The 50,812-nt window shown below is 56.7% G+C and overlaps 1 protein-coding gene across 2 annotated transcripts; it reads left to right on the top strand.

Moving 5' to 3' along the window:
- The first annotated feature begins 1,042 nt into the window (after positions 1 to 1,042).
- Positions 1,043 to 43,353, top strand: COL16A1 (collagen type XVI alpha 1 chain). 2 transcript variants are annotated; one of them, XM_040974385.1, is made up of 69 exons: positions 1,043 to 1,115; positions 3,210 to 3,284; positions 3,387 to 3,504; positions 3,746 to 3,869; positions 4,073 to 4,339; positions 4,885 to 4,965; positions 5,123 to 5,248; positions 6,030 to 6,083; positions 6,363 to 6,387; positions 6,979 to 7,016; positions 7,997 to 8,086; positions 8,269 to 8,310; positions 8,412 to 8,456; positions 8,617 to 8,652; positions 9,006 to 9,068; positions 9,406 to 9,450; positions 9,536 to 9,631; positions 9,777 to 9,815; positions 10,312 to 10,356; positions 10,521 to 10,556; positions 10,971 to 11,081; positions 11,936 to 11,971; positions 12,056 to 12,130; positions 12,465 to 12,509; positions 14,112 to 14,147; positions 14,232 to 14,276; positions 14,535 to 14,666; positions 15,053 to 15,088; positions 15,271 to 15,378; positions 15,554 to 15,676; positions 15,783 to 15,836; positions 15,980 to 16,021; positions 16,339 to 16,374; positions 16,461 to 16,514; positions 16,655 to 16,723; positions 19,257 to 19,310; positions 19,399 to 19,425; positions 20,188 to 20,247; positions 20,460 to 20,507; positions 20,656 to 20,709; positions 23,319 to 23,372; positions 23,557 to 23,589; positions 25,518 to 25,634; positions 25,737 to 25,778; positions 25,868 to 25,954; positions 26,565 to 26,609; positions 27,487 to 27,531; positions 29,063 to 29,116; positions 29,423 to 29,476; positions 29,960 to 30,013; positions 31,651 to 31,695; positions 31,804 to 31,857; positions 32,083 to 32,118; positions 32,443 to 32,505; positions 34,455 to 34,526; positions 34,686 to 34,739; positions 35,302 to 35,346; positions 35,516 to 35,560; positions 35,853 to 35,906; positions 36,172 to 36,225; positions 37,859 to 37,909; positions 38,190 to 38,279; positions 39,185 to 39,220; positions 39,713 to 39,757; positions 40,813 to 41,001; positions 41,289 to 41,355; positions 42,078 to 42,254; positions 42,432 to 42,509; positions 43,131 to 43,353. In XM_040974385.1, exons 1-69 carry the CDS (start codon positions 1,043 to 1,045, stop codon positions 43,331 to 43,333), a joined length of 4,806 nt encoding a protein of 1,601 aa, XP_040830319.1. In that variant the 3' UTR covers positions 43,334 to 43,353. The 2 variants fall into 2 exon arrangements, with proteins under 2 accessions (XP_040830319.1, XP_040830320.1); XM_040974386.1 differs by lacking the exons at positions 6,363 to 6,387; positions 19,257 to 19,310; positions 27,487 to 27,531 and adding an exon at positions 11,442 to 11,477 and having other exon boundaries at positions 1,043 to 1,123; positions 3,218 to 3,284; positions 6,030 to 6,116; positions 6,981 to 7,016.
- Positions 43,354 to 50,812: the final 7,459 nt, after the last annotated feature.

Here is a 50,812-nt window from a genome sequence, read left to right as displayed (position 1 = left end):
GATAAAGGGTCCCTCTGTCCTCATGACTATGGATGGGGGAATAGGATTGCATCACAGTTGAAAGGAATGAGGTCAGACTCATGTAAGAACTTCCCTCTAGGAAGGTGTTGGCGGGGGATGGGATGTCATCAGCTGCCTGTGTGTGTGTGTGTGTGTGTGTGTGTGTGTGTGTGGTTGAGTAAAGTAGTAAGCGTGTCTGTGAGCATGCCTGTGTGCATGTGGGATTTTATGCACACACTGATATGTTCCTGTGTCACTAGGTGTGACACACACACGGCTCTGCATGTGCGTCTGAGTTGCCTGTCTTGAGGGAGGCCAGATGATGAATGGGTGCTGCTGACCGCTTGCTGAGCCTGCATTGATTTATCTGGGCCCATCCATCAGGGCTTCATAAAACTAAAAGACGAGCATCAGTCAGCGGGGAGGGCTGGCAAGATCGTGAGCTCTGTCGGCCTGCTCTCTCGCACACTGCATGCATGGGAGAAGCTTCTGGGCCCACATGCAGTCAGCCCGGTTGCCAGCCTGGTTGCGGGTGCCTGGCTAAGCGGGGTGCAATGAACCAGGGTGCGAGGTTGGTATATGCCAGCACAGAATGTGAGCTACTAAAATACTGAGATGCTTTCAAGTGTCCTGCTAAGTAACCTGTGCCTGCCGCTCCATGGCTAGCTTGAACTTTCCTGGACTGCCAGAATTCTCTAGATCTCTCCTTCATCCAGTAACTGACCACTGGCACAGTCAGGTGCTGCCTGGCCCTTGTCTGGAAGCTCTGGTCAACATTTTGCATAGCTGGTCCACGCCTGTGCCATACCGATGGTTAAATATTTTTAATATCGCCCCCGTGCAAATCCTAGCCCAGAGTCTGCGGTTGGGCCCCTGGGGAGAGTCTGCTGGCCTGCCAGACCTCCTGCCACCTCAGTGCCAGTGCCTGAGCCCCAGGAGTTGACTGCTACTTGCCCACATGCGGAACGTGCTGTGTGAACTCAGGAGTCTGCCTTCCCGGTCTCTGCTTTGTAGGTGCTGTGGCTGATCGCTCTGGACCAAGATGTGGATATCTTGGACTCCTGGCCTATGGCTGCTCAGTCTCTGGGTCACCTTCAGCCATGGGGCGAACACAGGTGAGATGGCATAGGAGGGTCAGGGACCCCGCAGGCCCACAGCTGGTTCCTGGAGATGCTGGAGTCCGTTATGCACCTGTGACCATGCACCTGTCCTTAGGCAGGAGTCTAGCGGCTAGGCCCAGGGTAGACTACGGTGTTTGCGTCTGTGGGAGGTGAGCTGAGAGTGCGTGTGCATATGCATGCTTTTGCCTCTAAGCATGGCTATGTTTGCACTGTAGATTCTATCGGCGCGTATGCCCCTGTTCCTGCCTGTGGGAGAACAGCTCCCACCCTGGTCTGTAACCAGCCCACAAGGGTTGCTGTTATGACCCGTGGGGGCGGGGGAGGAGCAGCAGCAGCCTCTTGTGCCCAAGGCAGCTGCATCGAGGAAGATGCTCGAGGCCTTAGATCCTCCACATTGGGGCCTGACCTCTGACCAGAGGATACAGGGGTTCTTTTTTTTTTTTTAATATTATTTTATTTATTGGTGGAGAAACAGACAGGAAGATCTCCCCAAGCGGCCACAACAGCCAAAGCTGAGCTGATCCGAAGCCAGGAGCCAGGAACTTCTTCTGGGTCTCCCACATGGGTGCAAGGTCCCAAGGCTTTGGGTCATTCTCGACTGCTTTCCCAGACCACAAGTAGAGAGCTGGATGGGAAGTGGAGCTGCCGAGATTAGAACTGGCACCCATATGGATCCTGGCACGTTCAAGGCGAGGCCTTTAGCTACTAGGCTATTGCGCTGGGCCCGGAGGATGCACCTTTTGAAGGCCCAAAACCAGGGGACATTGATTGGCCAGTTCACCTGGCCTTGCTTGTGTGCCCTCTCATCTGGGTAGCACCCTACCCATCCATGCAGGAGCAGAACTTCTAGAGCCCCGAACCAACCAGAGAGGGGGGTGGGGTAGAAAGCCCTGGATGCTGAAGTGAGAGGTATGCGTGCCTGCTGGGAACGGACGTGCCCGCCCACTGGCTGTGTGTGCCCATATGCACCTCTGTGTGTGTGCTCATGAAGCGTGCTCTCCTCTCCCGCACCAGGTCCTGGGGGGAGGGGCGGGGGCAGAGAATTTCCACATCTGCAAGGAATCTGGGCCTGGGGCCAAGGGGTGACTCACCCATCCCTGCTGTGCTGCTGAAGGAAGGGATGGTCTTTCTGGCCAGACCTGGGGGAGGGAGGCTCTGGTGGGGTCACACTTCTGGACCAAAGACCAGATTGGCCAGAATGTGAGATGCCAGCTTCCAGGGGCTGTCTTTGCCATCTTATCCTGCTGCTCCATCTGCGCTGTAGGATGGCCTCTTGGGGTCCTCCTGCAGGGTCTCCCGCTCAACACTTCCGTTCTGCCAGTCCCAGGGAGAGGGGGGTTCAGGGCTTTGGAGACCTGAATTAAGCTTTCCCTTTCTCTTTCTCTACTACCCTAGAATACCCTGCCTGGAGCCCTGGGGGCTTCCAAACACACCTAGGAGCCTGTGGCCTTCTCAAACATGCAGTCTCTCCCCAGTATTTCACAAGATAATGGCCTAGGTGAAAAGCTGGCTTGTTGGTCTAGACTTTATCTGGTCTGCTCGTTGGCTTCGATTGTGGAAAATGGTACACCCAGTCATAGCTGAGAACGTGTGTACCAGCAGCGTGTGGCAGTGCCTTGTGGCATGGGTATCTGCAGCTCATGGACATGTGGGATGTGCAACCTGCTGTTGTATGTGTTGAACACAGAGCACATGTGACCAGGCATGGTGGTGGAAGCATGCCCACACATGCAGTTCTGCCGGATGCTCCAGGGCTGCCCAAGGTGTCTTCTATAATTTGCTGGTTCAGAGCTGATTGGAGTGTTGGATCATCTGAGTTGCTGGAGTTCTGATCCTGCTCCGCTGTTGACTCATTTCATGGTCTTGGGCCTCAGTCTTCCTGTCTTTATGCTGGCGATTTCCTCCTGGTTCCTTCCACCAAGGGAGGGGCAGTAGGGATCAGAAGGCAAGTGCGGAGGGTGGCCTTGAGGCCACCAGGCCTGGCCACAGGTCCCCAGCAGGAGGCGACGCTGGGTTTCCCCAGAGCTCAGCTGAGCAGCAATAGTGGCTAGAGTTCCCTGAATGTCTCATTGCCAAATCCTCTTGCAGAGGGGCAGTGCCCGCCTTCACAGCAAGAGGGACTCAAGCTGGAACACAGCACTGATCTGTCTGCCAATGTGACTGGTGAGTGCCCGCCCCATCCTGTCAGGGGCCCCTTTCTCTGCAGCCTCTGTAGCTCTTCTCACCTGCCCGGCTGGGTGGGCTTCTCTTATGTCTCCCCTAAAGGCTTCAACCTCATCCGCCGACTCAACCTCATGAAGACGTCTGCCATCAAGAAGATCCGCAACCCCAAGGGGCCTCTCATCCTGCGCCTGGGGGCGGCCCCGCTGACCCAGCCCACACGGTAAAGACCCCGGGATGGCCACTGGGATTTCATTGGCCTCAGCTTGCCCAGCAACTCAGCATGTGGGAAGAGTTTATCTGTGTTTGGAAGTTTGAGCCTGTGTGCACCTGGGGGTGGGGTGGGAGGATGGATGGTTGATGGGCTCTGTGGTCCTGAGAGCCCAGGATATGTGGCAGCTGGGGACCCTCACAACCCCCAGCCCAACCTGCGCCTCAAAGTGCCCTCTTGGCTCCATCCCCAGCCGAGTGTTCCCTCGGGGCTTCCCAGAGGAGTTTGCCCTGGTACTGACCCTACTGCTGAAGAAGAACAGCCCACAGAGCACATGGTACTTGTTTCAAGTGACCGATGGAGAGGGGTACCCGCAGGTGAGTCCTGCCGCCACCCTCACTGCCCTACTTGCTTCCCAGCTGTGATTTCCGGGACTGCCCTATTCCATTCCAGTGCCCAAGGCTACCCCAGCCCACCTGGCCCAGGGAGTTTTCTCCTCTGTCTGGTGACCGTGAGGGCCCTTGACTTGGCCCTCAATCTGAATCTCTGTCCCAATGTCTTCTCTTCCAATTCCATGCAGATTTCCCTGGAAGTCAACAGCCAAGAGCAGAGCCTGGAGCTCCGGGCCCAGGGCCAGGATGGCGACTTTGTCTCCTGCATCTTCCCAGTGCCCCAGCTCTTTGACCTGCGCTGGCACAAGCTGATGCTGAGTGTGGCTGGACGTGTGGCCTCCGTACATGTAGACTGCGTCTCCGCCTCCTCCCAGCCCCTGGGACCTCGGCAACCCGTGAGGTCCCTGGGCCACGTGTTCCTGGGTTTGGATTCTGAGCAGGGCAAACCTGTCTCGGTAAGTGCGAACTGGGGCCTGGGCCTCTGCTCCCACCTTTGGGAGCCTGAGTGAGCTCCCTGGAGTCCATAGGTCACCGGGCTTTCTCCTTAGAATCCTTCTTGGCTCCCCACTGGCCCCCATATCCAGCCTAAATGTACTAACCTGGCATTTGAGGCCCACCATGATCTGGTCCCATGGGAGTCTCTCTATGGCTCTCTTTTTATTTCTGGTCAAGTCCACTGCAGTCATCCTCTGGTCCCTCCACACTTCCATGCCACTGCCTCTGCTGTTACCCCCAACCCAGAACGTCTTTCCTTGCATGTCACCTGCCCTTCCAGGCCCAGTCCCTCCCTCTCCTCTTCTTTTCCCTGTAGCATATGTGCATTTGTTCTGCTTTTGATTGGGAGCTGTGTTTCTTTCTTTAAATAAAAAAAAAAAAAAAAGACTTATTTATTTGAAAGGCAAGGTTACAGAGAGAGGGAAAGAGCTTCCATATAACTTCCTTTTAAAGAAATTAAGTAAATCTTAGGAAAAGGGGAAAGTGACTTGCGTGTCCCCTGCAGTTTGACCTTCAGCAGGCGCATATTTACTGTGACCCGGAGCTTGTGCTGGAGGAGGGCTGCTGTGAGATCCTACCCGCAGGGGTGAGTGGTGCGGCTCTGGTGCAGATGGGCAGGGGGCAGGAGGGGAAGAGCTCGAGGCACTGCTCAAGGTGCACTGTGATGGCCTTGGGGGTTCTGGAAGGGGTGTCTGGAAGTCTTGGGGTGAATCTGACCCCAGCCCTTTCCTTGAACCAAACAGTGCCCCCCAGAGAGCTCCAAGGCCCGTCGGGACACCCAGAATAACGAGCTCATTGAGATCAACCCGCAGACAGAAGGCAAGGTCTACACCCGCTGCTTCTGCTTGGAGGAGCCTCAGCACAGCAAGGTAGGTGAGCAGGGCAGGCAGATGTGGGCACAGAAGGGCACAGGTAACTCTGCCCTTCCCCTGGCCCGACAGAGGTCTGCCTCCAGTCAGGTGGTTATGTGCCCAGACAGGAAGGGCACAGGAAACCCCACCTCTTTGTGTATCATCCCAGAAGAGGCTCAGACACAGCCCCACGAGTGACCCTGTTCCTGCATACTGTTGGCATGGACAGGGCCATGGAGCTCTGGTACTGTCCAGGCCCTCTCCAATGCCATCCAGAACATTCTGATGAGGGTAGAGCCAGGCCTGCTGCCCCAGCCAGTTTCTCCAAGACAGGGCCACTCTGGGATCCTGTTCTGCTGCTTCTTCCCCCAGGGCTGGCTCCTGCTGCAGGACCCAGTCCTGCTCAGTTCAAGGCCAGGCTGTTTCTCTGCCCAGCACCATGGCCAGCTGCCCTCCCAGGTTCTTCCAAGGTGGCAGAGAAGCCCAGTTCTTTCCTCAGACCCACCCCCTGGCCGGGCAGTGTCCCTGCCCTCCTAGGCACCGTGCCCAGCTCTGGCTGCAGGAACACAGGATCCCATTGATTCCTGGTCTTGTTTTCTCCGACATCACATGGGTGGGGGAAGAGAAGGGGTGCCGGTGGAGAGAGAGGCCCAAGGGGCTTGAGCAGGCCCTCAAGGCCCTGGCAGTCATCAGATTCTAGGGTACGGGAGTTCATGGAATCTATGCGCCCACCTGGGTGCCAGCATGGGTCCCAGATTTGCCCCCTTGCCAAGGGTTTTCCTTTGCTCTATCTACCCAGGTGGATGCCCAGGTGACGGGAAGAATCCGCGAGAGGACAGACAGGGAAACCAAGGTAGAGTGGTGGGTGGGGGGAGGAACCTGTAGTGCCCTCTGTCTGCCCTTCATGCCCTCTGTAACTGCCTGGCAGAACACACCCCACCTCTATTCTCTTCCTGCCTGTCCCCATTCCTGGACAGAGCTTCGGACCTGTAGGTGCCAGCTGTGAGAGGGGGGTGGTGAGACTGGGACAGATTGGGCAGACATTCTGTAGCACACCCGTGCCTGGTTCTTAGGCAAGAGTATGGGAAGTAGATTTTGGTCCCTAAGTTCTGTGCTTCTCCCCACTTCCCAGGTCCATCGGCAGACCTCAACTGATGAGGGGAGTGGGCATCAGGACTGGCAAAAGCCTTCCTTGGTTGAGATGATGTCAGTACAAGCTCTTTGGACAAGACATTGAGGCACATAGGCTGGGCATGGGGGCTGGATGACTTACACAGCTCTTACTCTTTCATGGGGCCCAGCGCTGGGCCCTGGCTGCCCACTGTCCTTGGGGTGTGGGGTAGTAGCCCTGGGGACACACTTGCTGAGTTAGCAGCAAATATCCCTGGGTATTACTGAGACCTTGGCCAGGAGCCCCCTAAGTTCTGAGTCTCTCTTGGCCCTGACATGCTATGTGATCTGGAATCTTCTTTGCTGTTTTTGTCTGGGCTCCTGTTTAGCTGTAGGTCTGCGCTGGTGGGAAGGGAGGGGCAAGCATGGTTTTAGGGATGCCCATCTTCATGTTTCTCTCCATTCCCACCCAGAACAAGTATGACATCCTCTTGGCTGGAGGTGTACATGCGTGTGTACTTGGTGAGCACACGTGTGCGCTTAGCATACACGTGTGCATACCTGTGTGTTCATGTGTGTGGGTGGAGTAGAGAAGGGTCCCAGGGCTGAGTACTGACCCTCTGGACTCCTTGCCTTTCAGTGCCCACCCTGCGTCCCTGCTGTAGGGGAGACAAATGTGAGTGAGTAGAACTTGTGTGCCGGGTGGGATGGGCGAGGGCTGGGAGTGGGTGTTGCCAGGAGTTGGCTGGGCAGCTTCCTGGTTGAGGACAAGCCAGTCTTTGTGCATTTCCTAATTCCTTCTCTGCCCGGAGCTGGGCCTGCTGCTACTCCCTTCCTTGCAGGGTCCTGCGACCTGGGCAAAGCACTGGGACCCAGGGTGGGCATAGGAAGCGGCTATGGGGGTGGGGGAGTGTCGGAGGGGTCAGGCCCTTGGTTGCTGGGCTGGCTTTGCACTCCTACACGATCTGAGTCCTGCGGTGCTGTGACAGCCTCTCGAGTCATCTTGCAGGCTAGAGAGCAGGGCACGGGGAGGAGGGTGGGCTCGGGTCATGTGGTGCAGTGCAGGAACCCATGGCCAAGTTGACAAGTGGGACCACAGCAGACAGGCCAGGCTCAACTCTCTCTTAGGGTCCAGGAGGAGAAGGGAAAGGAGAACCCGGCAGGAGCCCAGCTGGCCCCCAGCTGCACCTTGTTTGTGGGCAGCATGAGTCATCACTCTCCCACAGCCTGGGTGCAGCCCCAGCTCCCCTTGGCCCTTGATTTTGGGGGACAGCAGGAAGTAGCCTCTCCATTACTTACCCCTCTTTTGATTCAGTCCAAATCTGATAAGACATCTGATGGACCCCAGAGGTGAGGGGTTACCTTGGTAACTGAGCAGCAGTGTTGTCCTAGCTTCAGCGGGAGTGGGAGTGTGGGCTGGGGGATGGAGCTAACCCAAACTAGGCAGGTTAAAGAAAGTAGGGTAGAGGCCCAGCGAGTTTGACAGCCTTTGGAGTGAGTAAGCAGGCAAGTTGGCCGGGGATGCAGAGCAGGGGCTGTGATTCAGGCTGGTGGTCCTGCCATCCGCTGTGTTGCACTGCTAACTGCTTACCTTCTCTGAGCCCTTGGCTTCCTCTCCCTTTCTGAGGGGTAAGGCTCTCTTCTCTGTCCCCTCAGGTCACTCTTGGTCCCTCTGGCTCCAAGGGAGGGAAAGGTGAACAGGGCCCGCCAGGCCCCTCAGGCCCCAAGGGAGAGAAGGGAGCACGGGTAAGTGCCACCTCCTACAGGGAAACTCCTGGACTGCACCCTGGGGTCGGGTGGAGGGATAAGTGCAGAATCTTTGAAGGGGTTACTGTGCAGAAGGCCTGGTTTTTAGGGTCCCTCATGAGCACAGGTCTAGGGGACATCTCTGGGTGGCCCCAGCCCTGAATCTAGTTCTCCACCTCCAGGGCAATGACTGTGTTCGAGTCTCCCCGGATGCCCCGCTTCAGGTAAGATCTGGAGAAGCTGGTGCTTTGGGGCCGGTAGGGGACCACCCCCTTGACAGCCACAGCATGCCCTTTCCCCTCTCAATGCCTGTCTCCCTGTGCAGTGTGCAGAAGGCCCAAAGGGAGAGAAGGGCACAGCAGGAGCCTTGGTGAGTGTGTACCGGCCAGGGGGCAGAGGACAAGGGGCAGGGGATGTAGGACATGGGACAGGAGGCAGGGTGATCACGCACCAGACAGGGAACAGAGGACAGGATACTGGCCTGGCCTTGTCCTTGCTTTTCTTCACTCCTTCTTTGTGTCTCCTCTCAGGGGCCCTCAGGACCCCCAGGATCAATAGGCCAGAAGGTAACAGGAGGGATGGAGTCCAGGGCGGTAGGCGGGCCTGATGGGCATGAGGAGGGGGTATCGTTGCACTTCCTGGAGGGTGGGGTCAATGGCAAAGTGGCATTGCCCTTCTCTATGCCCTCCTGGTCATCCTGCCTTGTCCCAGTATCCCTGGACCTAGACGGATGTGAATTCCACTGACTCCCAGAGTGGCTGTTTGGGGAGTTATGTCTGCTGTCTACCCTCTTGTGGTGTCTGAAGCCATTCAGCCTTGGGAGAGGTGGAGACCAGCTGCCCCTCACACCCCGACACAGCGCCCTGCCACTTCCAGTGCCTTCCCTCCACTCCAGTCTCTCTGTTTCTTCCCTGTCCAGGGTCAGAAAGGTGAGAAGGGCGATGGAGGCATCAAGGGCCTGCCTGGCAAACCAGGCCGAGACGTAGGTGCTGGGGACCCTTCTCTAGGTTGGGGTTGAGTCCCGGGGACCCATCCTCTAGCTTGCTCAGAAGAGAGGCCCAGGGAGGGGAATGGCTGAGCCCCAGAAGCACAAAGCCCCTTGAACATGGTGATGAGGGGACAGAAAAGGCCCTGGACCCAGGCTTCCTAGTCCTGGCCTCAGAGCCGCTGTCTCCCACCGCATGCTGGCTGACACTTGATGTCCTTGGGACTTGGAGGAAGGGCAGTAAGAGGGGCACATGGAGGTATTTTCCTGTCCCCAGTAGGGAGGGAGATGCTGGACCCTAGGGTCATTCTTACATCTGCCTTACTCCACACAGGGCCGGCCAGGAGAGATCTGTGTCATTGGGCCCAAAGGGCAGAAGGTGAGCAGCAAATGTTTGTGATATGCAGGATCCGGGGCCGGGATGCAGTCACAGCTCTTACCTGACCCACTTATGTTTGATCCAGGGAGATCCTGGTTTTGTGGGGCCTGAGGGGCTGGCAGGAGAGCCGGGACCTCCTGGCCTCCCTGGGCCCCCTGGGATAGGACTGCCTGGGACCCCGGTGAGTACCCATTTGCCTCCCCTCCAATCCTCCTCTGGCCGGGGCTGGGGAAATGAGGCTGGTGGCAGGCTTGGGGTAGAAATGCTCACTGAACCCCAGGGCAAGGTCTCTCAGCAACCCTCCCTGACCCCAATTTTGCCCTCAGGGGGATCCAGGTGGTCCACCAGGCCCTAAGGGGAACAAGGTAAGCATAGGTTGGGGATGGGCATGGGGGTCTGCTTCGCAGGAAAGAGGAGTGGGTGGGACTGGCTTGGCAGGTAAGGACATCTGGGCTCAGCCAGGCCAGGTCCCTGTTGTCCCTATGCTTGCTGAGGTGGGGGCAGGGCAGGCCCAGGCAAGTCAGGACCAGGTTGCCTTCGTTGGAGGGTCCTAGCCCATCTTTGGGTCTTGTGCCTCGAGGAGCAGGGAGCAGTGGCGCCATCCACATCCATCTGATGATTTCTGACCTGGAGCTGCAGGGAAAGGGGATGCAGAGACTATAGCTTTCTCCCTTCCTTGGCAAGCCAAGGGGGTCAGGTTAGACCCAGAAGGGGACAGACCACAGAAAGGGAAGGTTAACAGAGTGTATGGAGACCAGAGGCATGGCAGGGACTGTCCTAACTGCAGAGAGGGGTTGGGTGGGGGAAGATGTGGCAGTCACTTTGGCCAGGTCTCCCGCCTCACTTGCCTTCTGACTGCAGGGCAGTCCCGGCACGCCTGGAAAGGAAGGCCCCAGTGGGAAACCTGTGAGTAATCCCCTACCTGGCCGATGGGGGGTAGGGGATCACTACCTGCCACGCCCGGTCCACTCCTCCGAGAGTTCTGGAGAAAGGTGACCTCAGGCCTTGGGCCTCTTTTGGCCCCCAGCCCCTCTCCCTGGCACTCATGTCTGCTGCTTCTTCTCTTGCAGGGGAAGCCTGGGGTGCCAGGAACAAAGGGCGACAAGGTGAGTCCCAAGCCTGGTTGCCCTAGATGGGGTGGGAGCCCCTCTTTGTGGGGGTCACTGAAGGGATGCTGGACCTTTTCCCAGGTGGGGGGCAGGGGACCTCACCCCTTCTGTATGCCCATGAATAGTGTATGTGATTGAGGTTGGCTGGGTTCGAATCCTGCCTATACCACACACATGGTTTATGAATGGGACAAGTCCATCAGCTCTGGGCCCAAGTTCCCAATCTGCCTATGGATGCAGTCACTTAGGGCTGGCTGCTGGGAGGCAGGTGTGTGTGCTGGGCATTCTACAGTGTCTGGCAGTCCACTTTGCTGTTGAGGGAGGGCAGCGGCATCCCAGGGTCCAGAGCACTGCTCACCACCCCTGGGCCTCAGCCTACTGTGTGCTCGCTCATAGTTCCCCCTCTACTAGGGGGAGCCATGTGAGGTGTGTCCAACACTGCCGGAAGGTTTCCAGAACTTCGTGGGCCTGCCTGGAAAGCCAGGACCCAAGGGAGAACCAGGTGATCCAGCTCCAGCTGGGGTGAGTGCCCAGGGACAACCCCCCGCCACCGCCCACCCAACCAAGCAATCTTAGGGGAACAATCATTGAGAGGAACTAAAGAACTTTGTGGTCATGGAGATTATGGGCAGAGGGTCAGGCTGAGGTGTGTGGACCATAGAGTTCAGGGCTGGGCTAGAGTGCCATGCCAGGTCTCCATGACAACCTCCCAAGGCTCTCCCAGACTCCAGGATGCCTTTTGGGCATGCTGGGGTGGATCCGGCTCTTATTGTGAGTGAGGGCTGTGCCCTGGGCCTGGTGTGTGGCTGGAGGAATGGGCAGGGCCAGTGGGGTCCTGGCCTGGGCTCCCCACCCAACTTGCTCACACAGCTTTTCTTTCAGGAGGGCCTGAGGTTTGCTGGACAGAAAGGTGATCGGGTATGTTTGCATACTCTCTACTGGGGAGGCTTACCTTCTTATTTATATAAAAGAGACACAGAGATAGTCACATCTTTCCACTGGTCGGTCACATCATCCCCTAATGCCATCCCCGAACCCAGGGCTGGGCCAGGCTGAAGCCAGGAACCTGAAAATCCATCCAGGTCTCCCATGTGAGTGTCAGGGGCCTAACTACTTGGCCATCACCTCCAGGGTGTTCATTAGCAGGAAGTTGGGGTCAAAAGCAGAGCTGGGATGTGAGTGCCACCTTGGCCCCATCTACCACATTTGTTGCCCTGGGTTACCTGCCTCTGGTGTACTGGCCTGGAACCCAGGGAACCCCTGGCTGTTGGTGGGAATTGTGGGGTGTCACAGGGCTGTCCCTATCCATGCACAAGGAGCCTGGGCTGCTCCATGACAAGTCTCATCTCAGCACATAAACCTTTTTTTCCCTATAGGGGGACCCTGGCATCCAAGGCATCAAAGGAGAGAAGGTGAGGGAGCTCCTGTCCCCGGCTTGGTTCCTCTGCCTCCTCCCAGCCCAGGAACCTTGCTGACCCCACCTGCCCCTTCTGCAGGGAGAGCCCTGCCTGGCCTGCAGTTCTGTTGTAGAAGCCCAGCATCTTAGGGATGCAGGCTCCGCTGGTCTACCGGTGAGTGCTCCTCTCCTCGCCTTGAGCAATCTGGCCTGGATGCCCCAGTGATCTTCCTGGTTCTTCACATCTCAGGGCAGGGACCCAGAGGGAGGCCACAATGAGGCAGATATCCCAAGCCTGCACCCTGGTCCCCTCACCACTGCCTGGGCCCAGAATGATGCTCCAGGCCTTGAGCCCTGGGATCTCCTCTTAGCACCTCCTAGTGCCTGGAAACTGCCCAGCTACCTGCAGGCCTGGGAGATTCCCAATACCCCGTCTTGCCTTTCTGTTTCCCTGGGCCTGGGGCTGGGGGCGGGAGGGGCTGTAACCCTGTCTTGGCTGATTGTTCCAGGGCAAAGCTGGTGCTCCCGGGCCTGCAGGGCTGAAAGGAGAGAAGGTGAGTCCGGAGTCAGAGGTCAGGGCTCCTTAGCAGGGAGGCAGGTGGGATGACCTTGGCAGGAATAGAGATCGAACTATAAATTCACAGGGAAATAAATTTACCTATGTTTTGCTGACGGAGTCCAATAATTTATTTCCAAGAGCCCACATGCTCTCCGGGAGAATTCCTTCGTGTTGTACTTTTAATTTAATGATCATCTAAAACTATTAAGCACATTCAAGACTACCTGATAGTAAAATACCATTTAATACTTCTCTATTGCTTATTATGCTCCGGGCCCTGCTCCAAGGCTTGTTGTGAGTGAACTCGTTGCCTCCTCCCCACACGTTCTGGGATAGTTGTTCCATTGTTCCGTTCTGCAGACGAGACAGGAGACACCCGCACACAAGGGCCGAGTTGATCTCTCGGAGCCACACGCATGTTGGGCTGGGGAACTGGGATCTGAGCCCAGGAAGTCTGACTCCAATGTGTCATCGTCACCGCTGGCCTGGGTCACTCAATCTTAGTGCCCTTGGTAGCGTTGCTTGTGGTGGCGCCAAACATGACAGCATTGAACTCTGGGGTACGGTGCCCTCTGGGCGCCCCGGTGCCCTGGTGTGGGCAGCACTGAGACTGTGTCCAGGTCCAGTCCTGACAGGCAAAGCACACTGGCTGGGTGGTAAATGAAGCTGGTGCACACACTCCTGGCACGCCCCTCCTTCCAGTCTTCTCTGCCACTGGAAATGGCATCTGCCCAGCTGCCATCATCCCACAGTTTGTCATCGAGTAGTTACTGTGGTTTTGTGGAGAACACTCAGATGACATATTTTCCCTGCTCAGAACCCTCTGGAACTTGAATGTGTGCTGCGCTGTGTGGCTGGGTCTCAGGGGCGCTGGGAGACCCCATTTCTGCCTTTTCCAATCCCTGTGGTTCCCTCTCTCCTCTCGCTCCCTGATGTAAGGACTCCTTCTGTCAAGACAGGGCCACCTCTTATGGTCTGCCCCTGTGCTCCCTGCTAGAAACATCTAGAATATTTTCTCCCTACATCCTCCTCCGCCTCCAATTCTTTCATCATCTGACCTTAATCTCATCCCTCTGATAACGATCGTGGGCAACATTTTCCAGGACACCCTGTGGGAAATGGCTTCGCCCACTCACTCTGTCTCATCCCTTGCTTTCTGTCCTTGCTCGCTGTTGGGAGTCGGTGTTTTTGAAAGTTCTTAAGTGTATAAGCTCCCTCCAGGCCTGTCGTTGGGTGCTTGCTGGTGGCTGGTGTCTAGCTCCGCCCTCAGGGCGGGAAGGTGGGGACCAGCCAAGAGGGGGAGGAGGGATGCTGTGGAGCTTTGTGCACTGGGGCAGTGTGATCACAGGGCTGGTATTCTGGGGGCCAGAAACACGGCTTTGACTGGTTGTAGGCTACCTTAGGGGCCTTGGGGAAAAGTTATTTTTCCTCCCCTGGACTTCAGTCTTCCTAGCCAGGGAAGCAGGGTGCAATGTAGACATCCCCGGCGGGGTGGGGTGGGGGAGGAAGGCTCCCTTTTAATTCTGGATTCAGTATTGTTCTAGAGCCCAGGCCCCTCCCTGCCTTCTCTGATTTTGTATTCTCTGCTCCATTCTAGGGTAATCTGGGGGAGACAGGGCCAGCAGGCAATCCGGTAAGTGTGAGTGAGGGGTGGACAGGTGGGAGCTGATGGGCCCAGGAAGATGCTGTGTATCACATGTGGTTCCTTATCACTCAGGGACTGCCAGGGCCGGTGGGACCAGCAGGTGCCAAAGGAGCAAAGGTGAGTTAGGGATTTGTCCCGGACAGACATCCACCTTGTGTCCTTACCCTTGGACTCGTCACTGCCTGGGCCCTGGGGTCAAGGGCCCTTATGATGCCTCCCCCACCCTTTGTTTTGTCCCTATTCTCTCCCAGTCCCTCCTAAGATACTCTCTCACTTGCTGCAGAGGCAGCCACACTCCCAGCCCTAGAACCCAAGCCTGGCCCTTGTGCCCTGGTGATCAGGGGGACGCCCTAACCTGGTGCCCTTGCTCCCCAGGGGGAGCCCTGTGAGCTGTGCTCAGGCCTGTCCAAGACTCAGGTTGGGAATGGCCATGTGGCAGCCTTGCCTGGCCCGGCTGGAGAAAAAGGGGAGCCTGGGCCTCCAGGTTTTGGCCTGCCAGGCAAGCAGGTACGTTCTGGGGCCTCTGGGTGTAGAGGTTGGCATGGCTGCAGAGAGCAAAGAACACCCTGGCTGTTGGGTGGGCAGAACCCAAGGAAAGGGGTCAGTACCCCCCCAGGTCTATCTTGCCTGAGTTTGTCCTGTTTTGTAAGCTTCCCAGGGGGTCTCTGCTTATCTGGTTTTTGTACTCCCCATTGGAGAGATGGACAAACTAAGGTGCAGAGCTAGAAAAGGTAGCTCGCCAGGTCTCCTCTTTTAACCTGCACAGGTTGCTTTGGGAGCCTGAGTGCCGAGCTCTGCTGTGTTTGTGATGGGACCCTGTGTCTGACACTGCATAGGGGCACTTGGGGTGTCCAATGTCAGTGAATGGAGGGTAGCAATTCTTTTCTTCTCAGGGCAAGGCTGGTGAGCGAGGACTGAAGGGGCAGAAGGTGAGGGGTCCTTATGAGGGCTGTATGGGCGGGGAGGCCTTTTTTCTGATGCCCTGTGCTCCCTTTCCGCTCCCTTCCTAGCCCCCATCCTCAAGGAGAGGCTGGGAGTGTCTGTGGATCCCAGGAGGCAGCCCACATCTAGCCGGGCTGCCTCTGCACCCATTGAACCCCACTCCTTGCAGGGTGACGCTGGAAGTCCTGGAGACCCTGGAATGCCGGGCACTGTGGGACAGCCAGGACTGTCAGGAGAACCTGGGGTTCGGGGTCCCGCGGGGCCGAAAGGAGAAAAGGTCAGTTGAGATCAGATGAGGGTAGGGCTCATGGGGTGAGCCTAAGCTTCTCCAGGCTGAGATGGAGGCAGTAGGGGTGCACAGAGCTCTTAGTGGGGGAACAACGACCCGCCTTGTGCCTTGCCTCTCTGGCATGGGTGTTGACCAACTCCTGGCTGTGTCCATCTCTGACCAGGGTGACGGCTGCACTGCCTGTCCCAGCCTGCAGGGGACGATGACCGACATGGTGGGGCTGCCTGGAAGGCCTGGCCCCAAAGGAGAGCAGGGCCCAGAAGGCGTGGGCCAGCCTGGCAAAGCGGTGAGTGCAGACTGCCTGCCCCTGCTCCTGCCCCTGCCTGGATGCTGCCTCCCGTTGCCCCAGCCTGCCATGGGAACTCCAAGGATCCATCCCTTGTACTTTTTAGGGCCAGCCTGGTCTACCAGGAGTCCCAGGACCCCCAGGTCTGAAGGGCACACAGGTATGTGTGAGGCTGGGGGAGACCTGGATTGCAGCTATGCGAGGTGGGGAGACGTCTGGAATCAGGTGGGAAATGGGGGCAGGTATTGAAGAGGGAAAGTGGGGAGGGTGTCTCTATGAGAAATTATCCTTCTTTTTCTTCAGGGGGAGCCTGGGCCTCCGGGAATGGGAGCGCAGGGACCCCAGGTGAGTGTCCAGCTCTTGCTTAGGCTGCCCATGCCTAGTGCTGCCGTCACAAGCTGCCTGCCTATCCAAAACCATAGGGCTCTGCCTGCCTTGGATGCCCGTGGCCGTGGCTCTGGGAGTGGGGTCTGCAGCAACCCTGGCCAATGCTGCCTTTGTTAGGGCCTTGGCTGGGATTTGTACCTCTCTGCCACTCAGGGTCTTCTGGAGTAGCCCCCACTACAATTTGGGCAAGTGGACCAGATCTGTGGCGGGGTAGAGCCAATCAGGGAGGCTGACTTGGGTGCCATATACCCCAGAGTGCCTTTTCTGACTTGCAGGGGGAGCCTGGAGTCCAGGGCTTACCCGGCATTCAGGTACGTCTGCCTGGTGTCTGGCGGAGACAGCCCAGGGAAGGGGCTGCTCCAGGATAATGGATGACTACCTGTGCTGTCTTTTGCAGGGCCCTCCAGGACCTCGGGGTCCAGCTGGCCCCGCAGGAGAGAAGGGTGCCCAGGTGAGCCTCCACCACCATGGGCACTCAGTCTCTGGGGCTAAGTGGCACTACTCAGAGGGCTGCCCTGAAGTGTCTCGCCCAGTGGCCTGGAGCCAGCTGCCAATTGTGCCCCTGCAACCTTGCTGCCCTCTCTCCTCCAGGGAGCTCCGGGGGTGAAAGGCTCCATTGGCCCAGTGGGACCTCCTGGTGCCAGTGTCTCTGGGCCTCCGGTAAGAGTCCTGTCTGTGAGCCATGCTGGGGGCATTGCTGGGACCAGGGACCTTGGTGCTGGGAAGAGGGCGAGGGACTGAGAACCTTTCCCGGCAGCGTGGGGGATGGGAGGAGGAGAGAGGCCTCGGGCAGCCCAGCCTGTTAGAAGCAAGGCCTTGCTTTTGCAGGGAATGCTAGGTTGATGGTAAAAAATGAATGCCGTTGGGTTTGTTTGTTTAGTTGTTTTTCAAGGTTATTTATTTATCATTTGAAAGGCAGAGTTACAGAGAGAGAGGAGAGAGAGAGATTTTCTCTCCACTGGTTCACTTCTCAAATGTCTGCAACAGCCAGAGCTGAGCAGGTCCAAAACTGGGAGCCAGGACATTCTTTTGGGTCTCCCATTTGGGTGCAAAGGCCCAAGGACTTGAGTCATCCTCCACTGCTTTCCAAGGCCACAATCAAGGAGTTAGATTGGAAGCGAAATAGCCGGGGTTTGAACCAGTGCCCATATGAGACACTGGCACTGCAGATGGAGAATTAATCTATAAAGCTACGGCACCAGCCCCACACCATTATTTTTATAAGTGTTTTTATTTATTTTGAAGGCTGACAAGGACAGACAGACAATAAGAAAGAGAACTCCCATCCCCTGGCTTGCGCCCCAAAGGCCAAAGCTAGGCGTTAAGAATCCAGTCCAGGTCTCCCACTTGGGGAGCGGGAGCTGAGTTACTTGGGCCATCACTACTACCCCCCCCCCCACCTGTATCATGCCCTGGAGAACTTGGATGCATTGGTAGGAACCAGGAATCATGAGTAGGAGTCAGGGATTGAGCCTAGGCATCCCATGAGACATACCACTCTCTTAGCCACTGAGCTAAATGACTGCTCAATTTTTTTTTTTTTTTTGAGCAGTCATGTGTTGAGATCCTGTGTTAAGCTCTAAACGCAGAAAGTCACTTCTTCCTCAGGACAACCCAGTAAGGCAACAGCTATTATTGTCCCTGTTTCCTAGCTAAGGAGAAGCAGGCCAGAGAATGAGCGGGGTGGAGCCAAGAACCTGCACCCCGGCCTGTGTGACCCCAGGCCCTCCCCCACCTTCAGACCTGGATGGAGCTTTTAGGGACCTCAAACCCCAAGCCACCACAGGAACATTCTACACTGCAGGAACGCTAGGCAGCAAGGCCCAAGACAACGGCTCTTGGCTTTCAAAGATGTGTCTATTGAACAAATTGCATAGATTAAATAATAATAAGTGCATTTTCTCATTTTAGTCATCAAAGACCTGCATAATAGTCAGCTTCTGCTCGGTGTGAACCCACTAGAATTTTGTGAGATGATATAATTTTAGCCTCAATCAAAGAAATGCTACCTTTCAGCTAGGCTGTGCCATGCTGGGTCGTGGGCAAAGGTATAATTTTTCTTGGGCTTTTGGCAATGTTGAAAATAGCCCAGTGAACCGTGTGCTTTCCGGTCTCGGTGGATCCCTGGAGAATTGCTCCTTCAAGTTTGGGAATTGCTGAAGGATTCCTTTCGAGGCTGCACCACAGCCCATAGGGCATGGGCCTGGCCCAAGCCCGCACAGACAGGCTGAGGCCCTGTAGAGCTGGACAGTCAGGCCACTGCATGTCCCGGGAGGCTCAGGAGGGAAAGGCAGAGACACGGAGTCCCTGCAAGCAGGTGGAGGGTCCCATGGGAAGGCAGACCTGAGTGGTCCCATGCCTCTGCCACCATGCCAGTCCCCCCAGGAGTGCCCGCCCTAGGTATGTGACCTCAAGCAAGTGACAGTTCTTCAGAGCCTCCAGTTCCCCGTTCAGCAAATAAGCAGTCCAGAGGCCAGCGTTGTCGTGTGCTGTCCTGAATGAATGCTGGTTCGAGTCCTGGCTGCTCCACTTTCTCAATACAGCTGCTGGCTAAGGCACCTGGGAAAGCAGCCGAAGATGGGCCAAGTGCTTGGGCCCCTGACATCCATGTGGAGTAGCTTCAAGCTACTGCCTTTGACCCAGCCTAGGCTGTTGCTGCCATCTGAGGGGTGAACCAGGGAATAGAAGATTCTCTCTCTCTCTCCTTCCCCGCAACCTCTCCACCTGCCTCTCCCTCTGTCACTCTGCCTTTCAAATAAATAAATGTTGTTAAAGAGGTCACTGGAAAAAAACAAAACCAGTCCTTTCACTCATGGTGACATATGATGTCACCCACTGAAGAAAGGAGAGTTCAGAGTCTTGAGGTAGGCCTGGCCTGTGTGCAGTGGTGCTATGGGGCATCTTGTGGCCTCCCCTCCAGCTTTGAGTCAGGCCACTCTGCAGGCTGGGAGTGGGGACCTGCTCCATGATCCTGACCAGGCACGTGGCCTCCTGGTGCTCTCTTCCTCCTCCTCCTCTCCTTGCCTCCTGTGCCTGCCTTGTCCCCTGTGCCTGCCTTGTCCCCTCTGGAAGGTGGGCATGGGGGTGGGGGGTGGTGCTGCACCTGCTGTTCCTTACCCCTCCTGTGGGCAGGCCCCGTGGCTTGGCTGCCAGTCGGCCTCCCACCTGCTGACTCTGGGCTCTCTCCCTTCAGGGCCGTGATGGGTTGCAAGGACAGATGGGCAGTCCAGGAGTCAGAGGGACACCGGTGAGTCTGGTACCATGGGATGGTAGCAGGGCAGGGCTAGCTCGGCTGCACGCCTCTGTTCTCACTGCCTCATGTTTCTTCTCTGCAGGGCGAAAAAGGATCTCAAGGAGAGAAGGTGCCTGTCCGAAGAGCCTGGTGACCAGTTCCTAGGGGGCAATAGTTAGCAAGGCCTGCAGCTTATAGGGAAAGCCCTGCATGTAGAGTTACCCAGACCCTGCATAGTGGAAGCTAGGGGGCATCCTAGTCTCGGTGCCACCCACCTGCTCCCCCAGTTCCAGGGTCCCTCAGTACTCCTCATACCTCCTAATTGCCGACCCAGGACTTAACTGGGATGGCAAGAGGCCAGAGAACTCCAAGGTCCCCAGTGGCAACTGCATTTTTCCAATGGGGGCAGAGTCAGAGGATGGGGCTTGGAAGTGAGTTGGGAGGGACCAACAGGGGGAAGGCCAAGATGGACTGGAGAGGCTGAGAGAGGAGGGCCTGGAAACCCCGCTGGGCCGGAGAGGTGAGGGTACGGCGGGCCAGAGAGGTGAGGCTACGGTGGGCCAGAGAGGTGAGGCTACGGCAGGCATGAGTCGCGACCATGAACACCTGCTCAGCCACAGCAAGGCTGCTGCTGGACAGTGACAGTGACCACAGCAGTAGCAGCAGCCACTGGGGTTTGTGGAGTCCTTGCTGGGTGGCAGCATCTCCTGTGCAGGACAAATTATGATTTTTGATTTTCCCCAACAAGGAGGCTGAGGTTCAGACAGGCCGGGTGGGTCGTCACGGGACGAGGCAAATCATGCAGCTAAACCCTGGCACCTCCCTCTTCTGTTCATCTCCTGGGGAGCTTGGGTCCCTGCCTCCCTCTCACAGGATGCCCTTGTCTCTTCAGGGTGAGCCAGGGGAGTGTTCCTGCCCTTACCGAGGTGAACCCGTCTTCTCTGGCATGCCGGTAAGTGATGCCCAGAGCCTGCCCCTCCCCACAGCAGGGGAAGTGAAGAGGGGAGGGGCGTGGCTTCCAGCTTCATCTGGTGTCCCCCACCCCCCTGTGCAAGGGTCCCAGCCAGCTGCCTCCCCACGCAGCCCTGTGCTTGGTGTATGGATGTTGCCTGTAACCTGTCCCCTTCTTTTGCAACCCCCCACCTTCCCTGACCTCTCACCCAGGGTGCTCCAGGACTTTGGATGGGCAACTCCTGGCAGCCGGGCCCGCAGGTGTGTCGCTTGTCTCCTTGCCTCCCCTCTTGTCTGCCAGCACCCTGAGGCTTGCCCACCTGTCACTGTGGCCCTCCGGCAATGGGGCACAGCTCTCCCTGCTCCCCCAGTTCTGATTCTGTCTTCTTTCTTTCTCTCTCTCTCTCAGGGTCCTCCAGGTGTTCCCGGACCACCAGGGCCACCTGGAGCACCTGGGCTACAGGTAAGGGGAGGAGAAAAGAATAAAGGGTTCAGGTTGCAGGAGGACCATGTGGGCATGGTGGCTGTTCTTCTGGTCCCAGCCATTCTCCTGAATGTCCCTGTCTTCTGGAATGGCGTGGAGGGGGCCCACTGGTCCCCACACTTGTTTTGAGGACGTCCCTGTTGTGTGATAACCCGGGCACCCCACCAGTGGATGCCAAGCCTGGGCTCCAGTCAGGTGTCAGGAAGCCAAGATCTGAATCAGATGAAATCCCTCACACAGCTCAAGGCTCTGCCGTTTGGAAGCAGTGTTTGACATTCGTTCACACAACATGTTTTTGCACATATGCTATTTTCCAAGCACTGGTTTGGGTGCTGGGGAGGACAGCATTGCACCAAAATAAAGCTCCATGCCCTCGTGGGGTTTGTGTTCCTGTAGGAGAGACAGGTGATCAACAAGATAGGAGGATAGGCTGTGGGACCTTGCAGGGAGCTGAGCAGGGGTTCGGGGGGGTGGGGTAGAGCATGGTGGGGGACAGGGAAAAAAAGTGCTGAAAGGGAGGTGACACTGCAATCAAAACTTTAAGAAAATGGGAGTGAACCGGTGATGGAGAGCAACTTGGATGGGGAAGCAGCAGGTGCCAAGGCCCGGAAGAGGCCTGAGATGGTGAGGGGAGAGCTTCCGGAGCTGGCATGGGTGTGTGTGGCCCTGTCATGGAGTATGCCTTCCATAGGCTGGCTCTGTGGTGCTGTGCCAGTTACTTACCCTCTCGGTGCATCTGGGCTCCTTAGTTAAGTGCGAGGACCTGGGAGGCCTGGCAGGAAGCTTGTGGACCTGGGGCTCTCAGCTCCTACACCAGGGATTCCCACCTGGGAAAGCAGAGCAGTCACATGGGAGCTTCTCACAGGCTCCTCCCCTGCCCCCAGGATCTCATGCATTTTGTCTTTCTCCTCTGCACCCCAGCACACCTCCCCTGCCTGGCCTGGGCATCTGCCCTTGGTGAGGGAGCCGCTATGGCTAAAGGGAAGCTCCACTAGGAACCTAATGAAGGAGATGGAGGGGTGGGATAGGAAACTGCTGTGGCTGATGTGAAGCTCTATCAGGAGCCCAATGTGGGAGTGGGGGGTTGGGAGGCATGGGGCGGGGGCAAAGTCGAACACCATTTCAAAGCACCCCATTCACAGGGAGAGCTGATGTGCTGTGACCCCTGCCAAGACAGACTTGGGGTATAAGGCAGAAAAGAGTGACTGCTGAGGCTGGCCCCAGGCATCAGTGTCCTCTTCTGGTACCAGTTCCTGAGCCCAAGCCCAGGCTGCCACCAGCTCCAGGTACAGGGGCACAGCACCGGTTCACCTAGTACCTGGTTATCTCATTTCAGCTCGATCCATTTCACAGATTCAGCAACCAAGGTCGTGGAGGTTAAGGAATCTGCTTGGGACTCCATAGCAGCTAGGCAGTTGGGTCTGGTGGTAATTGCAGGCTGCTCTCTGTAGTTCGATGGTAGAGCACTTGGCTCTGTGAGGTCAGGAAAGCATTACCAAGAACCAGGCTTGAATAGAGCAGAGCAGAGCAACCCTATGATTCACCCATAATAATTTAGGGGCCTAATAATAGTCGGCACGCAAGGCATGGTCCCTGTGCCAGGCACTGTTTTCAGCCCCGAAGGCTCCCACAGGAGGGTGGGGGGACGTTGGGGGAGCAGGGGGAGGGCTGGCTCTCGACGTGACCTGGGCCTGGAGGAGCCTCCCTGCACGAGGGAGAGAGGGTGGCTCAGGCGCAACGGGCCAAGGAGATCTCGTGCAGGGAGGAACATGCTGAGCAGCTGAGCGTTCACCCAGTGCGTACTTAATACACACTCCCTCCCGTGGGGGTGGTTCAAGTGGGAACTCCCACTGCCTGCCTCTCTGGAGGGTTTAATATGCAGATGCACACCGTGAATTGGCCAGGGCCACTGGGAAGTGCCCATAGCTGCTGTCTCCTGGAAGTTTGACCAAAAAACCTCCCTACCTGGCAGATAAGGAAATGGGTGGGGGGGGGAAGGCCTGGAGTTTTCTCTCCCCCAAATCATCTGCCCGACGTTAACTCACTGGGTCTGCAGCTGGGTGGGTCTAAGCCACAAACACTCACCTTGCTGTGCCCACTCATGTTCTGGGGATGTCTTTGGAGGAACAAGGTTGGATTTGTTGTTATGTGGTCATGAGAGGGGCTGGAAGCCCATGGTCCTTGTGGATCTCAGCTCTGTGCCTTGCTTTACTGGTAGCCTTTTGGTAGGTTGCTTACCCTCTCTGAGTGAGATAATACCACCAAGATAGTCACGGTGATTGCAGGAGAAAATACCGAAAGCTACTTAGTGCAGAGAGAAATAAGCTAACCGCATGGAAGGGGCCCCCTCCCCAATTCCCAGACCAACCTGCCCTGTGGGGAATGCATTCTCCTCTATTGGGGTCACTCCTGTTGACTGCACAAAGGGTCTGGAGGCTTCCAAGCTCAGAAGAGAGGCCAGGCTTGTGGCCTCCAGGGCTTGGCTGAGCAGGACAAGAGAAAGCGGTGGGAGGGATGACAACAAGGGAGCAGGTGACCGGCAGGCTGGAGAGAGGGACCCACTGATTGTTGTCTCTTCCTGGCTGCAGGGAGTGCCTGGGAATAACGGTCTACCAGGACAGCCCGGGCTCACGGCGGAGTTGGTGGGTATCCATCCATCTCCTTCCCCTGTCCAGGGGCTGAGCTGACCATGGTAGTGGTGGTGGTGAGGGTCCCTGCCCTTCCCTTCCCACAGCTGGGAGAAGCCCAGGTGACATGATGCTCCCCAAGGCTGCCCCTGATTGCCCATCCCTCACCTGCTGTCACCCCCACCTCTGTCTCTTGCAGGGGTCCCTCCCCATTGAGCAGCACCTCCTTAAGGTAAGAGGGTACAGGGAGGGGCTGGGAGCTGTGGGGACTGCCTCCTCGGGAGACTCATTGGAAGTGCTCACCTGCACACATCTTGCTTGCAGAGAAAGAGAGCGTGTGCAAGCAGCAGAGAGCTTGGCTGGTTGGCTGTTTGTAGGGAATGTGTGATCCACGCATTTGCCTTCAAGGGCCTAGCTGGTACCTGGCTCATAACAGACTCCCGGGCAACATTTGCTAAATGAGTGCCTAACTGAATCCTGAGAAGGTACCCACGTGGGGGGTGCTATTGGCAGAGGCCAACCCTGAGCCCAGCTGCAACAGCTGGCAGTGAGGCCCTGGAGCTCCAGGGTCAGACCAGGGCAGGACCCAAAGCAGAGTGGAGACAGTAGAGGGAAGTGGTGGGGGTTAGGATGGTGATGATGCGGCTGGGTGGGGCCCAGTAGGAGGCTGCAGCCCCTTGCTGGTCAATCCAGAAAGAAGCCAGGAAGGACATGAGAAGCTGTTCTAGTGGTGCAAGAAAGAGGACGCAAGGCCTGGTGGGAATCAACCTGGGCCAGTACCCACAAATGGTCATGCGGGACAGTCACTGGGTCTGGTTTCCTTCCTGTGGGGATGGGGGACACAGTTACTCCCTGGGCTGTCTGTTGGGCTCTGCACTCAGCATCCGCTGGGGCCCACCCAGGCCTTGATCTCCAGAGCACCCCCTCAGCTAGCACTGGTACCCGCTAGGACATCCCTTTGCCCCATCCCACTTGCATCAGGGAGCAGCCGGAACGGCAGGTAGGGTCAACGCCCCAGCCGTGATGAGAGTGGGGATTGCTGAGAACTTGTGACCAGCAAACCCCAACATTCTCCCTGTGGTTTCTTTCTGCCAGCTGCACCTCCCCCACCCTACTCCTGCCCCTGGGTGGTGACTGTGTGGCCACAAATCCAGGATTCAGCACTTCTTCTTCTTGGGACATTTCATTCTCTGATTTCTTAACCATGACCCCCACAGTTAGCTCCAAACGTGCACCGGGCAGATGTTGGGGATACCAGCCTAGGGGTTACTGACCAGCAGTCCCTGTCACCACAGTCCAGGCTGCTCCCAGCTCCCACCAACCCAGAGCAATGCTCCCATTTCTGTGTCAGCTTATTCCTCTGCACCGTACTCCCAAGATCCCTCCTGGCGCCTTGGCCACAGTTGTGAGGCCTAGCCTCCTGGTGCTGTGCCAACTCAGTGACCATGGCCATTGGGTGTTGCATCCAACAGTGAAGGTCAGAACAGGGGCTCCTTCCTGGAGGGGCCATGGACACCTCACTGGGCCACAGAGAGACTCCAAACCCACCAGTCCCCTGCAATTATTGGCAGGATTTTTCTAGCTCCTGGGGAGGGGACCTGTAGCTTTGATAAAGTCTCAGAGAGATCTGTGGCCTGAAGAAGATGAAAACCCCTGGATAGGAAGAGGCCCTTCCGTGTGGGGTCCAAACACCAAGACAGCCCAGGAGTGATGAGGTCTGCTGTGAGCCAAGGGTGCCTGGCAAGGGCCTGGCTCCTTCAGCAGCTGCTTCCTCTGCTCCGTGGGGCCGAGCAGCCAGGTTTGGAGCCAGCCTTCTCAGCCGCCACCCTCGTGCCTTGTCCTGGCAGTGGGTGCAGACTGCGGGAACAGCCGGGACAGATGGTCCCTCTGCAGGCCCCTCCGCCTCCGCCCACACGCCTGTCTGGAAAGTGGCTCCAGCTTGGCCCTGCTAGAGCTTCTTTCTGGAGACAACTCAAAGGCAATGATGGGGAGTGGGTCCCCTGAGGACGGAACAAAGCTGCTGCGGGGGTGCAGCTGGGGCGGAGGACAGCTGGCGGCCAGGGTGTCCCGGCCCCACTTGCTTGGAATGGGGTTTTCCCACTTGGCCCAGGCTGGCAGTCTTCCCCCTCCACCCCACCATCCTCCCCTTTGCCTCCTCAGAGCATCTGTGGGAACTGCGCCCAGGCCCAGGTGGCCCACTCGGTGTCCTTCCTGGAGAAAGGAGAGAAGGGGGACCAGGGCATCCCTGGTGTGCCAGGCCTGGACAACTGTGCCCGGGTAAGAGTTGCGCTTGGGGCAGGCCCTGAGTGTATGTGTGTATTGGGGGGGCTTCTTCTGGTTGCCTTACCTGATTGAGCCCCTGTTGTCCCCCACCCCCAGTGCTTCTCAGAACGGGAGAGACCCCGAGCCGAGGAGGCCAGGGTGAGTGGAGCCCCCTGGACCTGCCCCCTGGACCTGGGCTGTATGGGGGGTCCTGGCTGCCTGCTCTTATCACCTTGTTCCCTCTCCAGGGAGACAACGGTGAGGGAGAGCCCGGCTGTGCTGGGAGCCCCGGCCTACCTGGGCCTCCGGGACTGCCAGGCCAGAGAGGAGAAGAGGTAGGGGCAGGACCCTGCAAGGAGCTGGGGTTCCCCATCTGCCTCGGAGAAAACATCCGGGGGCTTGGGAGGCTCTCATAGCCTCCTGGGTCCAGTGCTCAGGGGCTGGGTGGGTGGGGGAGTGGGAGAGGACTATTCCTCCCCTAGGCCTAGTCACCTGCTCTGCCTGGGTCTCCTCTTCCAGGCCCATGTCTATCCTGTGGCTCACAGCTTAAATACTCTCTTTCTGGAGGCCCTCCTGGACTAGCTTCTTCAAAATGGAAGCCTCCAGCTCCAGAACCCCCAGGCTCCTCCCATATCCTGCATGTCTGCTTTGTTCACGGACACCCAGGGAGCACCCACTCTTAGCTCCTGTGCCCACCTTGCCCCAGAATGCAGGTGCTACAAGGCAGGTGCACTGCTAAGTACCCGACACCTGCACTGGTGCCTGGGTCCCAACAGCTGCTTTGTTGAAAACATCTGCTGGATGACCCAGGAGATGGAAGGACAGGCTGTGGAGTGGGTCTCTTTAGATAGCAGCTGGCTCCTGGTGCCTCTGGTTGAAATGGGCCAGCTGAGCAGGGAGGCAGGCCCCGGCATCTCCACACATTTCCCTTGATTTCCTTTGCAGGGTCCACCGGGCATGAGGGGCGCCCCGGGTCCTCCAGGCCCTATTGTAAGTACCTGCGATGCCCCAGATCATGGGAGCTGCTCTTGAATGGGGGCTGCTTAGCTCACAACCCTTCTGCTATTGTATACCCCAGCACACAGGCTGGGTAGAGAGGCAACTGGCACTGCCCATCCCTTCTCACCCTCTAGCCTATCCAGGGAACCTGTGCTTTCCCACCACCAGCCCAGGGAATGTTCTGGAGCTGCCCTGCTAAGGGGATGTCCTCAGATGCACAGATACTCTCCTGCTCCATGCTAGACCCCAGTGCAACACACACACACACACACACACAGCCCTTGGTCACAGTGGGGAGGAGCAGGGAGAAGCTTGTGGTGCTCTAGTCAGAACCCTGCCTAGTCCTGTGGCATCAGTCATGATGGAGGTCAGTCAGGGGCTAAGGTGGAGCAGACCTTCTTTGCTCTTGGGGCTGAAACCGGAGCAAGACTCCAACACTTGGGCCAGGAGTATTTACTCTAGAGTGTCCTGTGGTATTGATGTGATAAGAAATCAAAAGCGACCCGGAAGGATAGGAAGAACTGAAAATGTGTGGCTGGTGTGAGCTACCCACTTCCAGGGGGTCAGGAGGTGAGTGCTGGGGGTCAGAGGTAGGCAGGACACGGGAAGCAAAAAGAGAAAGAGGCTTTCTTCTATTCTCACCAAGATGCCAGGTGGATTCCGGAAGGACTTTCTGCTTCAGTGGTGGATTCGCATGTCCACCCATGGCTGGAGGAGCCAAAGGCAGGGGCAGCTGTCCTCTAGGCTGCGACCACACCTGAACAGTAGCCCCCCCGACACACACCCCTGCCACTGCCCATGTTCCTAGGCTGCCCCAGTGCGGTGTGACTGTGTGTATGAGATGTGACCTGCCTATTTTTCCCATCAGGGCCCCCCAGGTTTTCCTGGTGCTGTTGGCTCCCCCGGATTGCCTGTAAGAACCTACACTGGCCCCCACCCCCTCCCTGCCAGCCGGGTCTCTGTGCCTCGTGCTTGCCTTCCGCCTCCGTGTTTGTGTCACCCTTCGGGCACAGTAGCTAACGACACAGCTTCCCCAGGGGCCAGCGGCTTGGACGTCTTCCCGACTCCATCACAGCTCTCCCTCTGCTTCACCCCTGCTTTCTTCTTCTTCTCTCATCTGCCCTCTTTTACCCACCCCCCGCTTGTTCCCTGCCTTCTCTCCTGCACACAATCCCAGATCCCTCCCCCCTGGGTCCCCTGAGCTCTTTTACCTCCTTATTTTGAGCCGGTGCCTCCAGGAGCCCCCTTTATTCCTCCCTTCTCCCTTCTGCCTCCTGCTTTCTCCACCACCTGCCGTGTGGACGGAAGATTTGCTGAAAGTAGTTCTTGGGGCCCTGCCAGGTTCTGGCTCGGAGCCCAGTGGAGATGCCAAGGCCGTAGGGCTTCACATTGCAGGCTGGCACAGGTTGGCTGCCCTGCTGCTTGGCAGGGCTGTCCAGAGGCACCCCAGGGATTTAAAGGCAGCCGTGCCTACACCTTTCCCATCATCCTATAGGGAGCCCTCAGCTTCCTCCCCTGCCTCTCCTCTTCCTTGGCGCCTGTCCCAGTCTGCTCCAAGGCTGGGCACACAGTACCAGCTGGGTAGGTCTCTGGGTGTCGCGGGGCTCTGGTCCTTGGCCTGCTCCTTCTGCCAGGTGTCGTTAATTACTCTGCCATCATCATTGTCACAGGTGTGTTTAAGTCATCCCCCGTCCTCACTGTTGCTCCCTCCTGGGTCACGGAAACTAACCTACTGTTTGTCAGAGTTTGTGTTCCCTAGGGGCCTGACTCCTCTCCCCCCGAGCCTGGTGGTTAGCAGCTCAGGGAGCAGGGCCCCTCCTTGTCACAGTCCCATCTGTCCCCATGTCCTCATCTCTGGCCGGGGCCTTGTATGTTTCTGCTTGCTTGGGTGAAGGGGCCATCTGTCCGTCTAGCCATCTGTCTCATGTGGTGGCGAGCTCTGGGCGTTGTCTCCGGAGGGACCGAGGGAGAAGGGGGCAGAGAAGGTTGTGTTGTGAGGGGCTGATGGGCGGGGACTCCGGAGTTGAGCAACAGTAGTGTTGCTCAAGTGACAGGGAAGGTTCTGGAGGGAGCCCTCCTGTATCTCTTCCCGCATCTTTAAAATAAGGCAATTTGGGGTGGCTGGGAGGGGTGGACAGGTAAGTGCTGGGCTCTGGTGCCATCCTGCGTGTTAGCGGAGGGGGTCATCTGGGTGGCGTTCAGGAGGAGCACATGCAGTAGCACTGGTGAGGCCTACAGGTGACAGTCACCTGAATGTGTCCTCTGGGAGTCACCTCTCTCTGCCCCGGGACACAGCCTTTCTGCTGGGGTTTCCTCCTCCCGTAGTTGCCCTCCTCCACAGCGCAGCTCCTGGGTCACCCAGCCTGGGACCTAGGATGACAGCAGAGACCGCGGGCTGGGGGAAGTGCACTCTCTGGTGAATTCTCATGATTATTCTCTCCAAGGGCCTTCAAGGAGAGCGAGGCCTCAGGGGCTTGACGGGAGACAAGGGGGAACCGGTAAGAAGAGGTCTGCGGAGTTCTCATCAATGCCTCGTCCTGCCCCCTGACACCGCTGGCCCTGCCCCCTGGCTCCATCCCTGGGTCTTGGCTAGCATGGGGCTTGTCACCCAGTGCCAGGTCTTGGTCACCACCAAGAGAACCTGGGGTTGGGGGATAGGTCCCCATGTGGTGGCTGTCCTTGGGAGGGTGGGGGGACACCTGCCAGATGGCAGGTACAGATGTTCTGGCCTCCACCATCCTCTGTTCCTAGGGCGTGTGGAGCAGAGATGGTGGCGTGCTGACCCATCATGTTTGTATTTGCAGGGTCCTCCAGGACAACCTGGTTACCCAGGAGCCATGGGCCCCCCAGGACTGCCTGTGAGTAAAGGGAGACCCTGAATTGGAGTAGGGGTACTGGTGGGGTGGGCTAGTGGTCAGGGCAGGCCAGGCTGGGTATTTCTGAGCATGCTCCCCTCTGCCAGCATTTCAGCCCCTGCCTCTGCCCAGGGCCATCCCTGTAGCCCCCACTGCAGCCCCCTTAGCAATATAGCTTGGCTTGCCAACCTTCTCTCCCATTTTGCCTTGAGGGTGGGATAGATTCACAGAATACCTTTCAAGTCCCAGACCCAATAGTCCTGGAGAGCTGGGAGGGACCACCTTGCACAGGGAGCCCCCACCAGTGGGCGTGTCTCCACTTCCCACTGAGGGTCACAGTCACTCAGTACCACCTCCCCAGCTGGCTTCCTCAGGGCCATCTGCCTCCGAGTGCCAGTCTGGGTGCCAGTTGCAGTCTCCACCCCTCGCATTAGCACCGCGACAGGCGGGCCACAGGCTAATTCTGCTCTCTCTGCCGCTTGTCAGGGCATCAAGGGAGAGCGTGGCCACAGCGGGCCTGCGGGCGAGAAGGGGGAGCCGGTGAGTGGCAGCCCACAGCCCTGGGGATGGACGGGACAGAGGGAGGGAGGGCTTCAAAGGGAGCTGCTGCTGCTGCTGCACCCCCGCCTTGCACCCCACCACCCACACAGCGGCCAGGGAGAATTTTCTAGCAGCCTGTGAAGGCGGAATCCGTGACCCCTGCTGCTCCTGCCCCGAGTCACTCCAGCTGTGTCTCGGCAGAGCAGAGCATCCCAGCAGGCAGCCTGGGCACTGGAGGTGGACCAGTTAGCTGGCAGAGGAACCCCTCTTCCTCCTCTCCTCTCTCCTCCCACCGTCTTCCCCTCCTCTCTCTCTCCTCGCCCTCCTCCTCTCCCTGGGCCCCCTCCTCCTTCCCTTCCTCTCATCCCTCCTCCTTCACCTCCTCCCTCCCCTCCCTCTTCCTCCCTTCTTTCCCCTTTCTCCTCTTCCTCTTCTCCCTCCCTGCCCTTCCTCTTCTCCTTCCTCTTCCTCCCCCTCCTCTTTCCTTTCCAACCCTCTTTCCTCCTCCCCTTCCTCTCCCTCCTTCTCCCTCCTCCTTGTCTTCTCTCCCTATCCCCGCCCCCCCACCCATCAAGGCAAAGGCAGACAGACCCAACCCAGGGCCAGGGTGTGCCAGGTCCCTGGCCAGTCACGTCCAGGAGCCAGATGTGTTATCAGATGAGGAAGACACTGTGACTCCCATGTGGGACTCAAGGCAGTCAATGGAGGGACCTGGACTCAGCCGCGTCCGTCTGGTGACGCCTCAGACGTGGCAGCCGGCTCTGCCTGCCTCTCCACGCTCACCAACTTCAGCCAGGCCTCTGTGGGGGCATCAGAGCCCTTGGCATACATCAATCTAGGGACAGACAGGCTCTCAGGGACCACAGGGCACCAGGCTGCCCTCTGAAGCCACTACAGGCTCTGCCTTGAGGGAGGAAGATGTCAGAGGCATGAGCAAAAACCCAGCATGATGAGAGATAAGATCACGGAGACGGCTGAGCAGGTTAAGGGGCAGGAGCTTGTGCAGGCTGCCCCTCAGAGGAGGGTCCAGGAAGGCTTCTCTGCAGAGGTGGTTAGGTTGAGTTCTGCATGGAGGGTGCAAGGGAGCCCAGAGGAAGAGGCCATGGGCAGAGCACTGCGGGGACAGCCATCTACACACAGATGTGCTCACCTGGAAGAGGTACGGCATGGTGGGGTTCCCAGGTGCAGGGCAGAGCCGTGCAAAGTCCCTGTACCAAGTGTACAGGGAGCAGCGGGCAGACTGAGCAAGGCAGACAAGAAGGGAGGGGGAGGGCGAGGTGGGCAAGGGTGATTGGTGCCAAACGACAGGGCCCCTCAAAAAACCAGCACTGGTGGAGGGTATGCCCCTCTTGCTGTGAACACGGGAGCCATGGAAGGTTTGTGAGCAGGGCAGTGACATCATTGAGCTGTGCTCAGCAGCCACCTGCTGGCTGGCTGGAAGTGAGCCAGAAGGAGGGGGCAGGACCAGTTAGGAGGCCAGGGTTGGGCTGCTCAGGAATTAGAGGAAGGCCTGCCAGCTGATGGGGCCTCCATGGCACCTGCTCTGGACCTGTCCCCTGACCTGCCCCTGCCCTCTCCCCCTCTAGTCCTCATCTCCCCGAGTCAGAGCGACTGAGTCTGCTCCTTTGTATCCCTAGGGCCCACCAGGATCCGAAGGCCTACCTGGTCCCCAAGGCCCAGTGGTGAGTGAGAGGGAAGGGACAGGGTGAGTGTGAGGGCCCCCCAATACTGCCCTGGGTCTGGGGGGCAGGGAGGACTGAGTTCCACCTGTACTGTTCTCTGGGTGACAGGGACCCCGAGGAGAGCGTGGACCCCAAGGGACTTCAGGCCAGAAGGGCGACCAGGTGAGTGAGACTGAGACCTGGGCAGAGTCCCCCTCCCTGGTGGTCCCCAGCTCTGCGCCCACATCACGCCCAGGGCCTCGCCTGCCTGCCCTCTTGCACCTCCATGCACATCAAGGCCCTGTGGCTTGCAGCTGCTGCATCCTGCCACCCTCCCTCCCCTTCTCCCTTCCCTGGGCAGCCAGGCAGGGAGGGGTGACACAGCACTGTCCCTTGCTTCTCCCCCAGGGGTTTCAAGGCCAGCCAGGCTTTCCAGGACCACCGGTGAGTACAACCCCAGGCAGTCTCCATCTGATGTTGTCTCCTCAGGAAGGGCAGGCCTGACATGGCCAAGCTAAGCAAGGATGGGCCCAGGAAGGGACGAACAGCCTGGGTGGTCAGGCCCCATTCCAAGAGCCAGGACCTAGAGAGCAGACTCTCCTGGGTGGGCCCAGCGGACAGGCTGATGCTGTGTTCCGGGGGTGGGAAGCGGGAGGGATGTTTCTAGCAACTTCCAATGCCTTGTGATCATAATAGAGCAGGGTAGGAAGATGGCCCACCCCCATCCTAGCCCCTCTCTGATTCCTGCTGGCTGCTTTGTTGACACAGGGTCCCCCAGGATTCCCCGGCAAAGTTGGAGCCCCTGGCCCACCAGGTCCCCAAGCGGAGAAGGTGAGCAGCACCCTAGGTAATACCAAGCCACAGCCCCCATACTGGCCCCATCTCAGTGTCAGGCCTCGGGGAGGTCCAAGACTGGCTCCATGATACAAAACTTGGGAGGAGGGGCCTCCAGGCTGGCCCGTGGTCCTTGGAGCTGGGGTGGAGGGTGGAGGGATTGAGGATCTGGAGAAAAGCAGGCCTGAGACTAGAAACCGTGCAGGAGTGACTGTGGAGGTTGCCAGCTCCCTTCCCTTCCGTGGAGGATCCAAGCAGCTGCACTCCCTGCCTTCCCCTTACCCACGACATGCCAGCTCCTCAGGCTGGTGGATGCATAAGATCCCCAATGGCAGGCGGGTGCAGGTGGTAGGTTCTCCTCTGGACACCCGGTGGGGGCTGCCCTTGGCTAGGGCTGTGCTGACCCCTCCTGGTGCATGGTGGCATTGCACTTCCCCCACAGCCTTCCCCTTTGGCAAGGTCTAAAGTTGGATCCTTTCCCCTCTGCCACTCCACAGCCTCTGACCCAGGACAGCCACCCTCTTCCCACTGGGGGAATAAAGCAGAACCCTCCTCCCCTAGCCTCTATTCTCTCTCCTCCAGTGTTCCCTCCCTCACTCTTCCACCTTAAACTTTCTGTGGCTCTCTAGTGCCTATAGCATGACTTTTCAGACTTTGTATTGTGGTTCCTGAGCCTTTTATTTTGTTCTGTTTTTAAGTATTTATTTATTTGAAAGGCAAAGTTGCAGAGAGGGAGAGACACATATTGATCTTCCATCCACTGAGTCACTTCCCAGGTGGTCACTATGGCTGGGGTGGACCAGGACAAAGCCAGAAGCCAGGAGCTTAATCTAGGTCTTTCATGTAAGTGCTGGGGCCCAAGCACTTGGATCATTCTCTGCTGCTTTCCCAGGCACATTAGCAGGGAACTTGATCAGAAGTGGAGCTGCCAGGACTCGAACCAGTGCCCACCTGGCATGCCAATGTCTCTAGGGTGGCAAGTTACGCCATAATGTCAGCCCCACCCCTTGAACCTTTTTTCTTGGAAGAGAGAAAAGGAAGGAAGAGAGAAAGAGAAAGGAAATGTTTACTTTCTTGAAAGGCAGAGTTATAGAGAGGTAGTGTTCACCTGCTGGCTCATTCCCCAAGGCCACAGTAGCCTGGGCCAGATTCGCACAAAACCTCAGTCCATCTGACAGATGCAGGAACAGCTGCTCTGGCTATGACAGGTTAGGGGTCCTGGAGTCCTACCCCCTGGTCTCCACTTCCCGTGTCCAGCTCCAAGGCCCCTGCTGAGAAAGACTTGGGACGCAATGAAGCACAGCCAGGAAACACGGCATTCAGGGCCCTGCCTGGGCAAGGCTCCGACTCCAGCCTCCTCACCTACCCTGCCTGTCACATGGTCTCCAACACCCAGGCCAGGCACATGGCCACTTCCAAATCTTGCCTTGCTGTTGGGTTCCCTTGGGCGCCTCCTTTTCTCCTGCACCTGTCCAAGCGCAGGCATCCTTCAGAGTCTAGCATCTTCCCTGACCCTAGCCAGAGTGCCAGCTTGTTCTGCTGCCCTCCCGCTGCACATGGACTATAACCACGAACTGTGGCATTGTCTTTGGTCTCGGTCATGGTGAGACTGCAAGTCCCAAGGACAGGCACCATCCTACCTTTTGTCCCAGGGGCTCTTGCCCACACACCTGTGGGGACCCCTGAGAACTGGTCATGTGCTTGCAGCTCAACGCATGCCTTCTGAGCAGTGCTGGACCAACTCCTGGCCCACTCTGATGAGGATACTGGCTCAGGTCTCTGTGCCTTCCCGCAGAGAGCAGGGGCAAGGTGGGGGAACACCCTAGCGCAGACGTCCGTGTAGGCTGATTATCCTAACATGCAGGGTTTCCAGGACCCTTGGCCCAGGGCCTGGTCTTCAGAGAGAGAGGCCAGGCCCTACTGACTTTACTGGGTTTGGCTTTCAGGGCAGCGAAGGGATGCGAGGCCCGTCGGGCATGCCTGGTTCACCTGGGCCACCAGGACCTCCCGGGATCCAGGTGAGTGTGGGATCCCAATGGGCATGTGATGTGTGTCATGCAGGTGTGTGTATACATGCATGTGTATGCGTGTGCAAGGCAGGGGCAGGAGCTGGGTGAGGGGTGACATTGAGGGGCAGCCCAGTGCAATCTGTGGAACTGCTGCTTTTCTGTCCCCAGGGACCTGCTGGCCTGGATGGCCTGGACGGGAAGGATGGCAAGCCTGGCCTGAGGGTGAGATGGTGGGCCCTGGAGGGCCAGCAACCCTCTCTGCTTCCTTCTCCAAAAGCAGACATCAGAGGAAGGAAACCAAAGTGTCCCCTGGCCCCATGGAGGGGCACCCATGCCTTCCCCTGATCTGTCCTCGCTCTTCCCCAGCCACCCTTGTTCCCATAGTGGCCCTGAGCAGGCTGGGCAAGTGGGCTTTCCACACTAACCAAGTGACAAGACTGAGTTTCCATCAGATCCTTGGGCAACTGAAGACCAGGCTGGGTTTTGGGAAGAATCCAATTACAGATGTGGAGGCCTAGAGCCAGTCCTGACTCCTTGGGTCTCATCTTGCCAGGGAATCTGAAAAGAGTAGAGGCCTAGCAAGGGCAGGGTATGAAGGTCAATGTCCTTAGCTACCCTGAGAAGTAAGTAAATAAGTAAGTAAGGAGAGTAAGTAAGTAAGGGGACAGCCCGGCCCACTGAGCCAGCTGGGAGGAGCTAGACAAAGGAAGAGATCGGTGGGGAAGGAGTCAGTGCAGGCTGTGAACTAAACTCCTGACTGAGTGCCATTGCTTTCTTTCCCTAGGGAGAGCCCGGCCCTGCTGGTTCCCCCGGACTCATGGGACCCCCAGTAAGTTAAACTGAAAAAGGACCAAGAATCTGGGAGGCTTCCAGCTGAACAACCACTGCCTGGGGAATGGGGTGTGGACGAAACCCAGACCAGACTGGAGAGAGGAGGCACAGACAGGGGGCCAGGCTGGGGTGAGGGGCTTGACCTCACTCTGTTTTTCCTTCTCCAGGGATTCAAAGGGAAACCTGGACATCCCGGCCTCCCTGGACCTAAGGTAAAGCCTGGAGACGTGGGCCAAGCAGTTATTTTTTATTTTATTATTATTTTAAAATCTGCTCTCTTTGTGACCTGAGCCAAGGCACACAGCGTGGAACTGGCCTGGGTGAAGCCACTGACCTTTGTTTGGGCTGCTGTCATCGCAGCCAGGCGACTGGAGGCCGCCAGGCCTGGCACACTGGCTCACCAGCTCAGAGAGCGTCTGGCCAAGGCCAGGGCAGATGGGGCAGACTTGCATTGGGAGAACCAAGTGGAAATGTAGTGAGCTTCGCTGCCTCTCTCTCTTCTAGGGTGACTGCGGCAAACCAGGTCCCCCTGGCAGCAGCGGCCGTCCCGGTGCCGAGGTACACAGGCTGCTTGGGGCTGCCCTGGTCCTGCTAGGTCTCAGACGCAGCTGCTTCCTCCTGCTAGCTGGCCAAGCAGCTGCATTCTCTCCTGGGCCTCCTAGCAGGAACTTTCCACACTGCACACCTTGAACCCCGCCCAGCTCCCCTGGCCAATGGTGTTTGTTCCCACCTGCCCTGCCCAGTTCTCTTTAGTGGAGCAGCCACGAGTGAGCAAGAGGCTCCATTTTTATTTCATTTCTTCCCTTTTCTCTGGCTCCTGCAGGGTGAGCCAGGTGCTATGGGACCCCAAGGAAGACCCGGACCCCCTGGCCACGTTGTGAGTGAAGCTGTTCTGGTGGCTGCCGTTGGTGGGGTGGGCTGGTGGGTGATCTCCTAACAGTGCTCATAGGAGCTGCCCTCACCACACAGAGCTAGAAGGAGTTCAGGGTCACTCAGCTGAGTAGTCGCCCATGGCCCTCACCACTTCCTGCATCCTGGGCACGTTGGCGTCCACTTCTCAGATGAAGGTCATGCAGTCAACAGGTGGCCACTGAGCACCTGCTTTACCCCAGGCCCTGTTCCACACATGGGGGTAACCACAGCCAGCAAGGTAGACAAGGGCCCCTGCTGTCTCTGAGCTCCCGTGCAAGCACAACAAATCCCCGCAAGCACATCAGGCAGTGGTGAGATGTGGCAGGGAGGGGCTGGGAAGTAACTTTAGGGAATGGTTGCTGTGGGAGAAGTGGCGTTTGAGCTGAGGATGGAATGAAAGAAGCAGCCAGGGACTGAGCACTGTGTTGGGAGGTGAAGGGATGGGAGGAGAGTCCCAGGCCAAAGGGCCACGCAGATGTGGAAAGGCTCAGGCAGCTTGGGAATGTTCGGCTGTCTGAGGGACCCCATGATGAGGCTCAGCATGGCTCAGATGTGGGTGGGGAGGGGAAGCCAAGCTCAGAAAAGACCACGGTGTGGCCAGCTGTGGAGGCGGGGTGGCTAGAAGTGTGGAGGCGGAAGCCACAGGCGGGGGCTGTAGCGAAAAGGAGAGGCCAGGACAGATCTGCAATGCATCAGGCGGAGGAGGACTTGCTGGGCCCTGGACTGGGTGTGGATGGGGCAGAGGGGTAGGGAGAGAGGAAGCAGGTCGAGGCCTGCGTTTGCCTTGGACCTCCAGGTGCATAAGGACGCGTGTGTCCTGAGGTCAGGGGGGCGGAGAGGATGGCTAGCAAGCAATAATGAGTTTCCCACCTACTATCCTCTGCAGTAACAGACATGACTGCCACTTGACGCCTTTGATCGTGGGCGGGTCTGACCCCTGAGCTCTTCCCTTCTCCCCCTACTGTGTGACCGGCCCAGTACTGGGCAGTCTCCTCTCAGGAGACTTAAAGGTGAATAGGATAGCAGCCTTGGCTTTTAGATCCTTCCATCTGGGAGTGCGGAGGGAAGTGCTCTAAGAGACACCAGAGTGTCCTGGGGTCAGAGAGGGTGACACTGTGAGCAGGGAGGTGGCATCTGAACTGTGGCTCCCAGACAAAGATGTGGCCATTGCAATGGAGGAGGACATGTCAGGTGCAGTCCAAGGTCAGCAGGGACTGGCACTCCTCGGGGGGGCAGGGACTGCCTGCCTGCAGGGTCCACATGAGTGCTGTGACTGGTGCTGGGTTCCTGCAGGAAGCAGGGACCAGGGGGTAGGGCGATGGTAGCTAACGTTGTCAGACCTTTGCCCTTGGCACGTGACCTTGGGCTGTGATTGGGATGCCCTACACACAGGCTGAGGGGGCAGGCCTCAGCTCTGGCCACTGGTCTGGCAACAGCTCCAATGCAACAGCTGAAGGCAGAGGGAGGGTTTTAGGAAGCAAATGGAGCAGGCAACTTTAGAGTGCTGCCCTGCCATTGCTGGAGCCACTGCCCCCCCCGGGGGGGGGGGCTGATGCTTAGGGCCCAACTCCAGCCCACTGACTGTACACTCTCTCTAGGGACCTCCGGGACCTCCAGGCCAGCCTGGTCCAGCTGGAATATCTGCAATGGTGAGTGATAGCTCCCACCCTGCTGCCTCCCAGGTGCTTGGCCCTGCTGCGGTGAGAGGTGCAGAGCAGGAGGTCTCCGCTGCCTCCTTCCCTGGCATACCCTCACCTGGCTCCAAAGAATTCTCCTTCTAAGTCACCCTGGGCTCTTGCTGGGAGTTCAGGCAGGACCGCCTCCTCTTGTGGGGCCTAGAAGCTGATAGGGGATGTGGGCCCTTGCACACGGTGATGGGGTGTCCATCCTCCCCTCTACTGTTCTTCATTACTACCTCCTGTTTTCCAGGGCCTGAAAGGAGACCGGGGAGCCACTGGAGAAAGGGGCCTCATGGGCCTCCCAGGCCAGCCTGGCCCACCTGGACACCCTGGGCCCCCGGTAAGATTCCACATCTGACGGTCACAGCCCAGTGCAGAGGGTCAGGTGGCTTTGCCAGTTAAGCCAGGGCAGAAGGGTCACATATATGGAAAGTGAGGCCCTACGAGCCCAGGCTGGACGCTCACAGCAATGCTGACCATCCCCAAGTGAGGGCTAAGCACCTGGGGGGCTCAGTGCGTGACAGGCATCTCATCTGGACCTGGGTCCCAACGCCAGCTAAGAGCCCAAGCTGTGCCCGGTTAACAGGAATCAGCAAGGCTACTGGATTGCCCAGAGTCACCTGGCTGGCGGGTGGAAGAGCTGTGGCTCCATCCCCAGCTGCCCAACTCCAGGACTTGGGGCCTTAGCCTCTCTTTCCAAAGTTCCTGGCAGGCAAACTCCCTCAGCTGGAACCCACTGCCAGTGTGAGGGATACAAAGTCTCCTGGGGACAGTCGAGGCAGGGAGCCAGGCCTCTCAGTGCCCACTCTGGCCTGATTTCCACCAATGAAGGCTTCTGGGAAGCTGTAGTAGTGCCCTCAGTTGGTGGCCTGGGAGTGGGGTAGTAGACTCCAGCTTGTGTGCTAGGGGGCCTGTGGGCCCATTTTCCCAGAAGAGCTGATCTCACAGCTGCCACTCACTGATGCTGTGTGCAGTTCCCTCTGTCCCTGCCTCCCTCCTCACCTGCGTGCTCAGGACTCAGGCAGTCTGTTCTTCCCATCTAGAATTCAAGGGGATGAGCCAGAGCAGCAGAGAGTGGTCACTGTGGGCTGGAGTGGGGAGTAGGGGGCACAGAGGGCCACAGGGTGAGGGCTGGAGGGTTGTGGCTCCGGGACAGAGCAGGCACTGGACACGTCCTGCAGGCTAAGTGAGGCCAGGCTGGTTGGAACTCATCACATCTTCTGGCTCTCTCTCTCTTCTCTCCAGGGCGAGCCTGGGACAGATGGTGCGGATGGCAAAGAGGTTTGTGTGTGCTGGGCTCCTCCCTGCCTCCTCCTTCATTTAGAATCCGTTCCTGTCCAGGTTATAGACTGAAGCTGCTAACCCTTGCCGCTCTGGGAGAGGGGTGGGCTGAAGTCAGGCTTGCCTCTCGCTGCTCTCAGGGTTTGACCTGACTCACAAGAACTAATAATGATACTGAACTGTGAGCACTGGCCCTTCTCAGGCCCCGCAGGATGCTGCATACTGGCCACCTGCTCCTGACTCCACTCCTTATCTGGAAGGAGCGACCCAGCCAGTGTGACCCACCAGATCGTGCCAGGGGACAGCATTCTCCCTGCCACCTGCCAGCCCTGCTGCGGGCAAGGAAGGCTACTGTTCTCTCAGGGAGGCCTGCTGGGCCCGGCCTGGGGACCTGAGACTGAGAGGGGAGGTGGCCTGTTTAGTGCATCAAGCTCCCTAAGAAGCCTGGGAGATGCTCTCCACACTTGACCTCTGACCTGTTCTTTTTTCTAGGGACCCCCTGGAAAACAGGGACTCTATGGACCCCCTGGTCCTAAGGTGAGTAGGCAATGGCTGTGTCTGGGAGAAGCCCAAAGCCAAGTCCTGGCTTTCAGCACCGAGACGAGACTCAGAGAGGACTGGGCGAAGTTGACAGGACTTCTCCCAGGGGGGCCCATCCAGGGTTCTTAGCTGGGGTCAGGAGCGTTGGCCTCACCAGTTGACAGAGAGAAAGAGAGAGAGGGGGATATCTTTTATCTGCTGGTGTACTCCCCAAATGGCCACAATGGCTGTAGCTGGTCCAGGTCAAAGCCAGGAGCCAGGAGCTCCATGAAGGTCCCCCATGTGGGTGGCATGGGCCCAAGTATACCCCTCACTTTTTGCTACTCCAGCATAGCAGGGAGCTAGGTGGGAAGTACAGCAGTGCAGGCTGGAACTAAGGCTCACGTGGGAGCTGGCATTGTTAGTGGATTAAACCGCTGAACCACATTACTGGTTGCTCATTCACGGCTTTCGTTTTACGACAGCCACTCTTGCTCATGTTCCGAGCCTTGAGTGAATGGAGCTCCCTCCACTCTCATTAGAGGATGGCAGATTTCAGAGTTGCAGAGGAAATGTGGCAGTGTGGGGTGGGAGGAAGGCTGCACTAGTCTAGCAAGCCTGGGCAGTGGCAGGCTGTGCAGAGCATGTCACCTGACAAGGAGGAACACTGGGCCCGAGTGAGGGTACAGGGTGATTTAGGCAGGGAGACCTAGGACTGTATGGTCACAGCGCCATCCAAGAGTAATGACCAAGGAGGTATGGATGGAGGTGGAGGGACAGGGAGGCAAGACTGAGGAGCCATGTCATAAAAGGTCTCAAATGCCTGGCCAGGGAATGAGGCTTTTACACTGAGGCCCAGGATCTCCAAGTGGGGTAACATGGTGGATGACGGAAGGACCAATGTAGAGGTTTAGTGACCAGTAGAATGCTGGGGCCACAGTCTTAGAGACAGCTGGGGGATCTGCAGGGCGTGGGCAGGAAGGGGCAGCTGAGAGGGAAAGTGGCCTCGAGGAGGCCGTGAAGTGGCCTTGGTTGTACGTACTAATGCTAAACTGTGACTTCCATCCCTACAGGGTGATCCAGGACCCGCTGGACAGAAAGGCCAAGCAGGAGAGAAGGGACGAGCTGGCATGCCTGGTGGGCCTGGCAAGAGCGGCTCCATGGGGCCCGTGGGACCACCAGGGCCTGCGGGTGAGAGAGGCCACCCTGGGTCTCCAGGACCAGCCGGGAGCCCTGGGCTGCCCGGCGTGCCTGGATCCATGGTAAGAGAGAAGACTGGTAGCCACGGGTGCTGCCCCAAACAGCTACGGGTGACCTAAGGTGGCAGGGGTTGGGAGGGTCACTTTAGAAGCTGCTGCTGGCATTCAGGGCGGGGGGTTAAAGGGCAGAGCAAAATGTGTGACACCATTGCGGGCCATGAAGACCTCAGGCTTTCCCCGAACCTTGGCCTCCCCCTTCCAAGCTTTGCTTTCATCTAGTCTGTTCCCAGAAGCGAGGGGCCAGGCTCGGAAGGATCCTTGAGGCAGGTTATCTGCTCTTCCTCCCCCAGGGAGACATGGTGAATTACGACGAAATCAAGAGGTTCATCAGACAAGAGATTGTGAAAATGCTTGATGGTAATTGGCTGAGCCGACTGGGAGGCTGTGGTGCTGGCAGCCTCCCTCCCCCGACAAACACACACACATATCCAGCCCTGGCCTTCTCTTCTTCTTCCTCTTCATAAAGTTATGGCCCCCACCTCCACCCCCTCCCCCTCACACGCGCAGGAGTTGACGGGCGCGTGTTTAATTATCCATCACACCTTCCCTGCCACCTGTGCGGTTCCAAGATGAAACCATTCCCTCTTTCCCTCCCTAAACCCCTACTTGAGCAAAAGAGGCAGACAGGAAAATTGGTCTCAAACGAGTTGGCGTGAAGCAAAGACTAAAGAGAGGGCCCAGCAGCAGCAGCTGTGAGCTGCCTGGGGTGGTTTAAGCTTTTCCCCTTGCCCATCTGACAGTGATGCGTTAGGGGCTGGTGGGGGTGGGAAGTATGGATGCTGTCTCCCAGGGGCTGGGCTGCTTGCTTGGAAGGCAGACCCTGAATGCCAAGGACCTGAGCCTGGTCCTGAAGCCAGCAGTGAGCTGGTGGAGCCTGGGGCAGAAGACACGGGTCGAGGTCAGGTCTCTGCATCTCAGCTTGGTGGGAAGGCCAGTGGAGGCCAGGGCAGGGCCTCCCCCTGCTTCCTGTGAGGAGACTGATCCTCACATTCCTTGCTCCCATTCCCTCTAAAGAAAGGCTGCGCCCTGGCTGAACCCCAGGGGCACCCCGCGTGCCCCATCCTTGTCGTTTCTTACAGAGAGGATGGCTTACTACACCTCCAGACTGCAGTTCCCCATGGAGGTGGTGGCAGCTCCCGGCCGGCCAGGGCCCCCCGGAAAGGACGGTGCCCCAGGCCGGCCAGGCGCCCCAGGATCCCCCGGGCTTCCCGGGCAGATTGGCAGAGAAGGACGACAGGGCCTGCCAGGAATGAGAGGTAGCTCGGCCCGCCTGAGCTGGCCACAGCTGGGTCTGTTGTGAATACGAAGCTCTGTGTGTGTGTGCATGCAGTTGCATGTGTATACATGTGTGCATGTGTACACGTGTGTGTGTGACCCAAGTAGCCTGGCTGGCTGTGCCATATGTCCACTGAAACTGCTTTCTTTTGTTCCAGGATTGCCAGGGACCAAAGGTGAAAAGGGAGACATTGGTGTTGGCATTGCGGGAGAAAATGGCCTGCCAGGCCCTCCAGGTATGAAAAAGAACTTGGCACCCCAGAATGTGGTTGGGTGTGGCTGGTGACCAGCCCTACCGACTCCGCATTTACAATGACCTTGCCCAAGTACAAGATTCCCTGCTGGTGCGGGGGTGGGAGGACATGGAAGGCACAGTTCCCATCTCTGAATCTTAGGTGGGGCCAGCCCGGACGCAGTGGGGAGACATTGCCCGCGTGAGCCTGGCACATTTTGATGGCTGTATAACTGTGAAGGGGCCCCCTAGCCACCCAGGGTGTGCTCTGATGCACGCCTCACTGCTGCATGGCTTGAAAAGGAAAGACTAGAACCTACCCCCTTAAGCCCACCCCAGGGCTCTGACCCAGTTCCACCACGTTCCAGGCGCGTGTGCTCTCTTAGTCCTAGGCTTCAGCTGCAAGATGCGGCAACAATTCCTTGCTCAGGGGAGTTGTGCAGAGCTCTCCCTCAAACCAGCCAGTGGGGTAGTACTGTTGCTAAGTCCTCGTTAATGTTAGGTGCCCGCGAGAATGCATAAGCGGGGAGCTGGGCATCACTCGGCGACTTCGGTCTCCCACATCGCCATCTCCTCCGAGGACTGGACACCCCTGATTTTCCTTTTGTGTCTCTTGTCTCCCCAGGTCCTCAAGGACCTCCAGGATATGGCAAGATGGGTGCCACAGGACCGATGGGCCAGCAGGGCATTCCTGGCGTCCCTGGCCCCCCAGGTCCCATGGGCCAGCCAGGCAAGGCAGGCCACTGTAACCCCTCGGACTGCTTTGGTGCCATGCCCATGGAGCAGCAGTACCCACCCATGAAAAACATGAAGGGGCCTTTTGGCTGAAAGTGCCGCCTAGCGTGGGATGAAGGACTCCCGGACTCTCAGATGGGTTGTGAATGTTTCGTCGTCATTGTTGTTTCTAATGGCTGTTAATATTTTTTTAAAGACAATAAATAAAGAAACCAAAGAGTCTGAAAGCTCCAGCGGGGAGCCTCTGCTTCACCTCACTGTCCTCTTGTTCTCACTGGAGGCCCTGTGTTGTCCAGGGGAATTGCAGCAGCTGGTGTACAGGGCTCAGCTGCCCTCACCAGAAGCTTCTGCTGCATCCCTTGGGACTTCCTGTGTTGTCTTCCATGGCACTCTTCTCTCCACTCTGAGGCTCAGTCTCTCCTCCTGAGTGGACCAGAAGTGGGTCTGAGGGGCTGGCGTTGTGGCACATTACATTAAGCCACTGTCTGCAAAGCTGGCAGCCCATGTGGGAGTGCCAGTTCCAGTCCTGGCTGTTCTGCTTCCAGTCCAGCTTCCTGGTAATGCACCTAGGAAGGTAGTGGAAGATGGCCCGCGTGCCTCACTTGAGTCCCTGCACCCGCGTGGGAAACCCAGAAGAAGTTCCTGATTCTTGGCTTTGGTCTGGCCAAGACCTGGCTTTATAGCCATTTGGGAGTGAGCTGGTGAATGAAAGATCGCTTCCTCCTCCTCCTCTTCCTCCTCCTCCTCCTCTTCCTCCTCTCCTCTCCCTGTTGCTCTGCTTTTCATATACATAAGTGAATAAATTTAAAAAAACAAAAACCTACGGATTGAAAGACTGCACTTGCAGTTCCTAAAGGCCTCTCCCTCTGTGCTGCCCCACCCACGTTCCTGATGCTCCGTGGCTCTACTCATCCCCTCCCACTTTCCAGCACGAGGGTGTGCCTGTGTGCCTGGAAGCCCCTGTAAGAAGGCAGGCTCCTTGACGCTGCAGTAATCCTGCCACTAGAGGACTAAGACTGCAAACCCGAGGACAGACGGCCACAGCCCCACCTGGGCGGCCAGGAAACGCTTCCTGCCCGGTCAGCAGCTCTCCACCAGCCACCTCAGGCCTGCGAACGGCACCTTCTGCTCTTCCATGCCATCCTAGTGCATGGGGTGCGATGGGGGCGGGGCACTTCCTGCATGTCTTAGCCAGATCTTCAGAAACAGGCTGGCAGTACCAGTGCAAAGGAGGCCACGGGCGAGACACGCCCAGCCCAGAGCTCCAGTCTCCCACAAGCGTAATGATTGAGCCAACATCTCCTATACCCTGTGGGGAAAGTTGGGGGCGGGGAGTTGAACAGCACAAGCCATTCTCTCTCACCCACAAGTGTCTTCCTTCTCAGATGGCCTGCACAGGTGGTCCTGTCTCCCTTTGGGAAAGCAACTGGGCACACCAGGGGGTTACCATAGAAAGCTTTTTCAGACTGGCCCTAACTTTCTAGAAGTCTTCCACCACCCCAACCCACCCCAAGATGGATACACTTCAAAGGGATCCCACATCAGGTTTAAAAATATACCCAAAGTCTAGATGCTTATACAAACTGCCCAAGGTCTTGAGATCGCCTGTCACAGCTCTCTAAACCTGGCAATTCCAGCCCATTGCTAAAAATGGCCTCCTTTGCTTGGGTCCCTGAACACCAGCAAGGCCAGCCTCCGGGCAGCTTCTCGGGAGCTTTGCCCTAGTTCTTTCCTGCCAGAAGTAGAGGTGTGCCCACATCCTCGGGCTCCCAGGCATGCCTGAGGGTCACCCATGACGATCACCGGAAATGTTCGGTCAACCCTGGTTCTCACAGAAAACATTAAAAAGCAAATGCATTATCTTCGCATTGAAGTGCAGTCAGGGTTTGGACAGTGCATGTGGACAGATGTTAAAGCACTCCCATTGGAAGGCTAGCCTCCGCTTCCAGGCAGGCCGTGGAGTGCTGCTGGCTCGCCTGCCTCATGTGCAGGAGCACTCTGCCGCCCGGAGAGAGGGAGTGAAAGAAAGCAAGAAGCGGCTGTCATATGGAGCAGGTGGGCTTTGAAGGCCAGGGGGCAACTGGCCATGGAGAAACGTCACCCGCCTGCCGTGGGGAGGGTCACCAGGGAATGGATCCTTCCAGGCTAAACTATGCTTCATTCACTTCCCTTCCTGACTCAAACGTGCACTCCTCTGGGGGAATTCAACGACAGGCTGTGTTTCAGCTCTCATGATTTGAGTGCTCATTTCCCTGGAGCTGGAAATTGCTGTATTTTCTTGGACCATGAAGAACCAGATGGAAAGTTGAATTTTATAGTCTCTTCTTCCGTGGTCAGCAAAAAAAAAAAAAAAAAAAAAAAACACAAAAACTGCGGCTCTTGCTCATCAGCCTAGGAGCTGGTAAGCCAGAGGGAAAGGGGGGCATTGCCGCCCACTCCTCTTGGGCAACAATTTTCACGCTCCCACCACGCCGTCCTCCTGTCATTATTCCGCAGTCTATGCCAGGCTTTTAAGGCAACACACAGGTGATTTAGATGGGCAGAGTCCTTTCTCTCCCTTGTGCCACAAACCATGTGCTAAGCTGGGGGAATCCAGACAGACACGGTCCCCGCCCCCACAGGATCTACAGGTGAAGCAGGCAGTTCCACCAGTGATTCCAATGAAGTGGGAGGAAGGGACAGTTCACAGGTGCACAGCTGGGAGATCCAGCTGTGTCTAGACAGCAATCGATCCGGGCAGAGGGAACAGCATGTACCAAGGGCTAGAGATGATTGGGCACAGCAGGCTGAGTGGCAGGACACAGGGCAGTGGGGCTGGATTGGGGAACATGAACGGGAGAGGCTCAGTGGGAGGCTCCTGGCAGATTTTACACCGAGGTGTGTGGAGTCAGTTTCGCCTAAGGAGAGCTCAGCAGCGGTCAGGGCGCAGGATGGAGCAGAAAGCCTTTTGAGAAATCTCCTGCTCTGTGAAATGGAAAAAAAAAAAAAACGCCACTTGCATATTTATAAGAGGAAAATCCAAAATGTGATGCCTTCTGGAATTCAAATCTCCTTTGTCATAATATTTTCCCCTGCCACCCAGCTATTCAACAGAATCTAATTAGTCTTTCTTCACACATGGTCTCTTAACCCCCTCTGTGACCAGAGCTTTCTGGCCGGAAGAGACGATACAGAGTCTGCCTCAATGCACTCCCCTGTTGACCTGACAACAGAAGGGGCGTGTGGCCAAATCACCATGTCAGTGGTCTTTATGGAAATGTCAGAGATCACCTCCACCCCATTTTGAATTTCAGCACTAGGTCTAGTTGGAATCAAAGAGAATCAACTCCACAGTAACTAGGGGGATGTTGGTATTCTTTGTCAGGAAGTCAGACGCGAGGGAGCTTGGTTCCAAGCCATGAAGCTGCGGGCTGTGTCTCTAGGGGAGTTGGTATTTTCCAGTGGATGGGCCCGGTGGCCTCCTCTCAAAAAGGTCAAATCCAGGGCTGCCACAAATCCAGGAACAATGCTCTCCAAAGGGCTGGGGTCCAAGTTCACCCCATTTTGGCTGAAATGGAAATAACAACAGGCCTCTCCCGCCCACCTCTGTCTGTCTCAGGTAGCTGAGATTGAGAAAAACACTTGATTGTTTGTTCAGTCTTTGGAAGTTTCTGATCTCTTGCAGCCAACCTCCTCCAAAACAAACACACCTGGGCCTGCTGGGGCTCCTCAGACACAGCCCTGGATGTTGGGCTTGGCCCGAGAGAAGACCTTGACATCCCCGAGCAGCACAAACCTCCTGCAGAATGTGCCCGGAAGGATCCTCAGCTGGGGGAGGCAGGGTTAGGGCCAAGACTCCCTTTAGGAGTTGATCCCTCAGCACCTGCGGTGGTGGCGACCAGGAGTCTAGTATGGCTGTGAGATCACGAGTGTGGCAAGCCCAGGTTGGCAGGCCAGGCATCCCTGTGCTCTCTCCCGGAAGACGGCCTCACGGCCTACAGCTGCTCATCAGTGCTTCCGTCTGAATTATAATCCGGATCCAACCACAGTGCCAGGACTAGGAGGGGTTTATAAAAGTAAGGAAGGCACACGTTCCCATTAAATAGTGATAGTTAAAATATAACTTCTAAACAATAGAATCGTTTTAACATTTTTTAAATTAAAGATTTTTATTGGAAAGTCAGATATACAGAGAAGAGAGACAAAGAAGATTTTCTGTCTGCTGATTCACTCCCCAGGTGGCTGCAACAGCTGAAGCTGAGCTGATCTGAACCCAGGAGCCTCTACCAGGTCTTCCACACAAGTACAGGGTCCCAAGGCTCTGGGCTGTCCTCCACTGCTTTCCCAGGCTGTAAGTAGGGAGCTGAATGGGAAGTGGGCCACCAGGATTAGAACCAGCACCCTTATGGGATCCTGGTGGCTGCAAGGCGAGGACCATAACCACTGCTAGATTACTACGCCGGGCCCTCTTTTTAACATTAAAAAAATTTTTTTTTATTTAATTTATTTGAAAGGCAGAGTGACAGAGAGAAGAAAGAGAGAGACAGAAAGATCGTCTGTCCACTGGTTCACTCTCCAAATGGTTATAACAGCTGGGACTAGATCAGGCTAAATCAGGGCAATGCCTGGAGCCAGGAGCTTCTTCTGGGTCTTCCGCTTAGATTCATGGACCCAAGCAATTGGGCCATTTTCTGCTGCTTTCCCAGGTACATTAGCAGGGAGCTGGATCAGAGGTCAAGCAGTTCAGACTGGAACCAGTGCACCGGTATGGGATACCAGCATCACAGGCAACAACTTAACATGCTTTGCCACAACTGCAGCCCTTAGACCCGAGTTTAGATCCTGGCTTCCTCATTTATCTTTTTTCTATTAAGCAAGTCATTTCACTTCTCAGAGCTTCAATTCCTCGCTGTAAATGGGTGATAGCATCTGTCACCAAAGACTGGTGAAACAACATGTTGTACTTAGCATGACATCTGATCACTAATAAGCATTCAACACATGACAATACTACTATCCACTAATGTCTGTTAAATTCGTGCCAGGTGCTATGCTAGGTGCTGGGGACAGAGAAATTTAAAAAGAGAAATCCTATAAGATACATGGAAACCTTACTATATACCTCTAGATCCTAAAAACAGTAATTCAACTAGTGAAAAATATCATAAAACAATATTACAGTGAAATGTGTGTGTAGGAAGGTGTGTAGAAATGTGATGCCAAGGAGTGTCCCTGCCCCAGGGGGTGATATTTGGTTGTCACATTTTTTTTTTATTAACAATAATTGTATGAAGTTTGTATGGGCTACAGTGTGACATTCTGCTGTATACAATGTGCACCAATCAAATTAAGGCAATCAACATTTCCCCTTCCTTTTCATTACTTTATGATCAGAGACTGAGAGTTTCTTTCCTTTGTTCACAGTATCTACAAGGTTATGGTGACCTGTCGTATCCCCACTGCGCTGTTTGGTACCAGGAACTCATCCCTCCCACACAACTCTAATTTGGTACCTGCCATCCCAACGTCCTTCTGTCCCCCACCTTCCCTCCCAGCTTCCAGTAATCACGGTCTTGTATTAGAGTGAGGTGTCCTTTTAGTTTTTACATTTTCTTTAGAGGAAATTGAAAGGCTTCACACATTTGCACAACATTCCTGTGCATGCCACTCTTCTCTGTATGCCTCCAGTGTTAGTATGTGTGCTGCGGGAAACGTGCACAGGAGGTGCCATTTTAACTGGGACCTGCGTGACAAGATGAAGGCCACCAGCATTCCAGGGAAAAAAAGGGATCTCAGACAGAGGAAAGAGTGAAGCCAGAGATCCGGCATGAGTTCAGTCATACCACCGTAATGGGCTGACTGGCAGTGAGCACGGGAAGGCAGCCATGGCAGGAAGTGAGGTGGGAGCTTAGGGCAGGGCCCAGGTCAAGGAGCAGCATGAAAGTTGCGAGCTCAGATTTCTTCTTCTTCTTTTTTTTTTCTTTGTTTCCTAGCAGTTCAGATTTTATGAACCAAGCCCCAGGAGGAGTTTAAGCCAGACAATGATGACATGATCTGATTTTCATTTTTTAAGAAAGATCGATTTTTAAAAGATTTATTTATTTTATTGGAAAGGCAGATATACAGAGGGGAGGAGACAGAGAGGAAGATCTTCCCTCCACTGGTTCATTCCCAAGTGGCCTCAACAGCTGGAGCTGAGCTGATCTGAAGCCAGGAGATTCCCCCGGGTGTCTCATGTGGGTGCAGGGTCCCAAGGCTTTGGGCCGTCCTTGACTGCTTCCCCAGGCCACAGGCAGGGAGCTGGATGGGAAGCGGGGCTGCTGGGACTAGAACCAGCACCCTTATGGGATCCCAGCGCTTGCAAGGCAAGGACTTTAGCCACTAGGCTATCACACTGGGCGCAAAAGAGATCTACTTTTATTAGAAAGGCAGTTACAGAGAGACAGGATAGACAAAGGCCTTCCATCTGTTGGTTCATTCCCGTAACTGGTTGCAATAGTCAAAGCTGAGCTGATCCGAAACCAGAGCCAAGAGCTTCTTCCGAGTCTCCCACATGGGTGCTTGGGTCTAAGGACTTGAGCCATCCTCCACTGTTTTTTTCATGTCATAAGCAGCGAGCTGGATCAGATCCGCAGCAGCCAGAACTTGAACAAGAAACCCTAATGAGATGCCGATACCACCACGCCGGCCCCCATCTGATTTTTACTTTAAGAACGTCTCTCTGGCCGCCCCATGGAGAATGAAGCAGGGAAAGGTGGAGTTTGGAGGCGAGTCTGTCGCAGTAATCCGTGTGCAGATGCTGGTGTTGTGGACGGGTCACAGGGCAACGTGCATTTGGAGCACACAAACGTGAGGGGGCGTGTGGAGAAACAGCACACAGAAGAGTGATCCTGGGTCTCTGCCCTGAGACCGGGAGGGGGGTATTTTCTGAGATGTGGAAGAGTGAGTCTAAGGGGAAACAAAGCAGGCTGGGTTCTGGCATAGCGGCAGTGCAAAGGGACAACGGCTAGAGTGACCAACTTCTGTTGCATCCACTTGATGGCTAAAACAGAATGTTACATTCACCGGTGACAGCCACAACAAAGTTGTATTATAAATGAGAGGCTAGGCAACTGACCGACGGACTTACTGGCTAGCCAGGCCCAACACTATTCACTGGGGTGTGGCCCTGAGCAGTAAATTCACAAAATTTTTATAGGGGCAGTTTGACACAGCTTCAAGGGGGGCACAATTTATAACAGCTCGAAAGGTGAGTGAGAAAGGGTCACACATTCCTTGCTTATCTTGTCTTGCCAGCCCCGACCTGCTCTCCTCAGGTCTGGACTCAACCTTGGCGCCACCTGTGACAAGCAGACCCCGATCTTGAATCATCTATGGGTTAATAAGGCTGGGGCCATTGGCATTAAAGGTTGCGTTGGCACTAATGGTCACATTAGGCCTGCAAGCTCACACAATTTCTTAGCCAAGCAAGTAAAGCAGGAATTACAAAAGCAAAAAGAACTGCGGTTTCCAATGCGCCATTTTTACTCCATTTTGATCTTCAACTTCGGAGCTGGAGCAAACGAGGGAGATTAAGAGAGCAGCGTTGGACCT

The sequence above is a fragment of the Ochotona curzoniae genome, unplaced genomic scaffold (genome assembly GCF_017591425.1).
Source record: "Ochotona curzoniae isolate NIBS_2020 unplaced genomic scaffold, NIBS_Ocur_1.0 contig_2404, whole genome shotgun sequence".
NCBI lineage: Eukaryota > Metazoa > Chordata > Mammalia > Lagomorpha > Ochotonidae > Ochotona > Ochotona curzoniae.
The sequence above is the reverse complement of the archived record's forward strand: the minus strand, read 5'-3'. Positions and strand labels throughout refer to the sequence as shown.

Bases quoted from the DNA above. Each gene is read 5' to 3' on its own strand.
- COL16A1 (XM_040974385.1), top strand. From the start codon at position 1,043: ATGTGGATATCTTGGACTCCTGGCCTATGGCTGCTCAGTCTCTGGGTC. The intron at 12,131-12,464 runs GTGAGTGCTCCT...TGATTGTTCCAG, and splicing joins CAGGCTCCGCTGGTCTACCG to GGCAAAGCTGGTGCTCCCGG. The intron at 19,311-19,398 runs GTGAGTCTGGTA...TCTTCTCTGCAG, and splicing joins CAGGAGTCAGAGGGACACCG to GGCGAAAAAGGATCTCAAGG.